The sequence below is a fragment of the Heptranchias perlo genome, unplaced genomic scaffold (assembly GCF_035084215.1).
Source record: "Heptranchias perlo isolate sHepPer1 unplaced genomic scaffold, sHepPer1.hap1 HAP1_SCAFFOLD_254, whole genome shotgun sequence".
Classification (NCBI taxonomy): domain Eukaryota; kingdom Metazoa; phylum Chordata; class Chondrichthyes; order Hexanchiformes; family Hexanchidae; genus Heptranchias; species Heptranchias perlo.
The window spans coordinates 362,813-434,901 of NW_027139266.1; the positions used below are offsets into that span (position 1 = coordinate 362,813).

Here is a 72,089-nt window from a genome sequence, read left to right on the forward strand (position 1 = left end):
TGGAGCATGTTTCAGTGGGGCAGCAGTGATCATAATTTCATTCGGTTTAGAATAGTTTTGGAAAAGGACTGGGGACAGTCAAATATGAAAATTCTTAACTGGAGGAGGGCGAATTTCATGAGTTAAAAAGGGATCTTGTCCAGGTTAATTGGCATCAAGAATTGGCAGGCAGAACAATAATTGAACAATGGGAGGCCTTCAAGGAGAAGTTGGTTTGGGAACAGAGTAGACAGATTCCCACGAGGAGGAAAGACATGGCATCCAAAGCTTGAGCTCCCTGGATGACTGAAGATGTAGAGATCACCATTTCTTCTTCATTTACAGACTCTCCCTGACCGATCACCAATTCTCCTTCATTTACAGACGCTCCCTGACCGATCACTATTTCTCATTCATTTACAGACGCTCCCTGACCAATCACCATTTCTCCTTCATTTACAGACGCTCCCTGACCGATCACCAATTCTCCTTCATTTACAGACGCTCCCTGACCGATCACCATTTCTCCTTCATTTACAGACGCTCCCTGATTCAATGAGTCACGAGGTTTGACGCTGACACTGCGCATGCTCGGAGGCCGCGGGCCGTGTGTTGAGTTTCGGGTCTGATCGAAACCGGAGCCCCCGGAGTGTAGAGAGAGAGAGGAGAATGTTCACTGTTTGATATTCGGGCCCGGGGCCGCACTCGGGGTTTGTGAAGCCCCCGCCCCCTCCCCCGGGGTTTATTAACCCGCTCCCCCCGCCCATCTCTCACCTGTTGCCGACACGATCTCGGCCTCACTCCCCGCCCGCCGCGCATGCTCAGCTCACACTGCCCGGGTGATTGACGGGAGCTACGGACCAATAGGAAGAGCGGAGAGGGGCTGGAGGACCGAGCGGGCGGTTGGTCCTCCAACCAATGGGAGTGGGTGAGGGGCGGGACTTGAGGCACCGAGTGGGCGGGGCTGAGCCCGGATCTCCCTCATTGGCTGAAACTCTGCATCAATTTTAAACCTGATTGATGTCAAACTCGAGGGAAAAACTGGACTTTAATAAAGGACAAAGAGGAGGGAATATTGGAGGGAATAACACAGTGTAGGGATAAAATGGATTAATTCAGGACAGACAGCAGGGAATATTGGAGGGAATAACACAGTGTAGGGATAAAATGGATTAATTCAGGACAGACAGCAGGGATTATTGGAGGAAATAACACAGTGTAGGGATAAAATGGATTAATTCAGGACAGACAGCAGGGATTATTGGAGGGAATAACACAGTGTAGGGATAAAATGGATTAATTCAGGACAGACAGCAGGGAATATTTGAGGGAATAACACAGTGTAGGGATAATATGGATTAATTCAGGACAGACAGCAGGGATTATTGGAGGGAATAACACAGTGTCGGGATAAAATGGATTAATTCAGGACAGACAGCAGGGAATATTGGAGGAAATAACACAGTGTAGGGATAAAATGGATTAATTCAGGACAGACAGCAGGGAATATTGGAGGAAATAACACAGTGTAGGGATAAAATGGATTAATTCAGGACAGACAGCAGGGATTATTGGAGGGAATAACACAGTGTAGGGATAAAATGGATTAATTCAGGACAGACAGCAGGGAATATTGGAGGAAATAACAGTGTGGGGATAAAATGGATTAATTCAGGACAGACAGCAGGGAATATTGGAGGGAACAACACAGTGTAGGGATAAAATGGATTAATTCAGGACAGACAGCAGGGAATATTGGAGGAAATAACACAGTGTAGGGATAAAATGGATTAATTCAGGACAGACAGCAGGGATTATTGGAGGGAATAACACAGTGTAGGGATAAAATGGATTAATTCAGGACAGACAGCAGGGAATATTGGAGGGAATAACACAGTGTAGGGATAAAATGGATTAATTCAGGACAGACAGCAGGGATTATTGGAGGAAATAACACAGTGTAGGGATAAAATGGATTAATTCAGGACAGACAGCAGGGATTATTGGAGGAAATAACACAGTGTAGGGATAAAATGGATTAATTCAGGACAGACAGCAGGGATTATTGGAGGGAATAACACAGTGTAGGGATAAAATGGATTAATTCAGGACAGACAGCAGGGATTATTGGAGGAAATAACACAGTGTAGGGATAAAATGGATTAATTCAGGACAGACAGCAGGGATTATTGGAGGGAATAACACAGTGTAGGGATAAAATGGATTAATTCAGGACAGACAGCAGGGATTATTGGAGGAAATAACACAGTGTAGGGATAAAATGGATTAATTCAGGACAGACAGCAGGGAATATTGGAGGAAATAACACAGTGTAGGGATAAAATGGATTAATTCAGGACAGACAGCAGGGATTATTGGAGGAAATAACACAGTGTAGGGATAAAATGGATTAATTCAGGACAGACAGCAGGGAATATTGGAGGAAATAACACAGTGTTGGGATAAAATGGATTAATTCAGGACAGACAGCAGGGATTATTGGAGGAAATAACACAGTGTAGGGATAAAATGGATTAATTCAGGACAGACAGCAGGGATTATTGGAGGAAATAACACAGTGTAGGGATAAAATGGATTAATTCAGGACAGACAGCAGGGATTATTGGAGGAAATAACACAGTGTAGGGATAAAATGGATTAATTCAGGACAGACAGCAGGGATTATTGGAGGGAATAACACAGTGTAGGGATAAAATGGATTAATTCAGGACAGACAGCAGGGATTATTGGAGGGAATAACACAGTGTAGGGATAAAATGGATTAATTCAGGACAGACAGGGGGGTTATTGGAGGAAATAACACAGTGTAGGGATAAAATGGATTAATTCAGGACAGACAGCAGGGAATATTGGAGGAAATAACACAGTGTAGGGATAAAATGGATTAATTCAGGACAGACAGCAGGGATTATTGGAGGAAATAACACAGTGTAGGGATAAAATGGATTAATTCAGGACAGACAGCAGGGAATATTGGAGGAAATAAAACAGTGTAGGGATAAAATGGATTAATTCAGGACAGACAGCAGGGAATATTGGAGGAAATAACACAGTGTAGGGATAAAATGGATTAATTCAGGACAGACAGCAGGGATTATTGGAGGGAATAACACAGTGTAGGGATAAAATGGATTAATTCAGGACAGACAGCAGGGATTATTGGAGGGAATAACACAGTGTAGGGATAAAATGGATTAATTCAGGACAGACAGCAGGGATTATTGGAGGGAATAACACAGTGTAGGGATAAAATGGATTAATTCAGGACAGACAGCAGGGATTATTGGAGGAAATAACACAGTGTAGGGATAAAATGGATTAATTCAGGACAGACAGCAGGGATTATTGGAGGAAATAACACAGTGTAGGGATAAAATGGATTAATTCAGGACAGACAGCAGGGATTATTGGAGGGAATAACACAGTGTAGGGATAAAATGGATTAATTCAGGACAGACAGCAGGGATTATTGGAGGAAATAACACAGTGTAGGGATAAAATGGATTAATTCAGGACAGACAGCAGGGATTATTGGAGGGAATAACACAGTGTAGGGATAAAATGGATTAATTCAGGACAGACAGCAGGGATTATTGGAGGAAATAACACAGTGTAGGGATAAAATGGATTAATTCAGGACAGACAGCAGGGAATATTGGAGGAAATAACACAGTGTAGGGATAAAATGGATTAATTCAGGACAGACAGCAGGGATTATTGGAGGAAATAACACAGTATAGGGATAAAATGGATTAATTCAGGACAGACAGCAGGGATTATTGGAGGAAATAACACAGTGTAGGGATAAAATGGATTAATTCAGGACAGACAGCAGGGAATATTGGAGGAAATAACACAGTGTTGGGATTAAATGGATTAATTCAGGACAGACAGCAGGGATTATTGGAGGAAATAACACAGTGTCGGGATAAAATGGATTAATTCAGGACAGACAGCAGGGATTATTGGAGGAAATAACACAGTGTAGGGATAAAATGGATTAATTCAGGACAGACAGCAGGGATTATTGGAGGGAATAACACAGTGTAGGGATAAAATGGATTAATTCAGGACAGACAGCAGGGATTATTGGAGGAAATAACACAGTGTAGGGATAAAATGGATTAATTCAGGACAGACAGCAGGGAATATTGGAGGAAATAACACAGTGTAGGGATAAAATGGATTAATTCAGGACAGACAGCAGGGATTATTGGAGGAAATAACACAGTGTAGGGATAAAATGGATTAATTCAGGACAGACAGCAGGGATTATTGGAGGAAATAACACAGTGTAGGGATAAAATGGATTAATTCAGGACAGACAGCAGGGAATATTGGAGGAAATAACACAGTGTTGGGATTAAATGGATTAATTCAGGACAGACAGCAGGGATTATTGGAGGAAATAACACAGTGTCGGGATAAAATGGATTAATTCAGGACAGACAGCAGGGATTATTGGAGGAAATAACACAGTGTGGGGATAAAATGGATTAATTCAGGACAGACAGCAGGGAATATTGGAGGGAATAACACAGTGTAGGGATAAAATGGATTAATTCAGGACAGACAGCAGGGATTATTGGAGGAAATAACACAGTGTAGGGATAAAATGGATCAATTCAGGACAGACAGCAGGGATTATTGGAGGAAATAACACAGTGTGGGGATAAAATGGATTAATTCAGGACAGACAGCAGGGATTATTGGAGGAAATAACACAGTGTAGGGATAAAATGGATTAATTCAGGACAGACAGCAGGGATTATTGGAGGAAATAACACAGTGTAGGGATAAAATGGATTAATTCAGGACAGACAGCAGGGATTATTGGAGGAAATAACACAGTGTAGGGATAAAATGGATTAATTCAGGACAGACAGCAGGGATTATTGGAGGAAATAACACAGTGTAGGGATAAAATGGATTAATTCAGGACAGACAGCAGGGAATATTGGAGGAAATAACACAGTGTAGGGATAAAATGGATTAATTCAGGACAGACAGCAGGGATTATTGGAGGAAATAACACAGTGTAGGGATAAAATGGATTAATTCAGGACAGACAGCAGGGAATATTGGAGGAAATAACACAGTGTTGGGATAAAATGGATTAATTCAGGACAGACAGCAGGGATTATTGGAGGAAATAACACAGTGTCGGGATAAAATGGATTAATTCAGGACAGACAGCAGGGATTATTGGAGGAAATAACACAGTGTAGGGATAAAATGGATTAATTCAGGACAGACCGCAGGGATTATTGGAGGAAATAACACAGTTTGAGTTTAAAATGCAGTGGATTGTGAAGATGGATTGTTAAAAAGTGTTTGATTAGTTGCCGGACAGCAGGCTTGTTGATCAGATTAAAGCTCACGGTATTACAGGGAGTGGGTCAGTGTGGATGGGAAGTTGGATAAAGTGCAGAGTATTGGTTAATGGATGTTTTTCAGACTGTGGGGATGTAAACAGTGGTGTCCCCAGGGGCAGTGTTGGGGCCATTGCTCTTCTCAATACAGAGCAATGACCTGGGCTTGGGTACAAGGGCATAAAATCAACATTTCCTGACAGCCTCAATATAGGGAGCATTAAGAAATGTGAAGAGGAATTTTAGCAACTTCAGTGTGACATCGAAACATTAGGAACAGAAGTAGGCCATTCAGCCCCTCGATCCTGTTCCACCATTCAGTGAGATTGGTATCAGTGAGTATGGGATTGGTTTATATCAGACAGGAGGAGATTGGTGTCAGTGACTGTGGGATTGGTATATATCAGAGTGGAGGAGATTGGTGTCAGTGACTGTGGGATTGGTTTATATCAGAGTGGAGGAGATTGGTGTCAGTGACTGTGGGGTTGGTTTCTATCAGAGTGGAGGAGATTGGTGTCAGTGACTGTGGGATTGGTTTATATCAGAGTGGATGAGATTGGTGTCAGTGACTTGTTTCAGGAACTGGAATTAACCATTTAGCCCCTGAAGCCCACTCCGCTGTTCAATTGGATCAGGACTAATCTGTACCACATCTCCATTTACTCTTCTTTGCTTCATATCCCTTTCAACCCTCACACAACACAAATCTATCGATCTCAATATTGAAAATTTTAATTACCCCCTGCATCCACAGCCTTTCGGGGAGTTGAGCTTGAGATTTCCACCACCCTTTGTGTGAAAAATTGCCACCTTATTTTGCTCGTAAATGACCCAGCTCTAATTTTAACATTATCAAGAAGGTTGCAGATGGAGTAAAATGTGGGGAAATGTGAAATTATTCACTTTGGTCGGAAGAATAGAAAAGCAGAATATTTTTTGAATAGGTGAGAGACTAAGAAATGTTGGTTGTTCAGAGAGATTTGGGTGTCCTTGTACACAGATCACAGAAAGTTAATGTGCAGGTGCAGCAAACAATGAGGGAAGCAAATGGTATGTTGTCCTTTATTGCAAGGGGGTTGGAGTATAAGAGTAAGGGAGCCTTGCTGCAATTATATCGGGCTTTGGTGAGACCACACCTGGAGTACTGTGAACAGTTTTGGTCTCCTTACCTGAGGAAGGATATACTTGCCTTAGAGGGGGTGCAACGAAGGTTCACTAGATTGATTCCTGGGATGAGAGGGTTCTTGTATGAAGAGAGAATGAGCAGAATGGCCCGATATTCTCTGGAGTTTAGAAGAATGAGAGGTGATCTCATTGAAACGTCTAAAATTCTTGGAGGGCTTGACAGGCTAGATGCTGAGAGGCTGTTTCCCCTTGCTGGAGAGTCTAGAACTAAGGGGCATAGTCTCAGGATAAGGGATCAGCCATTTCGGACTGAGATGAAGAAAAAATTATTCATTCAGAGGATTGTGAATATTTGGAATTCTCTACCCCAGAGGGCTGTGGATGCTCAGTCATTGAATATATTCAAGAATGAGATCGAGAGATTTTGGGACACCGAGGGAATCAAGGAATCAGGCAGGAAAGTGGAGTTGAGGTAGAAGATCAGCCAGATTCTGACTGAATGGCAGAGCAGGCTCGAGGGGCCGTATGGCCCACTCCTGCTCCTATTTCTTATGCCCTCTTGTTCTGGATTCCCCTCCAGAAGAAATCATTTCTCTGTATCTACCTTATTGAATCATTTTATTATTTTAAACACCTCGATGAGGTCACATCTCAATGTTCTAAACTCATGGGAATAAAAACCAAGTTTATGCCACCTATCCTCATAATTTAACCCTTTTAACCCCGGCATCATTCTGGTGAATCTGCACTGTACCTTTTCTAAGGCCGATTTATCTCTCCCTCGGTTCGGTGCCCAGTTCTCCAGGTGGGGTCTGACCAAGGTTCATTACAACTGAAGCATCACTTCTGTATTCCAACCCCACTCGAGATAAAGGTCAACATTCAATTAGACTTGTTGATTATTGTCAAGATTTATAAGGTATTTGCAAAGGATTCTAGGGGATCTTAGAGTTGGGATTTTTCTTTATTCTGTCCACTCAAGGAGTTTGATAACAGACTTACTCCTTTGAATTTAGTGCTGGATTATTGGGCCGTGATGTGTTTACTTGTTTGTATTTTGTTAAATACATTTGCTGAGTGTATTTAAATTGAAGATGAGATTCCCAGGCCTGATGCTCTATTTACACATCGAAGGTGAGAGAGATGCTGTGGGACACACGATAAGTCTAGTAGCTGAAAGTGATTCACAGACTGGGTTTTGTGTTTAGTGATCCCGGGTACATTACTGATACCTTCCCTGAATCCCAAGGCTGGGAGAGGCACTCGGGAAGGACCGGGGAGCTGGGACTTGGCCATGAGAGTAATTGAAGGTATGAGAACTGAAATAATCTACAGTGAGAAAGGAGAACAGGCAGAATAATCGGTAATGAGGACATCAATTAGTCTCTTATCTTGAATTCATCAAGTAATTGACCCATTCTGTTTGAAACAAAGTTGATTTATTTGACATCGATCCAGAATATTGAATTTCAGCCCAGTTATTGCGGTTATTAACATCAGCAGAAACAAATCCCAACTTCCAGAATGATGTTCTGCTGCTGAAATCCTCATCCGTGCCTTTGTTTATCTCCAGACTCGACTATTCCAATGCTCTCCAGGCCCGGCCTTCCACTTTACACCCTCCGTAAACTTGAACCCACAATCTCCAGATCAATAATCAGTCCCATTATTCATTGTGTCACTGGCCCAGGCTGTGGAGAACACGGAGCAGCTCCCACTCCCACAGCACTGCGGTATGAGCAGGTACCGAGTCAGCCTCAGTCATGAGCACTGGAATCCATGAGTCCGGGTGTGTCAAAGGTGCACGGTGAACAATCACCAAAGTGAAACATTTTTGCCGCTTCCCTTCGATACCTCAGCTGGTCGAGCGACAAGACTGTCGTGGAAAATAAGACAAAGTCATCCTTCCGTCATTTGTTCAATTCCGGCTCGAAGGAGAACACGTGATTTTGCAATAAGCAGCAATTAGTTCAAGGTCGCTCTCTGAACTTTACAGGCACCTCACAGATTAACATGTTGCCATGAAGGCACAGGACGTCTCTTTTCCTTTCTCAAACCTGAAAACTTTCTGTGTCTGCCCAAACAAGGCTGCTCTGCCTCTGCTCACCAGCAGGGAGCGCTTTTGAGCAGCAAGACTTCAAAACACTCAGCTCTCGCTTTCAGGCAAAAGAAGTCTTCGATCAGCACCGGACTCCACGAGTCTGAACGTGTCAACAGGCGCACGGTGAACAATCACCAAAGACAGCACTGTTTATCACTTCCCTTCGATAGCTCAGCTGGTAGACCGGAGGACTGTAGTGAATAAAACAAAATAAAGTCATCCTGAGGTCGCTGGTTCAATTCCGGCTCGAAGGAGTGAGTGTGATTTTGGAATAAGCAGCAATCACCTCAAGGTCACTCTCTGAACTTCACAGGCAGCTCACAGATTAACATGTTGCCACTCAGGCACAGGACGCCTCTTTTCCTTTCCAAAACCTGAAAGCTTTCTGTGTCTGTCCGAGCACGGCTGTTTCACTCGAGCATTTCCCTCTGCTCACCAGCAGGGAGTGCCTTTGAGCAGCAACACTTCAAATCGCCTTCAATTTCAGGCAAAATGGTCTTCGATCAGTCAGTCAGTCAGGGCTCTCGCTGCTCCTCGAGCTCGGGCGGCTGTTGCTTTCCGGTGACCTCGTCTTCCTTCCGCAGGCTCGGGCTCTTCTCAGCATCGCTCATGATTACTGTGGCTTCCCGTTCTGCTGTTCCTCACTTGCTGATGCTCGACACCGCCGATTGGAGCAAAGTATTTAATATATTCAGGGAGTGGCAACCCAAGGCAAGATTTCTCTGCTGGTCTTGGAGCAGCTTGAAGGCGAGTGTGAGGCAGGAACTGTGAGGGGCGATTTACAAACAGCAAACGAGGAATTAGCTCAACTGGTGGAGCGCTCACTTGGCCTGTGAGAGGTAGCGGGATCGTTGATTATATTCTCCACTCACCGTTTGTCTTGGTGCCATTATACAGAAACAAGAGTGTTGTCAGTGAGTCCATTGCCCATGGACTTCCTAAACTTCACTGTGTGTTTGGGTACAGAGAGATCAAGGGGCAGCAAATCTTTTGATGTGCTGCAGTAAACAAAAGTTCTTGATTTTGCGATGCAGCAAAGATGGAAAGATGAGGTGAGAGATGGAAAAAAAGCTTCGTAATCCTTGATGCCTTCTCTGAAGATTGAATTCAGGACCTTCAGATTATGACACTGATGCACTGCTTGCTGCACTGAGAAGGCACTTACCAGGTATGGAGCCAGGCAGCACCACCAAGTAGGACAGCTTGCAAGGTATTGAAGGCCATAAAATTTTGCATGAAAAAATCCAAGCCAGGTCGGAATCGAACCTAATGCGTTATCCATTGCACCACTGGCCCAGATTATAACGAATTAGTAGCAGTGGGAGGCAGTGGGCATGGCGGAGGTACAAAATAAATACATTGCATCTGTCTTTCCCAAGGAAGAAGATGCTGCCAGAGTGTCAGTAAAGGAAGATGTTGTCGAGATACTGGATTGGCTAAAAAATTATAAAGAGGAGGTACTGGAAAGGCTGGCTGTACTTAAAGTAGATCCGTCATCTGGTCCGGATGGGATGCATCCTCGGTTGCTGAGGGAAGTACCGACCAGGTGACTTATCTATTTTAAGTACATTTAGCCTTTCTAGTACCTCTTCTTTCTCATTTTTTAGCCCATCCAGTATCTTAACTATATCTTCCTTTACCGAGAATCTGGCAGCATCTTCTTCCTTGGTAAAGAACAATGCGAAGTACTCATTTAGTACCTCAGGCCAGGCCCACTGCCTCCGTGAGTACATCTCCTTTATGGTCCCTAATCGTCCCCACCCCTCCTCTGACTACCCGTTTACTGTTAACATGTCTGTAGAAGACTTTTTGATTCGCTTTTATGTTTCCCGCTTCATCTTACTCTCTATCTCTCTTATTATCCAGGGAGCTCTGGCTTTAGTGAGAAATGCTTTAACAGCCGGCACCCTGTAAAACAGAGCTCCAAGTATCGGTTTAAATAAAGTCCTGAACTGACAGAGCGGCGGGCAGATGAGGATTGAATTAAATCCCAATTCACTGAATCTAAACAAGGTTTAAATAAATGAACCTGTCAGGAGTGGGATTCCTGAGCTTGTGTTGCCCTACCTTTCTACCTCGTTGGAATGTACCTTCTCTGTACCCGAATCATCTTTTTAAATGCCGCCCACTGCCCAATTATAGTTTTGCCTGACAATCTTTAATTCCAATTTACCGGGGCCAGGTCTGTTCTCATCACACTGAAATTGACCCTCCTCCAATTGAGTACTTTTACTTTAGAGTGGACAGAGTCCATTTCCATAGCTATTCTAATCCTAATGATACTGATCGCTGCTCCCGAAATGCTCCCCCACTGACACTTGCTCCACTTGGCCCGCCTCATTCCCTTGAACCAAGTCCAGCAATGCCTCCTTCCTCAGTGGGCCAGAAACGCACTGGTCGAGAAAGTTATCCTGAACACATTTCAAAAATTCTTCCCCTACTTTGCGCCTTATATTATTGTTATTCCAGTCTATATTAGGATAGTTGAAATCCCCTGTTATCACAACTCTATGGCTTTTGCAACTCTGTTATTTCCCTGCAAATTTGCTCCTCTATCTCCGTCCCACCAGCTGGTGGCCCATAGAATACACCAAGTAGTGTAATCGGACCTCGATTGTTCCTCAACTCGAACTCAGTACCCAGGAGAAATCCCCTCGTTCCTGGGAACTTTGTATTAAACAGATGTTAGCAGCAAAAAGTGTTCGTTGTGGGACTGAGAAATGCTTTAACAGCCGGCACCCTGTGAAACAGAGCTCCAAGTGTCGGTTTAAATAAAGTCCTGAACTGACAGAGCGGCGGGCAGATGAGGATTGAATTAAATCCCAATTCACTGAATCTAAACAAGGTTTAAATAAATGAACCTGTCAGGAGTGGGATTCCTGAGCTTGTGTGTGAGCTGAAACTGGATCGGTCCCGTTCTGTAAAGACTGAATGGCAGGCGGCTCCCAGACAGGGCTCAGGCCGGGACTGGCAGCTCTCCGCTGGGAACGGCTGGATTGGAGAGCGGGGCTCCTGCGGTGTTGCTGCTGCTGCTTCCGCCTCTTCGAGTCCCTGTGGCGGTCGGTACCGATCTCCCTCCTATGGATCCGGCTCCAGGTGGGCGCTGTGGACCTCGTGGCGCAACGGTAGCGCGTCTGACTCCAGATCAGAAGGATGCGTGTTCGAATCACGTCGGGGTCATTGCATTTTCACAACGTTTCAGTGTCACTCTGTTTTATCGCGGGGGAGTCTTTCAGTGATGGTCTGTTCACTGTGTGTAAAATAATATTTATCACAGAATGAACACACCACAGAAGGAGGCCATTCAACCCATCAATCCCTTACCTGCCTTTTGTAAGACCAATCCCATTGGTCCCATTCCCCGTCCCTTTCCCCGTGGCCCTGCATTTCCCCTTCAAGTATTTATCAAATTCCTTTTTAAAAGCCACGATTGAATCTGCTTCCACCGCCCTTTCAGGCAGCGCATTCCAGATCAAAACCATTCGCAGCGTAAAAAAGATTTTCCTCATGTCGCCTTTGGTTCTTTTGCAATCACCTCAAATCTGTGTCCTCTGGTTCTCGACACTTCCGCCAATGAGAACAGCTTCTCTTTATTAACTTTATCTAAACCCTTCATGACTTTGAACACTTCTATCAAATCTCCTCTGAACCTTCTCTGCTCGAAGGAGAACCACCCCAGCACGGGGTAAATGCGGTCAATTAGCTCCAATTTATTTATTTGGGCATTAAACAAAACGTGAAAGACTGGCGAGGCGTTGTGTGAACGGAGCTCACTGCTCTAAGACAATAAATCCAATCACTGCGTGGGCGCTGGGTTCAAATCTCACCACTGATAGAATTTCTGGCAATGTTCATTTTGACCTGTTCGCAGAAAACCCGATTGTCGTGCGATGGAGCAGAGGATGTGAAAGGAGCTGAAAGTGGAAGTGCAGATATTAGTTTCATCACGGTGACTGGACACGTTTCCACAGGTTCGGGCCTCTCACCTTAAGATTCTTTCCAGCAGAGTGGGACAGGTGATCAGAGTGACCGGGCTCCAGCGGCGCAATCGGTCAGTGCGCGGTCCTTATCTGACAGGACAGGGTCGGGAAATACCGAGGTTGTAAATTCGAGTCTCACCGAGATCAAACAATCCTTTTGCTTGTGAACATTTCGACCGGAGTTGAAGGTACAATTAGTTTGTTCCAAAATGCATCTTATTTGTATTGCCATGTGGTTCCTCCGGACTGCGCTGTTGCAATCGCAGATGAGATGTTCAGTATTACTTGTTTACAGGAGGGACGCCGCGGTTTTGGAGACACAAACTATGATTTTGATCCATCCACAAATCGTGGGATTGAACTGGAGCTTTAAACCAGCGCCTTAGACCGCTCAGCCAGGATACTTTCCAACCTGCACTTCAGGAGCTAGTTTTACAGGAATAGAATTACTACAAGCAAGAATTCTACCCCTCCAGCACCAATGCTCACACGGCAGCAGGATGCATGTGTCCAGTTAGAAACCTGTCTGAAGGAACATTCAGTCTGACAGAGCCGGAAGTCCAGCAGATTGACTTTCGGTCTGAGCAGATGATGAGTCTCCTCCTTGAGAGAGTTTCGCCAATCCAGCTCAGAGTGGATTAAGAATCATAAATTCGGGTTTGACTGGAGCCATTTGTGCAAGATGAAGTGTCGGGGGCAGTTTCACATCCTTGACGGACATCAATGATCCGGTTGCGGATTTGCTGCAAAGTTTCACTTCCCAGCTCCCGAAACTAAACCCCAACTCTGGTGGGACTCGAACCCACAACCTTTAAATATCTCCACCAATCATTAAGCAGAAGTCCAACACGCTATCCATTGCGCCACAGAGTCAGCGATAGAATTTGACGGAGAGCGGGGATCCTGTGCTGTGGTTGAGGCGGTCAGGCTGCTCCTGTTTCCGCCTCTCACATTCCGAGAGCCGGGGCGGCAGTCTGCACCGATCGCCCTCCAATGGATCCGGCTCCAGCCACTTGTTGTGGGCCTGGTGCAAGAACAGTCGCGTCTGACTCCACATCAGAAGGCTGCGTGTTTTGAACCAGGTTGAAATCACAACATTTTCACTGTGGCTCAGGGTCCTGCCGACTGATTTTAGATCGGGACAGTGTTTTAGCGATGGGATGTTCAGTGTTTGTGCAACAATATCAAAATTAAATTTGACACATTAATGAGCTTTTTTTCTGTTCCTTTCTATTTACACCCTCTCCAGTTTTATGTGGAGACAGTTCACAATGTTTAAGGGATGTGGTGTGCAGTGTTTGTGGAATCAGTGTAATTAAATTTGATACTTTCATCTGTTCCTTCTCCAACCCAGACCCTTATCATTAGATTTGTAGTTTCACCCTGTTTAAAATAGGTTACTCAGTGATAGAAATAAATCAGTAACAACCCCGAAACCTCAGCGGGTATATTTGTTCCAATACTTTGTGATGGTCTCGATTTCCATTCAAATTTTCAATCAGCAATTCCCAACGGGTGTTTTGGGTTTGACAAACTAATTTAAGTTCTTGACTGGTTCCTGGAAATGATCCAGTGGGGATTTCCTTACCCGTACAGATATAGAAATAAATACATTCCATCATTTCACAAATGTCAGTTGTGTCAATAAATATATCGCGATATCCAACATGGAAAAGCAACTCTTCATGTTCATAAAAAAACTTCCACATTTTATTGTATTAATCCACTTACGTTTCAATGTAGATCATATATTCAGAGCATCCCTCTAAACTTAAAGAATGGTAAAACAATTGCAGATTTTACAAACGAATAACACGCTATCGTATAAGTAAGATTAATCCCTACTTTGTGAAAGTTGTATTCTAATTGCCTTTATGATGTTACGAAAAATATTTCTAGATGTACGTCCCTAAAAACCAAAGGATTTTTCAAAAACTATTTGGGGCGATATGATCAGTTCCCCTTCTCCTTTCTTTAATTGTTACCTTTTGTTAATTGTTCATCTTGATCCGTTTGCTTCATTTTTTCCTCAGTCATTTATGGTGAATTTTCTATCTGTTAACGTTCTTAAATATTTGATTTGTTTGTTCCCTACATCTTGAATTGTGAATTGTTGATCTCCATGTAAAAGTCTGAAACAGAAATGTGTTTATATTCAGGCGTGACTCTGAAGTGTGAGACCGAGAGGTGATGCCGGATGTGTGACCGAGAGAACAACTGCTGGAGGCGGAACTGTCCGTAACCCAACATACCCCCTGTGGCATTGCTCATAGTCGGTCGGATGACAATGTTTTATATTGACTGAACGGCTATGTATACAACACACAACGGATTTACTGCTGCTTTAACTCCACAAAGTATAATCACCATAAATGCCCAAAGTCTCAGATCAGTTAGAATTGAATTACTGTTGGTGAGGGGAGTTTGTACATTGGAAGGAGTTTATCCATTTTCAGCTCCAGGTAAACCTGCAAACCTCCCTCACCTGTAGGTTACGTCACCATGAGGTGTCGACCTTTCTTTGCGCTTCTGGACTTCTGAAGTGTGATTGAACCTGACCAAAAGTTTCCTATAATTAGTGAGGAAGGAAGGTATCAGTGTAAATGGGAGATATAAACGTGGATGTTTCACTGGGTACCATGGGAACCAGATACACTGCTCATTCCAGTTATTGGTCCAGCAGGAAACAGAAATCATTCTCTTCAACTGTACTCGCCCGATGGAAAAGGAAACAGTTCTTTGTTTTAGCTTCTTCTGTTGGTTTACGTTCACTCACCGAGAAAGTGAGAGAGAGAGAGACTGAGAGATTGGATTGGCTTTTTCACTTTATAATCCATTATACTTTGTACTTATTGTTAGAGACGGTTCCATCCCAACAATCCTGTGCCTGACCTTCTCATTGATACTAAGATGTGTTCAAAATGAGTTTCAACCAATTTTACAAAAGCTGAACAGCGAAAACTGCTCCGAAACGAGCTTCGCTCAGCAACTCTTCATGGTGATTCGGTTGCTGGTTGTAAGTAAAGAAGTTTGTACAATCAGCCCTCTGGAGCAATATCCTCAAAAGGTGTTTCGGACACATTGTATGAGAGGTCCGCCTGTACAATGCAGGAACACTTACATACTGCAGATCTGGAATCCTTTCCTTGTTGGCTCCGCAACTAATACAAATACCGCTCTGTGTTATTTTGTTGCTTAATTCACAAATTGGGTAAATATCACAAAAGGCCCCGACCAAACGGGCACTTTGAGCAGCTCAGCCACGGAGCCAAATCAAACTGCAACTTCACCACCTCCTCTCACTGATACCTGTCAGATACCCGCCACTGTCTGGTGGAGTTTGAGGCCGTTTGGTACATTTCTATATCTCTTGTCTATTTCGCTGTGTTCACCGACACTGTCTGCATCTCTCGCTGTGTTTATCTCTCTGTGTCAATCTTTGGGTTGATTCTGAATGAAAAATGAAATAAAACACATTAGTCATCGGCTGGGCCAGTGGCGCAATGGATAACGCGTCTGACCACGGATCAGAAGATTGTAGGTTCGACTCCTACCTGGCTCGAATTTATGCAATTTTCCCTCTGACACTGGGGAACTGAGAATCAAATTTCATAATAAAATATTGTTTGTGGTGAATCAGCGACGAAAACATTCCATTTTCAATTATTTCGGTTCAGTTATGTTTTGAATGAAACTGTGACCACAATGTGTTTCGAACACGCCGCCTTTTAAGTTGATGTCCGGCTCGCTAACATTACAGCACGAGGTGTCGGCACCGCACTGATAACCTTCAGGTGTATCCGGGCCTTTCAGACACTTCGTGTGACACAAGAGCTTTCCAATCCCCGCCAGCTCCTGGACACCGAGACTTCCGTTCGAAGCAGCATTCACCACCAGGACCGCTCTTCCGCTCCCTTTGTCGGTCTGCATAAAATCCGATGCTAAAATTACAAAGTAGGACGGACAGTATCTGGAAAACAGTTCAACTTTCAGTGTTCAGACTTTGGTGAGAGCTGTGAACAGGACTTTGAGTAAATATAAATTGGGTGTGGATTAGGAGTTCGCTGTTCTGTTATAAACTGTGGGTGTGTATATATGAGTGAGATATTTCTCTGAACTGTGGGTGTGTATATATGAGTGTGATGTTTATATATGAACTGTGGGTGTGTATATATGAGTGCGATGTTTATATCTGAATTGTGGGTGTGTATATATGAGTGTGATGTTTATATATGAACTGTGGGTGTGTATATATGAGTGCGATGTTTATTCATGAAGTGCGGATTGACCGGGAGGGGTAATTCCTCCTGGGGTTATATTTTCTTCCAACATAATGACACAAAGTTCAACTTGCAGTGGGACGGTAATCGCTCAGTTGGGAGGGCGTTAGAATAAAGATCTAAAGATCTCGGGTTTCACAAGTTTGAGTTATTTTGTTTCTGCCTCGTTGAATCCCAGAATCATTGAATGGTGACAGCACGGAGGGAGACCGTTCGGCACGTCGAGTCCGTGCTGGCACTCTGCAAGAGCAATCCAGCTTGTCACACCCTGCCTACAGCACTCACTTAGGCAATGAGTTCCAGATCTTAACCACTCGCTGTGCAAAAGCGTTTTTCCTCATGTTGACTTTGATTCTTTTGCAATCTCCATAAATCTTTGTCCTCTGGTTCTTGACCCTTCCGCCCATGGGAGCAGTTTCTCTCGATCCACTCTGTCTAGAATCTTCATGTTTTTAAAAACATCGATGAAATATCCTCTCAACATTCTCTGCTCTAAGGAGAACAACCCCAGCTTCTCCAGTCTATCCACGTTACTGAAGTCCTTCATTCCTGGAACCTTTCTAATAAATCTGTTCTGCATCTTCTCAAAGGCCTTCACATCCTTCCTAAAGTGCGGTGCCAAGAACTGGACACAATACTGCAGTTGTGGCCGAACCAATGTTTTATAAAGGTTCATCATAACTTCCTTCCTTATGTGCTCTATGCCTCTATTTGTAAAGCCCGCGATCCTGTATGCTTCTTTAACCGCTTTCTCAATCTGCCCGGCCATCTTTAAAGATTTGTTCACATGAACCCCCAGATTTCTCGGTTCCTGCAGCTCCTTTCGAATTGTGCCCTTCAGTTTATTTCTCCTCTCCTCGTTCTTCCACCAAAATGTATCGCTTCGCACTTCTTTGCGTTAAATTTCATCTGCCATGTTTCTGCCCATTCCACCAACCTGTCTTTGTCCTGTCACTCTCCTCCTCACTGTTGTTGGACTGGAAAAATACGCTTGTGAACACAGATCCAAAACCTCCAGCCTCCCCTCACCTAACCTGATATATATATAATAAAGAATGATTAGCCACTCCTATCCTCACAAAAATTCGATAGTTAAATCGCACATGTCGCATTTAGGCAGCAGCAAAGCATGATGGGATACTTGACCATTATGGGAGCAGTTCGTAACCCACACTGTAAAAGCTGACAAAGGCAGGTTTGTTGGATTTATGGCCACCCCCTCGCTTATCTCCAGAACACACTAAGGAATGTTTACTCAAGGACATTGTTTATCCTAACTAACTCACTTGGGATGATTAAGGGAGAAGCGGTGGATATCTCCAAGGTCACCCCAGCACAAAAGGGAGTGAGGGATGAGCTGCTCAGGACTTGTGAAGACCCCCGCCCAGTCTCAATGTTTGGGACTTATGTGTTTACTGATAAGGGTCCTCCTCAGGAATGTGAGATGTTTAAAGTCATGGGACGATCCAAGGTAGCCCCTGACAAGTGAGTGGCAGACTATACCACCCAATGAAACCCACTGTAGTTATGTAAACATGTACCCTCACCTTTCACAGCAGGTGGGTGTTGCTTATTGAAAGGTATAAACATGCTTGTAGTGCTGATGTTCCTTTGAGAGTTAGTCACGAGCTTGAGGAAGCTGACCACTCTCCCTTTGTGCACAAAGCTTTCTAATAAACTTTAACTTTGTCAGCAATTCAGTCTCCGTCTGGTTTTGCTCCAAAAATTCGAGTCTAACAGTTGGTGTCAGAAGTGGGATACTGCGCTGCAGGTAGGCTAACGGATCCTGTATTGGAGGGTACGTGGTATAGTGAAACAGGATAGCCCTGTACTCCAGATGGGGGGTGCCCCTGCATAAAGCCCTCGAGGGTCAGGCCGGTAGCCTATGGTAGGGGCTCGACTCATTATTGGAGACAGGATTGGCAGTGGCACTTGCCGCAGTATTAAAATTATCCACGTAGTAAAATTCCTCACGGAGACCACGGATTGACGGAATTGACTAGACCTGTAGGTTTATAAGATATAGTGTAAGTGTTTGTTTGCTTAGAGTATAAGTTTATGCCGCTATTCCGATACAGTATAAGGTTGGATTTTGAGAGTCACGTGGTGATGGACACGGACAAGGGTGGTGGTTTATCTCAAACACCGAGCCTGAGCCTGAATTAAGAGGACCGAGTCCCACGTGGCGGTCAGGATTAAGTAGGCGAAGGGAACGACAACCACCACAGGATCGTGATCCGGGGACCAGTGAGTGTGTATAAATTAGAGTATAAGGTGATACGTTTGTGCCGATTAAAGTATAAGATTAGAGTAAAATAAATTAAAGTATAAAATAGAGCATAAGGATATACGTAATGATTGACATGAGTAACGAGGGGAAACCCCTTCCTCCGGACGTCCCGGCTCTGCCCACAAGTGTCTCTGTTGTAAAACGAGTCCAAGAGGCTAATTTAAAATATCAAAGTGCAATGATCAGGAACGGATGGAAGGAAACGAGTCCAGTAGTCGATCAAATAAAGTGGTGGGCGGGTCACAAGGCTGCTAAACAAACTAATTATGGTACCGTTCTGCTCGCTAGTTGGGCAGATCACACAGGATATTTAATCGTGGACAAATGGGGGAGGCCGTCTTCTCTCCAGGACTTTTTGAGACCTGTACAAGAGGCTAAAGTTCGAGTTTGCAGCCTTTTGGATCTGGAAGTGTCAGCAACGGAGGAGTTAGACGATTTACAGGAATGTGGGGGGAATGGTTAAGGCAATGGAGGCTCTGCAGCACAAAACGCCGCAGCCTGAGTGCCTCCCGAATACAACCGTATCTGCCCTTCGGCACCGGGACAACCTGGAAATGGGGAGCCGAAACCCCTGGCCCCTGTCCGAGTAAATCCAAACCCAGCCGGAGGGGCAGCAAATGGGGAAATGGGAGGCAGGGGCACATTGGGGGGAATCTCAGCCTTTAACACCACAGGAGAGATCCAGCCTGATCCTTCTCATTCCCGACCTGAAGTGATATAATCCCATTGTCGACGTATGGGCAAAGATACAAAGCGCCGCCCGACATTTTAATCTGTCCATAAAGGACATAAAAGATATCATTGAGGTTAAGTGCCTCTCTGCTGTCTTTGGGGCGTTGCCCCCTTGGGATTTGCAGGTCCCAGCCACTATGGTCGAGTGTGACACCCAATTTGAAGCTCTAAAGACCTGGGTTCAAGATGGATTGGGTAACGGCACTGCCACCTGGACAGAACTCACGACCCTATGACAAAACCCTGGGGAAGACCCCAGTGCGTATATTGACCGGGTAATTGAACGGTATGAACATTGGGGACAGACCAACGGCATCCCCGCCAAACACAACGATCCAAGATTTATAGATAGCTTAATTCGGGGACTGGATAAACTTTACCAAACAGCGCTTAGGATGGGGGCCAGTCCACAGGCCACTGAGGCAGGGCTTCGGGAATGGACGAGTCGGCTTTTCGGGTTCTATCTGACAGACACCCACACTCACCGCCAGGGCCACACCCTCCCCGTCCTGCCGTGGATCCTGCACCACACGAGCCCAAAAATTAAAACAGAACCGGTAGCAGTAGCCCGAGAGGATCGTGCCTGCTATAATTGCCAGAAACAGGCCATTTATATCGAGACTGCCCCGTGTAAAGGAAACCATGCACCAATCGTGGGCGCCCGGGGCATAGCCAAGCCACGTGTTACGGAAAGGGGGGGTGGAAGGACAGGGGCCCCGGGGAACAACTCAGGGGTCACAAAGACCAACAAAGGGGGGGTTATCCGACCGTGAATTGGAGGGACAGCGAGCTCTCCTCCTCCCATCTTCCCCTCATCAAGGATTGGACACCACGGCCTCCTCCGTCGGAGGACCGGGGGCCACTCGCCCGTGTCTAAACGTACTGTTAGGAGGCCGGCAGTATTGTGCTCTTTTATACACGGGAGCCTCGGTGTCGATAACCGACTCAGATTTTCCGACCGTGAACAAAAAAATACATATCAGCGGGGTTAGTGGGGAGAGCGTGATCCTTCGCCAGAGCATTCCAATCCCCCTACAGCTATCCCCCGGGCCAGGCTCTGGGAAGGTCCCAATAACCAGGGTCTGATTTTGGGAATGGACATCTTGCACCAGATAGAGGCGAACCTGCTTCTAAGTGACCACTCACTGCAAATAGGGGGGCCGGGAGGGGGGAGGTTTCCCTTTTCAGCAGATTATACCCAACAGTGTGGGGTACAGGTCCTCCGACCGATTGGGCGTGCTTGGGCGGAGGAAGGGCTATGGGGGAAAGTTTGCGCAGCTTACCCTCTCGCATGGGCTACCCACAAGCTAGATTGCGGTAGGGCACAGATAGACCCTGTCAGGGTTCACGGACCCTACCACGAGGCTCACCGACAGTATCCCCTTCGGCCGGAGGCCCAACGTGCCGTTGAGTCAATAGTGGGAGATTTGTTCGAAACCGGGATAGTGATTGAGACCCGTTCCCGGACCAACTCCCCGTATGGCCTGTACAAAAGCCAGATGGGTCCTGGAGGCTGCCCATAGATTATACGGCCCTGAACAAAGTCACAGACAAACTCCACGCTCCAGTAGCAAACCCCGCTACCATTTTAAACGGCCTCCACCCAGGCCTGTCCATATTTACGGCACTGGACATCCAAAACGGGTTCTGGACCTGTCCTCTGGACGCTGGGTCCCGGGAATGTTTTGCCTTCACTGTGCGGTCCACTCAATATACCTGGACCCGGCTGCCCCACGGATTCCACCATTGCCCCATTATTTTTCACAAGAGTCTGCAAAAGGCTCTCCAACCGGCACTGGTGGATGCCCGCATGCAAACCCCCGCCTGTCTCCAGTATGTAGACGACTTTCTCATCAGAAGCCCTTCACCCTCAGATCATTTAGACGCCCTAACATGTGTCTTGGAGACGCTAATCGTCGGAGGTTTTAAACTGAATCCGACTAAGGCCCAGGTGGGGCTCCCATGGGTTATCTATCTGGGTCAGATCATCTCCCCAGAAGGGACAACGGCGAACATATACACTGACAGCCAGGATGCTTACTCTGTAGTCCATGACTACTCGCGTCTCTGGCAGCGACGAGGCTGTTTGACTACCTTAGGCCACTTAATTAAGCACGGCCCTGCGATCGCCGAGCTTATTCGAGCAGCGGATGGTCCCACCTTGGGGGCTGTCATTAAGATTCGGGCCCATCAGACGGAGGAGACCCCGGAAATCAGAGGGAACCGGGCTGCGGACTTGGCCGCTAAGCAGGCTGCCTCCACCCTCCCTGTGACGGCCCTTAATTCTGCAGAGGGGAAGCACAAGGGAAGGGTTCCCAAGCTAGCGAGGTAACAAGGGAGTCCCTCCTAACCGCGTACCTCTCTGAGTCCCCCGAGAATATCCACCTCTGGGTGCAAGAGGGAGCACATCAAGACGCCCAGGGGTTTTGGCGTCATGAGACCCGGTATGTGGTCCCTTCAGCCTTTCGACGAGCCCTGATACAATCCGACCATGAACCCACACACCTGGGAGGGTGAAAATTATACTACCTCATAGCTGACACCTGGTGATGGCCCGGCCTGGCCAGGGAAATCCACGAGTCCGGACGCTTCTGTTTGCCCTGTCTCCAAACGGGAATTGCCCCCTCCCTCCCAGTGGCGGGTACAGCCATGTTTTTGTCATCATTGACCTTTTCACTCGCTGGGTGGAGGATTTCCCGACCAGGAGGAATACGGCCGAAGCAGCAGCAAAAATCCTAGCCATGGAGGTCATTCCTCGCTGGGGAGTGCCCGACCAGATAGATTCGGATCAGGGAACTCATTTCACCGGCAAGACAATGAAACAGGCTTTGGCTCTTTTGGGGGTCCGACAGCGGTTCCACATCCCCTGCCATCCTCAATCGTCTGGAATGGGAGAGGGAATGAACCGCACGCTAAAACAATCCATCAGTAAAATCATCCTGCAGACCGGTAAAGGGTGGAACACCGTCCTCCCCGCTAATCTTTGGCGATTACGGGCCACGCCAGCCAAAAGCACCGGCTTTACACCATTCGAACTAATGACTGGACGGGCCATGGTGTTACCCGAAGACGCACCCCCACTGGGCACAGGGGACACCTCCCAGTTCCAAAACACCCTCCTGACATACCTGCGTCTGCTCAGTGAGACCAACCAGGCTAACCATTTCCGGGTCCAGCATTTACAGGAGGCACACTATCTCTCCAGATGTCAGCGTCTCCCTCCTCAAACTGATTGCTGCAGCATGAACGGATCGGACTGGATTGGAACAGGACGTGTGGAGGGGTTAACAGATGCGTAATAAATTGTTAAGAATAATGCGAATCAGCTCTCTTGTTTTTTTTTCCAGGACCAAGGTCAGAAGATCGAGTCAATTGTTTAGGATGTTCTGTATCTCTCTCTCTGCCTTACAGGTACACGGGCCGGCCCCAGTACTGCCACCGCTACCGGACATATTGACTCTCCAACTATTGGTTACCCAGGCTGGAATATTTCCCTCCTCTTCATCCTCCCCTCTGTTTCTTTCCTCTTTTCCCAGGTCTATCGGACCCCTCTTCGCCTACCCCGGCCCAGCACTGGTCCCTGAACCTGGGGCACTGGCGACTTTGACACTATGAATTGGTCTGTATCAGGGATGATAGGATTGTTGGGACTGCTGGTTTATGGACGGGCAGCTACTGACTCGGAGTTAGAATGGTGCCGGGACGAGTTTGGTACACACACGTGCTATCTGGATGATAGCCGAGGTGGGTATGTGTTAGTTACGCTACTTAATGTGTGCCATCCCCAGTCCGGAGTTTAGCTTCACCCCGGAAATTCCTGTACGAATTGGACATGAGGAGCTGGTGGACATACACCAGGACAACACGACCTTTCTTCAAGTGTCTGAAGACATTAGGAACGACGTATGGAACTACATCAACACGTTTGGATATCCAATACCTCCATTGCCCGAACACCTGAGACAGTTACGAGAGAAGGTTGAACATTCCCAGCAGGTGTATTATACCATGGAACAGGGGAGCAAGGAGTTGAGGAAAGACATCATGTGGTGGGATGTCTTATGGGACTGGGGACTAAATGGACAGATTCACCCATGGATCCGACTAATTTCCCATGTTTTGGTCATGGTGCAGTTAATACTGGTCTTTATTCTGCTATGTGTGGCATGTAAGAAATGTAAACGGGCTGTGGCAAAACATCTGGCTGGACAGGAGGTTAAAACAGCTGGTGTATGCGCCCTTCCCCCACCCGTGCTTCAGACGATTTCAGCCGCTTGTGGAAAAAATCAAGTGTGTGGATGAGGAGAGCAGCAGGAGATTGAATCGGGAATGGTTTTAATGTAAATAACTAATTACCCTCTTTTGATGCAGACCCGGTGCCTCGACGGGCGGCCGCCTCGACAGGACTCATGTCGGATCATATGTGACCAATAGAGGATCCCCCTGGAATAGCCAGTGGGCTGGGGAGGGGAGAGGGCGAGTAAATTAGGTTGATTATTAGACAAAACCTCAGTCACTTGCGCTCTAGCTTTTCCCTGAATAATCCAATGTCCAGGTTTGGAGGGGGGACTGTTGGACTGGAAAATAGGCTTGTGAACAGAAATCCAAAACCTCCAGCCCCTCCTCACCTAACCTGATATATATATATATATTAAAGAATGATTAGCCACTCCTATCCTCACACACACAAGTAGTTAAATCGCACATGCAGCATTTAGGTAGCAGCAAAGCATGATGGGATACTTGACCATTATGGGAGCAGCTCGTAACCCACACTGTAAAAGCTGACAAAGGCAGGTTTGTTGGATTTGTGTCCACCACCTCGCTTATCTCCAGAACACACCAGGGAATGTTTATCCAAGGCCGAAAGCCGACATTGTTTATCGTAACTAGCTCACTTCAGATGATTAAGGGAGGAGCGGTGGATATCTCCAAGGTTACCCCAGCTCAAAAGGGAGTCAGATAGGAAGCAGCTGCTCAGGACTTTGTGAAGACCCTTTGTGTAGTTGCAATGTCTGGGACTTGTGTTTATTGATAAGTGTCCTCCTCAGGAATGTGAGATGTTTAATGTCATGGGACGACCCAAGGTAGCACCTGACAAATGAGTGGCAGACTATACCACCCAATGAAACCCACTGTAGTTACATAGACCTGTACCACCTTCTACAGCAGGTGGGTGTTGCTTATTGAAAGGTATAAACATGCTTGTAGTGCTGACGTTCCTTTGAGAGTGGTCACGAGCTTGAGGAAGCTGCCACTCTCCCTTTGTGCACAAGGTTTTCAAATAAACTTTAACTTGGTCAGCAGTTCCGTCTCCGTCTGGTTTTGATCCAAAAATTCGAGTCTAACAAGGCTGAGGATTGATTTAATTGAGGTGTACAAATTTATGTGTGGCCGAGATAGGCTGGATAGGAAGGACCGATTTCCCTTAGCAGAGAGGTCAATAAACAAGGGGCACGGCATTGATTTAAAGTGATTGGTAGAAGGATTATTGAGGAGCTGAGGAAAACATTTTTCACCCAGAGGGTGGTAGGTGTCTGGAACTCACTGCCTGAAAGGATGGTAGAGGCAGAAACCCTCAACTCATTTAAAAGGTACCCGGATATGCACCTGAAGTGCCGAGACCGACAAGGCTATGGACCAAGTGCTGGAAAGTGGGATTCGGATGGGTGGCTCAATTTCGGCTGGCGCGGACACAATGGACTGAATGGCCTCCTTCTGTGTTGCAAATTTTCTCTGATTCTATGATTCTAATTAACACGAAGCAGGGTAGTTCAGGGATCATGAGAACACTACTGAAGAAAAGTAACTGCTGGGAACCAAGCAATGTGTCCTTGTAAACCACAGATTAGGGAAGTTCCAGCTCCAGTGACAGAGATGGATCACAACAGGGTATAAAAGTGAGGAGATACTGATGTAAGGGGCAGTTGGGACTGGAGACACCGGAGATCAAGCTCAGGGAGTCCGTGGTTCCATCCAGAGGGCTGATCTCGTCTACACGGGGGATTTGCATGTTTAGTCTGGTATGGGAGAGGAAAGAGAATTTGCTCATATATTTCTTCATGAGGTATTAAAGTTGCTGACTCTCAGACTTGTTAATTAATAAGACAATGCATTATTTAGAATCTTCCATCCCTAAGTCTCTCTGCTTCTCTACTTTTAAACTTTCACCATTTAGTTTACATTTCATCTCATTTTTCTTCCTCTCAAAATGCATCACGTCACATTTCTCTGCATTAAATTTCACCTGGCCCATTTACTAACCCGTGGACGTCACAGTGAAGTCTCTGACACTCCTCTTCACAGTTGCCCCGGTGCCAATTTTGGCGTCATCTAGCAATTTTCACCTTGTGTCCCACATACCCAAGCTCAGATCATTCTCTGTATTGTGGTTAGCAATGGTCCCAACACTGACCCTGTGGGACACCACTGTTCACATCCCTCCAGTCTGGAGAACATCCATTAACCACTACTTTCTGTTTTCTGCCCTTTACACAACTCCCTAAACACACTGCCTCATTCCTTTTAATACGGTAAGTACTAATTTTATCAACAAGCCTCCTGTCCGGCATCTTACCAAACACCCTTTCACAATCAATGTCCACAACATCCACTACATTCACTTTATCAGTAGACTTGAGTTATCTCAAATGATCCATGTTGGCTGTTCTTAGTTAATGTGTTTTTCTTACAAATGTTGAAATGTTTGCTCCACCTCATCTGGTTTGATCTGTTTCAAAACGCAACAGAAAGGTCGAGTTGTCTCCAGGAGTTTAAGATAAATTAGGTTTTAAAAATTATGTTTCAGACAATGAGGGACATCTGGGCTTCGACCCGCCCATTCGGTGCCACAACTCCCACCCCTCACACACTCCGATTGGTTGGAGGACCAACTCACCCCTCAGCCGCCCACCCCTCAAGTCAATTTCCGCTCCTCCTCTTGGTCCGGAACTCTCCTTAATCACCAGGGCGGGATTAGTGTTGAGACTGACATCCTGAGGTGCAGTTCGAAAATAAACATGAATTGAACCCGTCCGTTGCAACATTTAATAAAACGAAATTGATAAAAGTTACCGTAAAAATATTTTCTGGAGGTCACCAAAGTGGGGGAGCGCCTGCGCTGTGTGTTTGTGCCGATTTAAATGACACGAAGAGCTGGTGTTTCATTTTATTTTATTATCTTTGTTCCAAACGCGCTCTTCCTGCTTCCAATGTCTTTGTTTTTCGGCCTGATATTAAGATCATCAATGGCGTCTGCATCACCCAGCATGCAGCGCGGTACAGATTGTGCCCTATCTGAATCAGTGGAGCTCAGTGCGCAGGCGCGGTAGTGACTCATGATCGGGCAGTGTGTCCTGAGCATGCGCGGCCAGTCGAGGCTGCGGGAGGAGCGCGTTCGGTGCAGGTCAGAGGATCGGAGCAAGAGGCTCAATAAACCCCGGGGCCCGGGTCCGGGCTCAGGCCCAGGCTCAGGCTTTACAAACCCCGAGTGCGGCCCCAGACCCGAATATAAAACAGTGAACATTATCCCCCCCTCACTACCCGCCGGGAAATGAAGGGGAAATGGGGATCCGTCAGGGAGCGTCTGTAAATGAAGGAGAAATGGTGATCGGTCAGGGAGCGTCTGTAAATGAAGGAGAAATGGTGATCGGTCAGGGAGCGTCTGGAAATGAAGGGGAAATGGGGATCGGTCAGGGAGCGTCTGTAAATGAAGGAGAAATGGTGATCGGTCAGGGAGCGTCTGTAAATGAAGGAGAAATGGTGATCGGTCAGGGAGCGTCTGTAAATGAAGGAGAAATGGTGATCGGTCAGGGAGCGTCTGGAAATGAAGGAGAAATGGTGATCTGTCAGGGAGCGTCTGTAAATGAAGGAGAAATGGTGATCGGTCAGGGAGCGCCTGTAAATGAAGGAGAAATGGTGATCGGTGAGGGAGCGTCTGTAAATGAAGGAGAAATGGTGATCGGTCAGGGAGCGCCTGTAAATGAAGGAGAAATGGTGATCGGTCAGGCAGCGTCTATTAATGAAGCTGAAATGGTGATCGGTCAAGGAGTGTCTCTCAATGAAGAAGAAATCGTGATCGGTCAGGGAGCGTCTGTAAATGAAGAAGGAATGGTGATCAGTCAGGGAGTGTCTGTAAATCAAGGAGAAATGGTGATTGGTCAGGGAGCATTTGTAAATTAAGGAGAAATGATGATCAGTCAAGGGAGCATCTGTAAATGATGGAGAAATGGTGATCGGTCAGAGATCATCTGCAAATGAGGGAGAAATGGTGATTGGTCAGGGAGCATCTGGAAATGAAGGAGAAATGGTAATCGGTCAGGGAGCATCTGTAAATGAAGGAGAAATGGTGATCGGTCAGGGAGCATCTGTAAATGAAGGAGAAATGGTGATCGGTCGGGGAAGGTTTGCAAATGAAGGAGAATTGATGATCGGTCAGCGAGCATCGACAAATGAATGAGGAATGGTAATTGGTCAGGGAGCGTCTGTGAATGAAGGAGAAATGGTGATCTCTATATCTTCAGTCATCCAGGGAGCTCGAGCTTTGGATGCTGTTCCTTTCCTCCTCGTGGGAATCTGTCTACTCTGTACCCAAACCCACTCCTCCTTGAAGGCCTCCCACTGTTCAATTACTGTTCTGCCTGCCAATTTTTGATTCCAATCCTCCAGGACAAGATCCCTTTTTAACTCACTGGAATTAGCCCTCCTCCAGTTAAGAATTTTCGTATTTGACTGTCCCCTGTCCTTTTCCATAAATATTCAAAACCTAATGAGATTATGATCACTGCTGCCCCACTGAAACATGCTCCACCTGCCCCACTTCATTCTCCACAACGAGCCCATTGCTGTACTCACATTCACTCTCTCACACTCTCTTATATTCAATCTCTCACATTCACTGTCTGACATTCACTCTCTGGCATTCACTGTGTCACATTAACTCTCACGCTCTCTCACATTCATTCTCTCACTCTCTCTCACCCTTTCACTCATGGTTTCGGGTCACTGAAAGATGACACGATGGTTTGGATTTCAGCACAGGGAGGAGGGAGATTGTGTGGGATGGAGATTTACATCTTTGGAGGAACAAGAGAGGAAAGAATGTTCCATAGAAACTAGAAATGTCTATTCTGAATTTCTATCCTGTACTTACAGTAATGACTTTTCTGAACTCCTTTTGCAGGGTATTGGAAGGGGAGAATTTGGAGAGGGAAATTCAAATCAAAAATCACGTCCGATCTGACAGAGTCACTCGATTCATCAGGACCTGAATATCATCGGCCTTTGAATGTGGAAGGAGAAATGTTTGTCTGTTCTGTCTGTGGGAGAAGATTTCAAACATCAGTGTGAGTGGGAAAGCACCGAGACACACACACCCGAGTGAGAGTGTTCCAGTGCACTGACTGTGGAAAGAGCTTTAACCAGTTACACAGCCTGAAAAAACATCGCACCATTCACAGCGGGGAGACACCGTACACGTGTTCTGTGCTTGGACGAGGCTTCAACTGATCGTCCAACCTGGAGAGACACAAGGACACCCGGACCACGGAGAAACCGTGGAAATGTGGGGACTGTGGGAAGGGATTCAATTACCCTTCAGAGCTGGAAACTGATCGACACTCTCACACTGGGGAGAGGCGGTTCACCTGCTCCGTGTGTGGGAAGGGATTTACTCGGTCATCCAACCTCCAGACACACCAGCGAGTTCACACTGGGGAGAGGCCGTTCTCCTGCTCTGTGTGTGGGAAGAGATTCACTCAGTCTTCCAACCTGCTGACACACCAGCTTGTTCACTCCGATGAGAGACCTTTTAAATGCTCTCACTGTGAGAAGAGCTTTAAAAGCAGAAAGGAACTGTTGAGACATCAACGCAGTGACACTGGGGAGAGGCCGTTCATCTGCTCTGTGTGTAAGAAGAGATTCACTCAGTCATCCATCCTGCTGAGACACCAGCAACTTCACTCCGGCGAGAGACCTTTTAAATGTTCTGACTGTGAGAAGAGGTTTAAAAGCAAAATTAATCTGCTGACACACCAACGCACTCACACTGGGGAGAGGCCGTTCTCCTGCTTTGTGTGTAAGAAGAGATTTACTCAGTCATCCCACCTGCTGAGACACCAGCAAGTTCACACTGGGGAGAGGCCGTTCTCCTGCTCCGTGTGTGGGAAGAGATTCACTCAGACTTTCAACCTGCTGATACACCAGCGAGTTCACTCCGATGAGAGAAGTTTTAAATGTTCTGACTGTGAGATGAGGTTTAAAAGCAAAATTAATCTGCTGACACACCAACGCATTCACACTGGGGAGAGGCCGTTCCCCTGCTCCCTGTGTAAGAGGAGATTTACTCGGTCATCCCACCTGCTGAGACATCAGCGAGTTCACTCTGATAAGAGACCGATTAAAGTTCCGACTGTGGGAAGAGATTTAAAAGCAAAAGGAATCTGCTGACACACCAACGCACTCACACTGGGGAGAGACCGTTCACCTGCTCCGTGTGAGGGAAGGGATTCACTATTTCATCCGAACTGCTGATGCACCAATTTGTTCACACTGGGGAGAGACCTTTTTAATGTTCTGACTGTGAGAAGACCTGTAAAAGCAGATACCAACTATGGAGACATCGACGCATTCACACTGGGGAGAGGCCGTTCACCTGCTCCATGTGCAGGAAGAGATTTACTCGGTCATCACACCTTCTATCACACCAGCGAGTTCACACTGGGGAGAGACCTTTAAAATGTTCTGACTGTGGGAAGAGATATAAAAACAACAGGAATCTACTGAGACACCAACGTACTCACCCTGGGGCGAGACTATTTAAATGTTCTCACAAATGCTCTGCTGAAACACCAACACACTGACACTGGGGAGAGACTGTTCACCTGCTCCGTGTGTGGGAAGGGATTCACTCAGTCATCACATGTGCTGAGACACCAGCGAGTTCACATCTGATTACAGGGGTTGGATTCTGCTGTTAATCCCATCCAGGACTGAACCATGTTCATTCTGACAGTTGGGGTTTGTTTCTCCTGATGTTAATAACCCCTATAACTGGGCTGGAGTTTAATATTCAGGATATTTGTGAAATAAATCAGCTTTGTTTTAAACACCTTGTTGTAGATTTTGGTCTTTCCCACCTGAGTGTTTAGCATCACCTGACTGGAGCTCAGAAAGGACTATCTGGGGGGAGGATCGTCCGGTGGGAACAGAACTTCAGCCTGGACACAGTCCTTCAGGGCCACACTGAGAGGGGCAAACGGCACTTTGGTCTTTCTCGTCTCTCTTCACTGACAGCAAAATCTCCGTGTGGGTTAATCTTGAGGCGTGTAAGAAATGTGCCCCAGCCGCTCTCTTCCATGGTTCAGAGCTTCTCGGAACGGAACAGAAGGCTCCTGTACAACGGTGTTTAGAGACAGGAAGAACAATGTGTCAGGATTAACCCATTAACAGATATAATTTAGTATAATTATAATCAATAGTGGAAGTAGAATCAAATGTACTGTGAATCTATGTATCTATAAATGTAAACTGTACTGTGTATTAATATAGAATGAACCATGTAACGTGTGTTCAATAAGAAAGTGCTGGTGGGCCGAGAAGGATGCATGATGGTTATTATAGTCAAGTTTGCAGTTAAAACTAAAAGGATGCTGACAACAGTAAAGTGGGAATGAACAGACCTAAGGGAGGAATGTGCTGTAATAGCATAATGTCTAAAAGACATGTAGATAAAGGGACTGAAGGTTCATTAAATCAAGGAGTCACGCAGGCTCAGGCCTCTCTATCTCGAGCCTCCACAAGCCAGTGAGCAGAAGTCTGTTTATACACACGGTTCTGTGAAGACTGGCAATGTAAACTCTAAATAAGGTTCTGTTAAGTCTGTAACAACAAGGCACGGATGGGACCAGGAGTTATGCTTGGAATGTAACTTCTGAAGGTTGAGAGACATGAATAATGGTCAGGCTGAGAGATGTGGATGTGAGAGTGAACTGCTCATAAACTGAAAAAGGGAATAAGAAGAGACCTCAAAAGCTGAGGAAGGCGCACAAGATTCTGGCAAGGAAGAAGAGAACTTTTCAGTCAACAGATCACAGCGAGAGAGAGAGAGAGAGAGACCGCACTGTAGTCACTTGGAGGGATAGAGAGAGAGAGAGAGACCGCACCGTAGTCACTTGGAGGGAGAGAGAGAGAGAGAGACCACACCGTTGTCACTTGGAGGGACAGAGAGAGAGAGACCGCACCGTAGTCACTTGGAGGGACAGAGAGAGAGAGAGAGAGAGAGACCGCACCGTCGTCACTTGGAGGGACAGAGAGAGAGAGAGAGAGAGAGAGACCGCACCGTAGTCACTTGGAGGGACAGAGAGAGAGAGAGAGACCGCACCGTAGTCACTTGGAGGGATAGAGAGAGAGAGAGAGAGAGACCGCACTGTAGTCACTTGGAGGGATAGAGAGAGAGAGAGAGAGAGAGACCGCACCGTAGTCACTTGGAGGGAGAGAGAGAGAGAGAGAGACCGCACCGTAGTCACTTGGAGGGACAGACAGAGAGAGAGAGAGAGAGACCGCACCGTAGACACTTGGAGGGATAGAGAGAGAGAGAGAGAGAGACTGCACCGTAGTCACTTGGAGGGACAGAGAGAGAGAGAGAGAGACCGCACCGTAGTCACTTGGAGGGACAGAGAGAGAGAGAGAGAGAGACCGCACCGTAGTCACTTGGAGGGACAGAGAGAGAGAGAGAGAGACCGCACCGTAGTCACTTGGAGGGACAGAGAGAGAGAGAGAGAGAGACCGCACCGTAGTCACTTGGAGGGACACTCCTGAGGTTTCAAGGAACACTCACTATTTCTCTTTGTTCAGTATCACCTTTTTGCACTAATTGTGATGTAATTAATAAATCTGTTTTGCCTTTAACCGTAATACCAGTACCAGTGGTGATCTTGTTGTTGTCAGGAACCAGTCCTTAGATTGGATGAGATTATAATCCTGAAAATAGTGGTTTAAATCCTACAATTGGCGACCACGAAGGGACTATTTCTGACAACAGCTAAAACCTGGTGGGGGATAGTTACAGAATATAAATTGATTATTTCTCCATTAAAATGCAGTGAGTGGAGGATAGTTACATAATATAAATTGATTATTTCTCCAGTAAAATGCAGAGTGGAGGATAGTTACATAATATAAATTGATTATTTCTCCAGTAAAATGAAGTGAGTGGGGGATAGTTACATAATATAAATTGATTATTTCTCCAGTAAAATGCAGAGTGGAGGATAGTTACATAATATAAATTGATTATTTCTCCAGTAAAATGCAGAGTGGAGGATAGTTACATAATATAAATTGATTATTTCTCCAGTAAAATGCAGAGTGGAGGATAGTTACATAATATAAATTGATTATTTCTCCAGTAAAATGAAGTGAGTGGGGGATAGTTACATAATATAAATTGATTATTTCTCCAGTAAAATGTAATGAGTGGGGGATAGTTACATAATATAAATTGATTATTTCTCCAGTAAAATGTAATGAGTGGGGGATAGTTACATAATATAAATTGATTATTTCTCCAGTAAAATGTAGTGAGTGGAGGATAGTTACATAATATAAATTGATTATTTCTCCAGTAAAATGTAGTGAGTGGAGGATAGTTACATAATATAAATTGATTATTTCTCCAGTAAAATGCAGTGAGTGGGGGATAGTTACATAATATAAATTGATTATTTCTCCAGTAAAATGTAGTGAGTGGAGGATAGTTACATAATATAAATTGATTATTTCTCCAGTAAAATGTAGTGAGTGGAGGATAGTTACATAATATAAATTGATTATTTCTCCATTAAAATGCAGTGAGTGGGGGATAGTTACATAATATAAATTGATTATTTCTCCAGTAAAATGTAGTGAGTGGAGGATAGTTACATAATATAAATTGATTATTTCTCCAGTAAAATGCAGTGAGCGGAGTGCACACCCACCACGGGTGGCCTCACAAAATGAGGACAATCAGTTCTTCTTTCCTTGGTGAGAGGTTTCTTTGATCTGGGGATTTTGTTCAGTGGTCGAGCGCATGTTTTGCATGTGTTGAGGTCCTGGGTTCAACTCCCAGTATCTCCCTAAATAATTTTCCACCAGAATTCCCCACGGAAAGTTGAATGACGCTTTTTGAGCTCAGCGAGTTCCAACTTCTGAGGCTCCACAAGCATTAAATTGTCCCGGAGCGGGACTTCATCTCACGGTCCCCTCAACAGCTCAACTCAAAGCAGCCGCCGACTGAGGGGAATGTGTGACGGTGCAATATCGAGCGAGCAGTCCCAGCTCTTGTTCCTGTTTGACGCTCTGTCATTCTTCCATCTCACTTTATGATTCAGAGGTTGGATTTCAGTCTTGTCACTGACCATTAGCGATTGGGTTTTTTTTATTTCCGCAGACTTTTTTTTTGGAAAGTTCAAAGTAAAGAGGAGCAGAAACCCCGTGAACTGAAGCAGAGGTTGAACATTGTGAACACGCGGGACCGCTGGGCATCTCGATATCCTGGAGAGACGGAGCAGAAAGCTCACGGCTTCACTTCTAAAGTGTCTGCTTGTTTATTTCTCAGGTATTTTTTGACCCGTGGGAATGTCGCTCAGTGGAAGAGCGCATGCTTTGCATGTATGAGGTCCCGGGTTCAATCCCCGGTGTCTCCAAACAAGTTAAATTTAAAATTTTGGATTCAACTGTGAGAATATCATCTGAGACTCGCCTCACATTCACACACAAGGAGAGACAAGAGTTTCTTCACCTCGCGAAAAACCGAACGCTCCGCACAGAATATCATTCAATGGGAGAGCGCCCACGGTGTTTCAATGGCTCCCATCTCATGGTTGAACAGCTTGCCCAGTGATGGATTATTTCCAGTTTCACAGATTGGGGGGAAGCAGCGGACCGGCGTTCCGACCACAAAGAGGGAAGAATAGTCTGGATGTTGGGAGCTGCTTCTTTTCCCAGAGAGGACTGAGCATCTGGAATGTATTCCCGGCTGGTGTGGTGGGTGCTGACTCTTTCTGGTGCGGTGGGCGCTGACTCTCTCTGGTGCGGCGGGCGCTGACCCTCTCTGGTGCGGTGGGTGCTGACTCTCTCTGGTGCGGTGGGTGCTGACTCTCTCTGGTGCGGTGGGTGCTGACCCTCTCCGGTGCGGTGGGTGCTGACTCTCTCCGGTGCGGTGGGTGCTGACCCTCTCCGGTGCGGTGGGTGCTGACTCTCTCTGGTGCGGTGGGTGCTGACCCTCTCTGGTGCGGTGGGCGCTGACTCTCCGCCTTTTTTCTGTTTTTTTTCTGGTTTGTGACTGCTCCCAGGAGATTCCATGTTCACGGTGGGTGGGGCTGGTGGTGTGTGTAGGAAGTGTCCAGTCACGATGCTCCAGGCATGTGGGGCAGGATTGATGAACGAGCTGGTCTTTTCCTGCCCGTCATGTCCGTCTGTAACCCCAGATCGTCAAGGTGTTTTTAGTGAAGTGATCTTTAAGCACAAAACCCTCACCTGGGGCAAGTCCTGCGTCCGTCTATAGTGAAATGAGACTCAATGCTGTCTGTGCCTCACCTCGTCCTCCTCCTTTTACATTATTATATTGTCCGCACACAGTGATATGTTTGGTTAAGATGAAAATACAAATTATCCGCTCTGGGCTCCTCCAGTCTCTCTGTGTTTCTCTCTCCTCCTAAACTGACTGTCAGATAATAGTAACTGGTGTCCTCTCCATCCCGTTCTCAACACCCAGAGACGACGAGTTACTGAATAAATTCAACACTCACAGACAGTCCAGTGTCAGACAGTTACAGACGGTTTCTCTCCACCTTTCCTGACAGGACTGGCGAATGATGAATGACCCGTCAGACCGGCTGATATACAATAAAAGGGACAGTGACCGTCTCACCAATAGCACCGGAGGTTTGTTCACAGACACAGAATCAGTCTTTCCCTTTCTATCAGTGTGTCTATATTACGCTCAGTAACAGTATCCCGCCTCCTTGTACAGCACTAGGGAGAGAGAAAGACAGACAGACAGAGAGAGACACACAGACAAACAGACACAGTATCAGTCTCACACTTCCCATCAGTGTGTCCGTTTCACACTCAGTAACAATATTCCACCTTCATGTACAGCGCGAGAGAGAGATAAAAACAGACAGGCACAGTATCAGAATTACACTTCCTATCAGTGTCTCTGTATCACTCTCAGTAACAGTCTCCCACCTTCATATGCTGTACAAAAGAGAGAGAGAGAAACTGACCTGTAATGTCCCGTTTTCACAGAGTAACAAATTGGAAAATATTCCATCCCAATTTCTATTCCAAGGTGGAGTGACAGAAGATGCAGTCTCATCTCTCACTGATATTATTTCAGAGACAGACACATTATTAATCCCACTCTCAGGGACAGTGTCACACATTTAACCCTCTCTTGCATGTTGTCCCCTCTGCAATCTTGCAGCTCAGGGCCGTTCTGTATTACTCTCAGGGACCGAGAGTTTCACTCCGATTGAAATAAACTGGGACTGTTGCTGCCTGATATTAATCCTACACGGTCCCAGCAAATACACCGACTCCCACTTTCCTCCCCCGTTTCTCCAGGATTGGTTTGAGGAATCCTCCCTCCAGTTTCGGAGTCAAACGTTACTTTATCAGTAAGGGAGCCAAGAATGAACAGAACCCATTGGTTCATTCCACAGCCGCTCACTTTATCTCTGAAAGACTCTTTCCCATCAAAAGAGCCCGAGAGAAACAGCAGGGATGGAAACCTCGAGTTTAATAGTTGGAGATTGTAAAGTCAGTCTGGATTCCAGCGTTGGGCACTGGTGCAATCCCATCTGTTTCCCATTCTGGTGCCTGTTCCTGCACTGCCTGTGGAGCCCATTCCCTCTGACCTTTCCCCCAGACCCACTTCCTTTGCTCAGACATGCGGGAATGGAGAGATCACGGCCCCCGGGGGAAGGGAGCAAAGAGCAGCCTCGTTACAGCAGCTCATCGCTCCGGGACCGTGTCCGCAGATGGGCTCAGAGATCGGCATTGAGTCCGGGGGAAGGGCAGGGGGAGTCCGGGGGCTGTTTGTAAGAGGCGGAGTGGATCAGGAACTGGTCCCGGAACATGGAGTGAGAGGGGGGAAGGGAGAGGTCATTCTCGGGCTGTGTGTGGACAGGGTGTGTCCAGGGGAAGGGAGAGAGAATGGGAAGAACCTGCTATTAAAACCATTGCTGCTTTCACTCCCCAAACCAGGAGTGAATGGTCCTGGTTTAGTTCCAGTCTCACCCTGTTTATTGTTATTGGACAGTGAAGAGTGGAAACAGAGCCGGACAGTAAGGATGTGCGGAGTTATACAAAGAGCATCTATTGCAGGCACCAGGTGAGAAGTGTGAAGGACACAATTTAAACAGCGGCTGTTATATTTGGGTTGAACGGTTAGTCCCATGGGAGAGGGGATTAGAAACCTAACCTGGACAAAGGTCCCTGCCCCATCGGGTGGTCCCATTCATGGATCAGTGCAGGGGTTGGGTTGTGTCTGGATGTCACTAAATTGTTGTAAAACAGCCCAACACACCTGGTGTGCAGAAGCTGAGTGCTGCAGTGGAGTCAGACACTGACACTGTTTGTATCACTGGTTTTCATTTGTGGATATTCAAAATGATCATTAGAGATATTAAACTGATCACTTTTCCATTTTCAACCTCACCATTTCTTGGGTTACAAGAGATAATTTTCTTTCCACAGGCGAATCCTTGAATGATCCAGAATGAATGTGATGTTTCCTCCACCCGAGGCACAAGGAGGAGTGCAGCCAGCTCCTCACACACAGGAGGTACATTATCACCCACCGAGCACAGAGACACAGACAGGTCATCAGTTCCACAGTCTCAGACAGCAGAAGTAGTCAGTCCCACACTGATCCCAAGTTCCAGAGACACACTTTCAATCCAACATTCAAACAGAGCGGGTGAGGCAGACACTGTTCCATTTGCCCCGAACTCTGTCCCGCTGACAGGCAGATACAAAAATCCCAGTCCAAAATCACACTCTCAGATTGAAAGGCACTATGTCAATCTCACAATCGGGCAACATAGCTACGAATTAAATACCAGAGAGAAATCACACATGGTATCCGATTGAAAGGGACAGAATGAATCCCAATAATGTACCCGAGATTCCAATTGAATACTATCCCAGAACTCTCTCACACATGACTTTAATACATGAAATATCCATTCAAAAAGTGTACCATTTGCTACAAATCCAAACCTCATGTACAGTATCGATTGAGAAATACTGAAAGATAGTAAACCTGAGAAGCAAATTAGATACCAGTTCAGAATGCACTCGCAGAATGAAATTTAAAGATAGAGTATCAATTCTATTAGTGCAGACTGAGATACACATTATATACCAGTCCAAAAATCTCATACAATATTAGACTGAAAGATACAGTATCAATTCCATTTCTACAGACTGATCTACACATTACAAACCAATTCAAAAATGTCACCTTATCAGTTTGAAAGATTCATTATCATCCACAATAGTACTCAGATTTAATAGTAGTCCAAAAAGCACACAAATTATCTGATTAAAACCTCCAACATTAAATCCTAAAGTTCGTCCATATTTACAAATTAAATAAGGAGTAAAACTCTTCAAACATTAAGATATTAAAGCTAAAGTATTGAACGCAATAATGTAATCTGAGAGAATAATTACGTACAGATACAGAATGAAACTCACATTCAGATACAGTACCAGAGACACACAGACACAGAATGAATCCAACACTCACAGATACAGAAGGAATCCCAAACTCACATACAGTACTAGAGACTGACAGACACAGAGTTAATCCCACACTCTCATCAAGTACCAGGGACTGATAGGTACAGTATGAATCCCACACTAACATGCAGTATGAGTAACTGCATATTTAGGATGAATTCAACTCCCACATACAGTCATGGGGACTGTATATAAAGAATGAGTCCCACACTCACACGGAGTACCAGAGACTGACAGATACCGAAAGAATCCCACACTAACACACAGTATGAGAGACTGCATATAAAGAATGAATCACAAACTCTCACACACAATGCTGACAAGATACAGAATCAATCCCAAGTTCACACACTGTACCAGAGACTGACAGATACAGAATGAATCCCACTAAACTATCAGAGAATCAGCACAGACCAGGGATCAGGGCCTTTACCCAGTAAACTGTCAGAGAATCAGCACAGACCAGGGATCAGGGCCTTTCACCTGTCAGAGAGAACATTGTATCACAGATCACATTCTGATTTACAGCCGTGCACAACAGATGTTTGTAGCTGCGATGGCCGAGTGGTTAAGGCGTTGGACTCGGAATCCCCTGGGGATTTCCTGCGTACGTTCGAATCCTGTTCCCAGTGATACTTCTTAAAGTTATTTTTACTGCTCAAATAACGATGAACTGGAGTTGACGAACCGCATTCCCTCTCTCAGAGAGACTCTCCAGCGCGGCTCATGCTTTTAATTCGGAGCCCAATGGTCTCTTGCAAAATTGCGAGACACGTGAAGGAATCTCTCCCAAGCTCCATCTTAAATTCTGCCCGTTCGCAGAACTTGACATTGATCCTATTTCTTCCTATACTTTGATCCCACCTTGTCTCTGTCTCTGACTCTCTGTGTTTTTCCCTCATGGACTTCTCAGGCTTCGTTGAACGGCCACGGATGATCGAACCTGGAACACCGGCAGTGAAGGGTAAAGATGGAAAGACTGAGACGGGGGGAGAAGCAAAGGTGCAACCCAGCTGATGAATTCGTAGCTAATGTCCACACATTTATATCTCTTCACCCTCACAGTGAAAAATCAGCAATTTGAGTCCAGTCCACTTATGGTAGAGTGGATAATATGTGGATGTTCAGACAGACATCAATCGAACTGTTGCCGTGGTGATGAAAGCTCCGAATCCTAAACACTAGACCACAAGGAAACGCTGAAAATTCTGTGAACAAGCAGACCAACGCGGCCTTTCCCACTTGCCCCTTTGTAATTCAGGTCATTTTCGTGTCAGACAAGCTGCTCGCACAAAATGGCATTTTCTGTTCGAACTCCAATCGGGACAGAAGGTGATGTTCAGGCAATGACAGCACCAAGTGCAAGTCGGCATGGACATGGAATGGAAAGTGAGGGAAAATACTCCCACAAGCTGCTGATGGACATGTTTCCATTTCCAAAATTCACGCATCGAATCAATGCAGCTCCTGGGAAAACTCCAAGGCAACGCAGGTCTATCGGGCATCGTTTGAAGCAACTGGCAGTTTAAAGTGTCATCTCCTGCTGCTCCTGTGGGGAGTGAGGGAGACACACTGTCGGTATCTGCCTACAGTTTGATTTTGTACAGAACTGTGCAGAGAAGGAGCAAATATAGCGGGGCTGTGAGATATTCTATATTATTCATATTTGACCAGAGGAATATCCGCAGTCAGAAGCTGAAAAGAAGGGAGAGATAAGAGGCCTGAGAATAAACACAGAGCTGAATGAATCACGGAAGAGTGAAAGAAAAATAAATGTCATCAGTTCCATGAAAAATAAATGTCATCGGTGCTCAATCCTGGGAGCTCCCCGATGGACTGGTGGTTAAAATTCAGTGCTCCCATCACCGGGTGGTTCCATTCCCAGTCACAGAATTAAATTTAACAAGAGTTATGAACTTAATAAATAATTACATGAAGATAATTAAACCCTGTTCGTAGTTGAATGACTGTTTTAATCACCATTAATCAACCAATAACTTTCTATTTCAGACTGAAGGAGATGCTGACGTGGTTACCGAGAGACAGTCAAAACTTTAATAAGATTTTTGTGCTTTGCATGTGATGAAATTTCATAATTTTATAGACTGCATCTTAAATTTAACATTAACAGGCAATTGTCGCCGTTTATCACAGGAACGCCCGAACCGGTTCTCCGATGAAGATGAAAGTAACGCAACGGGGAACATCTGATCCAACACGAAAGGCATCGGGCTATGATAAAAATCCCCACCGTTTTGCTTTTCCAAAATAAAGGGTGTGACATTTATTCTCCACTCAGTTAATGTGATCGTCGAGTGGCGAGAGGGTGGATTTGGAATTCCTGAGCGACCGCACTGTGAATTTTCCAGATCTGCTTGGAGCACCAATCCCTTCAATTCATCACTTACAGGGACAATTCGATTCCCGGTTTCTTTTCCCAGAGCTTGGCGAGATCTTAAAAATTGAGAGCGACCAATATCAGAGCGAACCTCGTCACCGACATGCTCACAGATACAGAGCGGCCACACTCTGCTTCAGTGTGATGAAAGCCCAGAGCGGCTTCATGGTCGAATGCAATTGTAAGCAAAGCTCATTCAATGAAAGTGCAGGTCATTGAGGTGCCTTTAAAGTCCTGATTGTTTGAACTGAACTTCTTCCGAGACCGCGTGAGATTCAGGTGGAGTGATTTGGGGACTTCTTTTCCCTCTCAGCAAAAGTCTGAACCGCAGCTCAAGATAAAAAGTCCAGGGTTAAATTAGGGTTTCTCCAGGGTATGAACCTCGAATCGAGAATTAAACCCCGAACTCAACGAGCCCAGAAACAAGAACATGTCACGGGCACATTCTGTGAGAGGGCTGTCTGCATAATGAAAAGACCATCTGATCAGTTCCATGTTGGATCCTGAACAAAACACAGCACTGTGTGCTTCTCAAATTCACTAAACACCATGAATTACACAAAGGCACCGCTGGGAGTTGAACCCAGGATCTCCTGTTTACTAGACAGGTGCTTTAACCAACTAAGCCACGGAGCCAATTCATGGTACTGTTTCCCACCTCCTCTCATTAATATCTATCAGCTACACGTCACATTCTGTTGTGGGTTCAGACTGTTTGATCTTTGTCTATTTCACTTGCCCGTTTCCCTGTGAATCCCGATACTGACTGCGTTTCAGGCTGTGTTTATCTTTGTGTGTCCATCAGTGCTTTGATACACGGATGAATATTTGTGCTTCTGTTTGTTACTTTAAATAAATTCGGGATGGACAATTCTCGCTCTGACACTAAAGAACTAATTGAGCAAATTTCACAGTGAAGAGTTGTTTATTGTGGTGCTGAAACTAAAAAAAATCGTAAAAGGTGCAAAGAGGGAAAACGAGAAAAACTTGTGAATGAAATTAAGGACAACTTTCAAGGTTTTTACACGTATATTATGAGAAAGAAGGGTGACTAAGAGTAATGTGGGCCCCTTAAAGACAGATGGAGGTGATATTGTAATTGAAAATCAGGAAATGGCAGCCTTTTTTGACACTCACAGAAAAGCATGAGGATAATGTACCAGAGACACGAGGAAAACTGAAAATAAATCAAGGGGATTCAGTGTAAGTAAAATAATGGTATTGGAGAAAACAATTAGACTAAAGATAGACAAATCTCCAGGACCTGATGGTGACCATCCCAGGGGACGAAGGGGAATAGGTGAGGAAATTGTACATGCTTTAGTCATGATCGTTCAAAACTCTCTTGATTCAGGAATTGTTCCATGGATTGAAAAAATTCAAATGTCATTCCATTAATTAGGAAGGGTAGGAGAGATAAAACAGGAAATTATAGACCTATTAGTCTGACGTCTGTTGTGGGGAAGTTACCAGAATCTGTTATTAGGGAAAGAATGACTGAGCACTTGGATAAACATGAATTGATCAGAGAGAGTCAGCATGGATTTGTAAAGTGTAAGTCAAGTCTAACGAAACTAGTTGAACTTTTTGAAAATGTGACTAATGTGGTAAATGATGGAGTGTCCATGGGGGTTATGTGTATATTGACTTCCAGAGGGATTCGATAAGGTTTAGCATCAGAGACTGTTAACAGAAATGAGAACATGTGGAATTTATAGCAACCCATTGAAATGGGGAGGGAGTTGGTTTGGAGGTAGGAGACAGAGAGTAAGGTTAATGGGTATGTACTCAAATTGATAGGATGTGGTTAGTGGTGTCCCCCAGGGATCTGTACCGGCAAATCATCTTTTTATTATATGTATAAATGAGGTAGATAAAGGAATAGAGAGCGGTATATCCAGGTTTATCGACGACACCAAGTTAAGAGGCACAGTGAGTAGTGTAGATGGGAGCATAAAGTTGTAAAAGGAAATTGATAGATTCAGTGAGTTGGTAAAACTGTGTCAGATGGAGCTTACATAGAATTACATCGAATGTACATCACAGAAACAGGCAATTCGGCCCAACTAGACTATACCGGTGTTTATGCTGCAGACGAACCTCCTCCAACCCCTCTTCATCTAACCCTATGAGCAAACCCGAATATTCCTTTCTCCTCCATGTGTTTATCCAGCTTCCCTGTAAATGCATCCATGATATTCGCATTAACTACTCCGTGTGGGAGCGAGCTGCACATTCTAACGACTCTCTGGATAAATATGTTTCTCTTGAATGCCAGATTGGATTTATTGATGACTATTATATTTATGGCCCTAAGTTCTGACGTCCCCACTCCCAAAAGTACAAACACCTTATCGACATCTGACCTATCAAACCCTTGCATAATCTTAAAGTCCTGTATCAGGTCACCCTCAGCCTTCTCTTTTCCATACAAAAGAGCCCCAGACTGTTCAAAGTTTCAATCTGGGGAAGTGTGAGACCATCCACTTTGGCCCGAAGCAAGATAAATCAGAGTATTTTCAAAATGGTGAGAAGCCAGGAACTGTGGGTGAGCAGAGATCCTTCGGGAAATCAGGAAGAGTTGGCAGACAGGTGCAAAAAATAATTAAAATGGCTAATGGAATGTCGGCCTTTATCTCAAGGGAACTGGAATTCAAAAGGGTGGAAGTTATGTTAGAATTCTATAAACTCTGCTAAGGCCACATTTAGAGCACGGCATTCAGTCCTGGGCACCAGACCTCAGGAAGGATATATTGGCCTTGCAGGAGGTGCAGCGAAGAAAGACCAGAATGATACCGGGGCTAAAATGGTAACATTGTGAGGGCAAGTTGTGTGGACAAGGTTTGTATTTCCTCGTGTATAGAGGATTAAGTGGTGATGTAATTCAGGTGTTGAAGGTGATTCAATGATCCAATGGTGGGTGTGTGAGTTGGTGCTGAATCGGTCCCCTTCAGTGAAGAGAGGGTCAGCGGGCGCCTGACAGACACGGCTCGGAACGGGACTCGCTTCTCTCCGGCGGCAGCGGCTGGTTTAGAGAGATCTCTCTGTCTGCTGCTGTTACTCCGCCTCCCGCACTCTGGGAGAACCGCGGAGCTCGGTCCTCATTTTTCTCTTATGGATCCGGCTCCATCCGTTTACTGTTGACGGGAGTGCGTCTGATACCAAGTCAGTCAGAAGCGGGTGCAAATCACAACATAGGCACAGGCCCAAGGACTGGGGACTGGTTTGATATTGGGTCCTTTTTAAGGGACCGGCTGTAGAATGTTTGTATAATAATGATGATCAGAATTAACTTTGATACAATGAAGTTTTTTTCAGTTATTTCCCATTTCCACCCTCACCAGTTTTATACAGTAACAGGTAACAATGTTTGAGGGATGTGATGTCCAGTGTTGGTGGAATCAGTGTAATTTAACTTAATACATTGAAGAATCTCTTGTCTATCCCAGGCTCTTACCTTAGGTTTGGACCCTCACCGAGTTTAAAATTGGTCACTCACTGATATAAATAAACCAGTAACAATCCCGAAACCTCAGCGGGGATATTTGTTCCGATACTTAATGACGGTCCCAATTTCCACTGAAATTCTCAATCAGCAAATCCCAGAGGCTGTTTCGGGTTTGACAAACTGTGAAACAGATTGTTTTAAAAGCCGGAAAGAGGAAAAAACTGGTGGTTGATATGAAGTGTTGTACATTATCTCTTTCTGTTTCAGATTTACAATTTCTCTTTGTGTGTTACTGACAGGAGAGGCTATAACGGAGCCCAGTGACTGGGTAACGAGCTGCACTGAGTCATTGGCCTGTGTTACAGACCGGCTCGTTGGACCTGTTCATTTCGTGAACTCGCTGGTGTCTCAGCACGTGTAATGACTGAGTGAATCCCTTCCCACACACGGAGCAGGTGAACAGTCTCTCAACCAATGGGCATGCGTTGATGTGTCAGCAGTTCATTTCTGCTTCTAAAGCTCTTCTCACAGTCACTGCATTAAAAGGTCACTCAATAGTGTCAACAAGTTAATGTTTCAGAAGGTGGGATGATCGAGTGAATCTCTTCCCACACACGGAGCAGGTGAACAGTCTCTCCCCAGTGTGAGTGCGTCGATGTCTCAGCAATTCGTTTCTGATTTTAAATCTCTTCCCACAGTCAGAACATTTAAAGGTCTCTCAGTGTGAACTCGCTGGTGTTGCAGCAGGTTGGATGCCCAAGTGAATCCCTTCCCATACACTGAGCAGGTGAACGGCCTCTCCCCAGTGTGAGTGCGTTGGTGTGTCAGCAGATTAAATTTGCTTTTATACCTCTTCTCACAGTCAGAACATTTAAAAGGTCTCTCATCGGAGTGAACTCGCTGGTGTCTCAGCAGGGTGGATGACTGAGTGAATCTCATCCCACACACGGAGCAGGTGAACGGCCTCTCCCCAGTGTGAACTCGCTGGTGTGTCAGCAGGTTGGACGACTGAGTGAATCTCTTCCCACACACGGTGCAGGTGAACGGCCTCTCCGCAGTGTGAGTGCGTTGGTGTATCAGCAGATTACTTTTGCTTTTAAACCTCTTCTCACAGTCAGAACATTTAAAAGGTCTCTCATCAGAGTGAACTCGCTGGTGTGTCAGGAAGAGGGATGACCGAGTGAAACCCTTCCCACACACGGAGCAGGTGAATGGCCTCTCCCCAATGTGAACTCGCTGGTGTGTCAGGAGGAGGGATGACTGAGTGAATCCCTTCCCACACATGGAGCAGGTGAACGGCCTCTCCCCAGTGTGAACTCGCTGGTGTGTCAGGAGGAGGGATGACTGAGTGAATCCCTTCCCACACACGGAGCAGGTGAACGGCCTCTACCCAGTGTGAACTCGCTGGTGTGTCAGGAGGAGGGATGACTGAGTGTATCCCTTCCCACACTCGGAGCAGGTGAACGACCTCTCCCCAGTGTGGGTACATTGGTGTGCCAGCAGATTCCTTTTGCATTTAAACTTTTTCTCACAGTCAGAACATTTAAAAGGTCTCTCCCCAGTGTGAACTCGCTGGTGTGTCTGGAGGCTGGATGAAATAGTGAATCCCTTCCCACACACGGAGCAGGTGAACGGCCTCTCCCCGGTGTGACTGTGTCGATGAATTTCCAGCTGGGACGGGTAATTGAATCCCTTCCCACAGTCCCCACATTTCCACGGTTTCTCCGTGGTCCGGGTGTCCTTGTGTCTCTCCAGGTTGGACGATCAGTTGAAGCCTCGTCCACACACAGAACACGTGTCCGGTTTCTCCCCGCTGTGAACGGTGCGATCTTTTTTCAGGCTGTGTAACTGGTTAAAGCTCTTCCCACAGTCAGTGCACTGGAACACTCTCACTCGGGTGTGTGTGTCTCGGTGCTTTCCCACTCACACTGATGTTTGAAATCTTCTCCCACAGACAGAACAGACAAACATTTCTCCTTCCACATTCAAAGGCCGATGATAATCAGGTCCTGATGAATCGAGTGACTCTGTCAGATCTTGGCCTGCTGTTTGGTTTGAGTTTCCCTCTGCAAATCCTCCCCTTCTAATACCCTATAAAGGAGTTTATAAAAGTAATCACTGTAAGTACAGGATAGAAATTCAGAATTCTAGTTTCTACAAAACATTCTTTCCTCTCTTGTGCCTCAACCTGTAAATCCCCGTCCCACACACTCTCCCTCTTCCCTGCACTGAAATCCAAACTCATCGCATCATCTTTCAGTGGCCCGAAACCATGAGTGTGAGAGTGTGAGAGAGTGAGAGTGTGAGAGAGTGAGAGTGTGAGAGAGTGAGAGTGTGAGAGAGTGAGAGTGTGAGAGAGTGAATGTGAATGAGTGTGAGAGAGTGAGTGTGAGAGAGTGAGTGTGAGAGAGTGAGTGTGAGAGAGTGAATGTAAGTGAGTGTGAGAGAGTGAGTGAGAGAGTGAATGTGAGTGAATGTGAGTGAGTGTGAGAGTGAATGTGAGAAAGTGAATGTGAGATTGAATGTGAGAGAGTGAATGTGAGAAAGTGAATGTCAGAGTGAATGTGAGAGAGTGAGTGTGAGAGATTGAATGTGAGAAAGTGAATGTGAGAGAGTGAATGTGAGAGAGTGAATGTGAGAGAGTGAATGTGAGAGAGTGAGTGTGAGAGAGTGAATGTGAGTACAGCAGTGAGCTCGGTGTGGAGAATGAAGTGGGGCAGGTGGAGCATGTTTCAGTGGGGCAGCAGTGATCATAATCTCATTAGGTTTAGAACAGTTATGGAAAAGGACAAGGGACAGTCAAATGTGAAAATTCTTAACTGGAGGAGGGCTAATTCCAGTGAGTTGAAAAGGGATCTTGTCCAGATGGATTGGAATCAAAAATTGGCAGGCAGAACAGTAATTGAACAATGGGAGGCCTTCAAGGAGGAGTTGGTTTGGGTACAGAGTAGACAGATTCCCACGAGGTGGAAAGGAATGGCATCCAAAGCTGGAGCTCCCTGGATGACTGAAGAGATAGAGATCACCATTTCTACTTCATTTACAGATGCTCCCTGGCCGATCACCATTTCTCCTTCATTTACAGACGTTCCCTGACCGATCACCATTTCTCCTTCATTTATAGACGATTCCTCACTGATCACCATTTCTCCTTAATTGACAGACATTCCCTGACCGATTACCATTTCTCCTTCATTTACAGACGTTCCCTGACCAATCACCATTTCTGCTTCATTTGTAGACGCTCCCTGACCAATCACATATCTCCTTCATTTACAGATGCTCCCTGACTGATCAAAATTTCTCCTGCATTTACAGAAGCTCCCTGACTGATCACCATTTCTCCTTCATTTACAGACGCTCCCTGACCGATCACCATTTCCCCTTCATTTACAGACGCTCCCTGACCGATCACCATTTCCCCTTCATTTACAGACGCTCCCTGACCGATCACCATTTCCCCTTCATTTACAGACGCTCCCTGACCGATCACCACTTCTCCTTCATTTACAGACGCTCCCTGACCGATCACCATTTCCCCTTCATTTACAGACGCTCCCTGACCGATCCCCATTTCCCCTTCATTTACAGACGCTCCCTGACCGATCCCCATTTCCCTTCATTTACAGACGCTCCCTGACCGATCACCATTTCTCCTTCATTTACAGACGCTCTCTGACCGATCACCATTTCTCCTTCATTTGCAGACGCTCCCTGACCGATCACCATTTCTCCTTCATTTACAGACGTTCCCTGACCGATCGCCATTTCTCCTTCATTTACAGACGCTCCCTGACCGATCGCCATTTCTCCTTCATTTGCAGACGCTCCCTGACCGATCGCCATTTCTCCGTCATTTCCAGACGCTCCCTGACCGATCGCCATTTCTCCTTCATTTACAGACGTTCCCTGACCGATCGCCATTTCTCCCTCATTTACAGACGCTCCCTGACCGATCCCCATTTCCCCTTCATTTCCCGGCGGGTAGTGAGGGGGGGATAATGTTCACTGTTTTATATTCGGGTCTGGGGCCCGCACTCGGGGTTTGTAAAGCCTGAGCCTGGGCCTGAGCCCGGACCCGGGCCCCGGGGTTTATTGAGCCTCTTGCTCCGATCCTCTGACCTGCACCGAACGCGCTCCTCCCGCAGCCTCGACTGGCCGCGCATGCTCAGGACACACTGACCGGTAAGGAGTCACTACTGCGTCTGCGCACTGGGCTCCACTGATTCAGATAGGGCACAATCTGAACCGCGCTGCATGCTGGGTGATACATCCGCCATTGATGATCGTAATATCTAGACGAAAAGCAAAGACATTAGAGGCAGGGAGAGCGCGTTTGGACCAAGGATAATAAAATAAACGGAAACCCCAGCGCTTCGAGCCATTAAAACCGGCACAAACACACAGCACAGAAGCCCCCCCTCCACCTCGAATTTGGTGAACGCCAGAAAAATTTTTTCAGTGAGTTTTATTAATTTCGTTTTATTAAATGTTGCAACTGAAGGGTTCAATGAATGTTTATTTTCCAAATGCACCTCGGGACCGCCAGTCTCACCATTAATCCCGCCCTGGCGATTAAGGAGAGTTCCGGACCAATAGGAGGAGTGGAAATTTATCGGCATTTCATATAACTCGTGGGGTGTTGCAGGGATCAGTGCTGTGGCCTCAATTATTTACAATGTATATCAATGACGTGGATGAAGGAACAGAGTGTCTTGTGGCCAGATTTGCTGATGATACAAAGATAGTTGGAAAAGCAAGTTGCAATGAGGACACAACGTGTCTGCGAGGGGATGTTGCCTGGTTAAGCGAATGGGCAAAAAATTGGCAGATTGAATATAAGGTGGGAAAATGTGAAGTCATCCACTTTGGGAGGAAAAAAAATTTTGCTTTTTTATTGGAATGGAGAAATACTACAAAATGTTGCAGTATGGAGGGATCTGGGTTTCCTCGTGCAAGAAAGACAAAATTCAACATACAGGTGCAGCAGGTAATCCGGAAGGCAAACGGAATATTGGCTTTTATGTCTAGGGGGATGGAGCATAAAAGCAGTGAAGTCATGCTACAAATGTACAGGGTGCTGGTGAGACCACAACTGGAGTACTGCATACAGTTCTAAAGAAGGACATACTTGCATTTGAGGCAGTTCAGAGAAGGTTCACGAGGTTGATTCCGGGTATGGAAGGGTTGTCTTATGATGAAAGATTGAACAGGCTGGTTCTATACTCAATGGAGTTTAGATGAATGAGAGGAGATGTTATTGAAACAGACAAGATTCTGAGGAGACTCGATAGCGTAGATGCTGAGAGGATGTTACCCCTCATGGGGGAAATCTAAAACTAGGGGGCATAGTCTCAGAATAAGGGATCACCTGTTTAAGACGGAAATGAGGAGGAATTTCTTCTCCCAGAGCATCGTGAGTCTTTGGAATTCTTTACCCCAAAAAGCTGTGGAGGCTGAGTCATTGATACATTCAAGTCTGAGTTAGACAAATTTTTGATCAGCAAGGGAGTCAAAGGATATGGGGAAAGGGCGGGAAAGTGGAGTTGAGGTAAAAATCAAATCAGCCATGATCTCATTAAATGGCGGACCAGGCTCGAGGGGCCGAATGGCCTCCTCCTGCTCCTATCTCTTATGGTCTTATGGTAAATTGACTGGACGGCTGTGCGGACAGTTGGTCCTCCAACCAATCGGAGTGTGTGAGGGGCGGGAGTTGCGCCACTGAATGGGCGGTTCGAAGTCCAGATATCCCTCATTGACTGAAGCATCATTTTTAAAAATTAATTTATCTTAAGCTCCAGGAGAAAACTCGACAATTCTGTTGTGGCTTGAAACAGGTGAAACCAGATGAGGTGGAGCAAACATTTCAACATTTGTTAGAAAAACACATTAATTAAGAACAGCCAACATGGATTAATTGAGATATCACAAGTCTACTGATGAAGGGAATGTCGTGGATGTTGTGTTGATGGATTGTGAAAAGGTGTTTGATAAGATGACGGACAGGTGGCTTGTTGATAAAATTAATACCCACGGTATTTAAATGAATGCGGCAGTGTGGATTGGAAGTTGTGTCAAGGGCAGAAAACAGAGAGTAGTGGTTAATGGATGTTCTTCAGACTGGAGGGATGTAAACAGTGGTGTCCCCCAGGGTCAGTGTTGGGACCATTGCTCTTCTCAATATAGAGAATGATCTGAGCTTGGGTATATGGGACACAAGGTGAAAATCTATAGGTGACGCCAACATTGGCAGCGTGGGGAACTGGGAAGAGGAGTCAGTGACTTCATTGTGACGTCCACAGGTTCGTAAACAGGCAGGTGAAATTTAATGCAGAGAAATGTGACGTGATGCATTTTTAGAGGAAGAAAAATGAGATGAAATGTACACTAAATAGTCAAAGTTTAAAATTAGAGGAGCAGAGAGTCTTCGGGATGGCAGGTTCTAACTAATGCATTGTCATATTAATTAATAAGTCTGAGAGTCAGTAACTTTAATACCTCATTAAGAAATATCTGAGCAAATTCTCTTTCCTGTACTGTACCAGAGTTAACATGCCAGTCCCCCGTGTACACGAGATGATCCCGCTGGATGGAACCTCAGGCACCCTGAGCTTGATCTCAGGTGTCTCCAGTCCTGACTGCCCCTTACATCAGCATCCCGTCACTTTTATACCCTGTAGTGATCCATCTCTGTCACTGGAGCTAGAACTTCCCCAGTCTGTGGTTTACAAGGACACATTGCTTGGTTCCCAGCAGTTATTTATCTTCAGTAGCGATCTCATGATCACTGAACTACCCTGCTTACCGTTAATTAGACTCATAGAATCAAAGACATTTATGGCACAGAAAGAGGCCATTCGGCCCATCGCGTCTGTGCCGGCCGAAAAAGAGCTATCCAGCTTAATCCCACTTTCCAGCTCTTGGCCCACAGCCTTGTAGCTTCCAGCACTTCAAGTATTCCTAAAATGCGATGAGAGTGTCCGCCTCAACCACCCTTTCAGGCAGTCAGTTCCAGATCCCCACAACCCTTTGGTGAAATAATTTCTCCTCAGTTCCCCATTAAACCTTCTACCAATCACTTTAAATCTATACCCCTGGTTATTAACCTCTCTGCTAAGAGAAGTGGGTCCTTCCAATCCATGCTATCTGGGACCCTCATAATTTTGTTCACCTCAATTAAATCTGCCTTCAGTCTCCTCTGTTCCAAAGAAAACAACCCCAGCCGATCCAATCTTTCCTCACAGCTAAAATTCCACAGTCCAGGTAACATCCTTGTAAATCTTTCTTGCCTTGTGTCTAAAATGTCTGCTATTTGGAAGTCGTGACATTGATCAAAGTCCGCGTTACATTTTCTTGCCATTTGTGTCAAGATTTGGAAAAGATCTGCTGCCTGACACTTTAAATGTTGCTGACCTTTAACTGTCGCTCACAGTGTCTGAACAGTCACTGTTATCATCAGCCTTTTGTGTATTTCCTGGTGCTCCATCTCCTGAACAACACTAGCTGATCACAGCATCGTTTCCTTTAAATTGAATTCCACTGTGAAAAAATGCACAATTTCAAAGTTAAGCAACGTGTGCAGGATTGGAAGGAGAGTGCGAGAGGAGATAATTGGCTTGGATCAGTGATCTCTTGAGCATGAAGACAATCATTATCTGAAAGAAGCACGGAGATGAGATTTCTGTCTATATTTATCAATATAGAAAATAAGCAGGGAGTTGTGATCCTTTTGTCTATTCATCCTGCTATCGACAAAATCCTTCGCCTCTCAATGCCCAGCATCTTTCTTTCCAACTCCTTGCTCTGCAGGGAAGTCTTGGTTTCATTAATTCTCCATGTTAGCAGCAAACATCTAATTCACCTGGCAGATCTGGCCATGGCTTCTAGTCATAAGTCATCCCTTCGTGTTGACACCATGTTTGCAACTCAAGATAAGCTGTTTTATGTTCATGGAATTCATTCGAGTCAGTTTTCTAGATCAATATGTCGAGGAATCAACACGGGAACAGGCTATTTTAGATCTAGTATTGTGTAATGAGACAAGGTTAATTAGTAATCTTATAGTAGATGATCCTCTGGGGAAGAATGATCATAATATGATAGAATTTGATATTGAGTTTGAGAGTGTTGTCGTTAAGTCCGAAACTAGGGTCTCAAATTTAAACAAAACCAATAACGTAGTTATGAGGGGTGAGTTGGCTCAGGTAGTTTGGGAAATGATATTAAAATATGATAATAGATAAGCAATGGTGAACATTTAAAGAAATAATTTAGAATTCCTCAACAAAATTACATTCCCTTGAGGATTAAAAGCTCCACCGGAAAAGTGGTCCAACCTTGGCTAACTGGAGAAATTAATGATAGTATTAGGTTAAAAGAGGCTTATAATGTTGCCAAAAAGAATAGTAAGCCTGAGGATTAGGAGAGTTTGAGAAATCAGCAAAGGATGACCAAGAAATTGTTAAAATGGGAGAAAATAGAACCAGCAAGAAACATAAAAATGGATTGTAAGAGCTTCTACAAGTGTATATAAAGGAAGAGATTAGCGAAAGTAAACATGGGTCCATTGGAGGCAGAGACAGGAGAATTTATAATGGAGAATAAGGAAATGGCAGAGAAATTTAACAAGTATTTTGTATCTGTCTTCACAGTAGAAGACACAAAAATCATACCAGAATTATTGGGGAACCAAGGTTCTAATGAGAGTGAGGAACCTAAAGCAATTAAGATTAGTAAAGAAAAAGTACTGGAGGAATTAATGGGACTAAAAGCTGACAAATTCATTGGCCTTGATGGCCTACATCCGAGGGTTTTAAAAGAGGTGGCTGCAGAGACAGTGGATGCATTGGTTTTATCTTCCAGAGTTCCCATGATTCTAGAAAGGTCCCCATGGATTGGAAGGTACCAAATGTAACCCTGCTATTCAAGAAAGAGGGAGAGAGAAAAGAGGGAACTACAGGCCATTTAGCCTGACAATAGTAGGAGGGAAATTGCGAGAATCTATTACTAGGGAGGTGGTAACAGTGCACTTAGAAAATCATATTATGATTCGGCACATGCAACTTGCTATTATGAAAGGGAAATCGTGTTTGACAAATCTATTAGAGGTTTTGAGGGTGTAGATAGCAGGGTAGATAAGGGAGAACCAGTGCATGTAGTACATTTGGATTTTCAAAAGGCATTCAATAAGGTGCCATGCAAAAGTTTGTTGAACAAGATTAGGGCTCATGGGATTGTGGGTAATATATTAACATGGATTGGGGATTGGTTGACGGACAGAAAACAGAAAGTCGGAATAAACAGGTCACTTTCGGGTTGGCAGGTTGTAACTAGTGGGGTGCCGTGAAGATCAGTGCTTGGGCCTCAGATATTTACAATCTATATTAATGACTTAGATGAAGGGACCGAGTGTAATGTATCCAAGTTTGCTGATGAGACAAAATTGGTGGGAAAGTAAGCTGTGAGGAGGACACAAAGAGGATGCAAAGTGAAACAGACAGGTTAAGTGAGTGGGCGAGAAGTTGGCAAATGAAGTATAAAGTGGGGAAATGTGAGGTTATTCACTTTGGTGGGAAGAATAGAAAAGCAGAATATCTTTTAAAAGATGAGAGACTATGAAGTGTTGGTATTCAGAGGGATTTGTGTGTCCTTGTACACGGATCACAGAAAGTTAACATGCAGGTGCAGCAAGCAATTAGGAAAGCAAATGGTGTGTTGGCCTTTATTACGAGGTGGCTGGAGTACAAGGATAAGGAAGTCTTGCTGTAATTATATAGGGCTTTGGTGAGACCGCATCTGGAGTACTGTGTACAGTTTTGATCTCCTTACCTGGGAACGATATACTTGCCTTCGAGTGGGTGCAACAAAGGTTCACTAGATTGATTCCTGTGATAAGAGGGTTGTCCTGTGAGGAGAGATTGAGCAGAATGGGCCGATATTTTCTGCAGTTTAAAATAATGAGGTGATATATTGAAACATATAAAATTCTTAGAGGGCTTGACAGAGTAAATGCTGGGATACTGTTTCCCCTAGCTGGAGAGTCTAGAACTAAGGGTCATAATCTCAAGATAAGGGACTGACCATTTCGGACAGAGATGAGGAATAATTTCTTCACTGAGATGGTTGTGAACCATTGGAATTCTCCACCCCAGCGGGCTGTGGATGCTGAGCCATTGAATAGATTCAAAACAGAGAAAGATAGATTTTTGGACACTAAAGAACTCAAGGGATATGGGGGTAGGTGGGGAAAGTGGATTTGAGGTCGAAGATCAGCGATGACGTTATCAAATGGCGGAGCAGGCTCGAGGGACTGAATGGCCAACTCTTGCTCCTTTCGCTGATGTTGGTCCGCTGGAAAAGCAGAACTTGCCAGCTGTTTTAAAACTTTTAGCCTAAACAAGGACTTGAACCCTGGACCCTCAGATCACTACCTGTTTTAAAAGTCTGATGCTCTACCGACTGAGCTCTCCAGGTTCGCTGGTGGATTGGTTTCCATCATACAGATTCATGGTGGGACTCTGAATTATCCCTGTCGCTATCGAATTTGGGGGAGTATCCCTTTGATACAATTTTTAGCAACGTGTTGAGGAGAATCCTTGTTTCTGTTGAACATGATGTAAGAAACATGGACAGCGAACTTATGATTGTGCAATTCTTCTTGTTTGTACAAAATGTCTTGTCATTCGTTCGCAGCAATAAAAAATACACTTTACCCAATGGCTCAAAAGCTGAACTTGTTCCACACGGGAGCTGGAAAAGGCCTCTCGACATTTCAGCCGATCAACAATTGAAAGCTGAATAATTTCACCCGTTACACCGTGACACCAGGCAGCAGATTTGCCTCCCGAATTTTCCCTACACGACACTTCAAACCGATGAATCCCTGCTTCACGGAAAGAAGAATTGTGTGTTTGGTTCTTTAGATTTAAAGATGTCGTGCCGGCCGCTTTACCATTTCAGCTCTCGCCAATCGCCCCCTCTCCCTCCTATAAACAAATAAACTCTCACCTGCTATTGCAAGACGGGAGGCCCGAGGAGCCTCAGTGCCCACATGGGGACATGAAGAAGTCGATGTGCTTATGGAACCGGTTGTACCTTGAACTCCAGTCAAAATGTTTCGAAGGTTCAACTACTTTAGATGGCGCTGAAACTCACAACCCCAGCATTTCTCGAGTGTATAATTATTGTAGAAATAACGCGCGCTGACCGATTGCTCCACTGGAGCCGCGCACGGTCTGTGTCCCCAGTGCTCCCATCAAACAGCTTCATCCTCGGTCTCTCAATTATCACTTCCTGATCTTTCCCACACAGAAACCTCCAACCAAGAGGCGATTCGTTAAACATCCGCAGTGACCTTTAAAAGCCGTGGAATCTGAAACAAAACCCCAGACGATAAGAACTTTTAATTATATTATTATTATTAACTTAAGGACAATTATTTTCATGCTGCTTTGAGGATTTGGGCAAAGTGGGAGCTGAAACGAAGAAACTCTCTCTGGGCTGTCGGTGATTGGAGAGATGGGCGTTATTTCATTTGAAAACCGAGGCTCGGAACTTCCTGATGGAGAAGTGTGAGAGAAGATTGTGGTTAGTGGCAGTTTCCGGGGAGATCGAGAGGAGAGGGAGAAAAGTCAAAGTCACAGCTGTGACAGCTCAAGTGCTCTGCTTATCTGTAATATTTAGACAGTAATGTAAAATACAGGACAAACCAGTTTGGTATCGGTTGTTAAAAATACTAAAAGTCCTGGGTTCAAAGGCGGATTTGTGAAGAGGGAACTGATTTAACCGCCAGACCGAAATCATTCCCCATGAATCTGAAGCGTCTTGGGGAAAATGGCAGTGCGAACTGTTCTGTTCGTGTCATGACTTGAAAGACCCTCCAATTCCCGACAGTATCTTTGAACGAGTTGTGCAGCCAAACCGCGATAGAAGCCGCTTTGCATTCGTCAAACGTGTCGGTGACGATATTGGGGGTGATCAGGGTCGATTTCAATTATTTGAAATCTCACCATGTGACCCGAAGATTGACGGCAGAATCGAGTTTTTCCTATAAGTCCTGAATTGAAGGGAAAGGCGCAACAAGCAGGTCGGAGAAATGAAGAGCAGAAAATGTGGGTGAAACTTGCACGAGTGAAAATCCCTGTATGTTGGAAGACTCAGTCCCCAGTGGTGGAGAGGATTGGGATTTCAAGCTGTCTCACAGCTCACACACACCATTGGCTCATTTAATCACCTTCAACAACTCGAATACATCAACACTTAATCTTCTATACACGAGGAAATACAAACCTTTTATCTGCAACTTGTCTGCATAATTTAAACATTTTAGCCCCGGTATCATTCTGGTGAATCTGCACTGCACCCCCTCCAAGGCCAATATATCCTCCCTGAGGTGTGGTGCCCAGAACTGAATGCAGGACTCGAAATGTGGTCTCAGCAGAGTTTATATAACTGGAACAATGCAAAGTACTCATTTAGTACCTCTGCCATGCCCACTGCCTCCGTGGGTAGATCTCCTTTATGGTCCCTAATCGTCCCCGCCCCTCCTCTTACCACCCGTTTATTGTTAACATGTCTGTAGAAGACTTTTTGATTCCCTTTTATGTTTCCCGCTTCATCTTACTCTCTATCTCTCTTATTATCCAGGGAGTTCTGGCTTTAGTTGCCCGACCTTTCTACCTCGTTGGAATGTACCTTCTCTATACCTGAATCATCTTTTTATAAGGCGCCCACTATCCAATTATAGTTTTGCCTGACAATCTTTAATTCCAATTTACCGGGGTCAGATCTGTTCTCATCCCACTGAAATTGACCCTCCTCCAATTGAGTACTTTTACTTTAGAGTGGACAGAGTCCATTTCCATAGCTATTCTAATCCTTATGATACTGATCGCTGCTCCCTAAATGCTCCCCCACTGACACTTGCTCCACTTGGCCCGCCTCATTCCCTTGCACCAAGTCCAGCAATGCCTCCTTCCTCAGTGGGCCAGAAACGTACTGGTCGAGAAAGTTATCCTGAACACATTTCAAAAATTCCCCCCCTTCTTTGCGCCTTATATTATTGTTATCCCAGTCTATATTAGGATAGTTGAAATTCCCGGTTATTACTATTTTATGGCTTTTGCACCTCTCTGTAATTTCCCTGCTAATTTGCTCCTCCATATCCGTCCCACTAGCTGGTGGCCTATAGAATACACCCAGGAGTGTAATCGCATCTCTATTGTTCCTTAACTCGAACTCAGTACCCAGGAGAAATTCCCTCGTTCCTGGGAACTTTGTATTAAACAGATGTTAGCAGCAAAAAGTGTTCGTGGTGGGACTGAGAAATGCTTTAACAGCCGGCACCCTGAAAACCGAGCTCCAAGTATCGGTTTAAATAAAGTCCTGAACTGACAGAGCGGAGGGCAGATGAGGATTGAATTAAATCCCAATTCACTGAATCTAAACAAGGTTTAAATAAGTGAACCTGTCAGGAGTGGGATTCCTGAGCTTGTGTGTGAGCTGAAACTGGATCGGTCCCGTTCTGTAAAGACTGAATGGCAGGCGGCTCCCAGACAGGGCTCAGGCCGGGACTGGCAGCTCTCCGCTGGGAACGGCTGGATTGGAGAGCGGGGCTCCTGCGCTGTTGCTGCTGCTGCTTCCGCCTCTTCGAGTCCCTGTGGCGGTCGGTACCGATCGCCCTCCTATGGATCCGGCTACAGGTGGGCGCTGTGGACCTCGTGGCGCAACGGTAGCGCGTCTGACTCCAGATCAGAAGGATGCGTGTTCGAATCACGTCGGGGTCATTCCATTTTCACAACGTTTCAGTGTCACTCTGTTTTATCGCGGGGCAGTCTTTCAGGGATGGTCTGTTCACTGTGTGTAAAATAATATTTATCACAGAATGAACACACCACAGAAGGAGGCCATTCAACCCATCAATTCCTTACCTGCCTTTTGTAAGACCAATCCCATTGGTCCCATTCCCCGTCCCTTTCCCCGTGGCCCTGCATTTTCCCCTTCAAGTATTTATCAAATTCCTTTTTAAAAGCCACGATTGAATCTGCTTCCACCGCCCTTTCAGGCAGCGCATTCCAGATCATAACCATTCGCTGCGTAAAAAAGATTTTCCTCATGTCGCCTTTGGTTCTTTTGCCAATCACCTCAAATCTGTGTCCTCTGGTTTTCGACACTTTTTTTTTATTCGTTCACGGGATGTGGGCGTCGCTGGCAAGGCCAGCATTTATTGCCCATCCCTAATTGCCCTTGAGAAGGTGGTGGTGAGCCTCCTTCTTGAACCGCTGCAGTCCGTGTGGTGACGGTTCTCCCACAGTGCTGTTAGGCAGGGAGTTCCAGGATTTTGACCCAGCGACAATGAAGGAACGGCGATATATTTCCAAGTCGGGATGGTGTGTGACTTGGAGGGGAACGTGCAGGTGGTGTTGTTCCCATGCGCCTGCTGCCCTTGTCCTTCTAGGTGGTAGAGGTCGCGGGTTTGGGAGGTGCTGTCGAAGAAGCCTTGGCGAGTTGCTGCAGTGCATCCTGTGGATGGTGCACACTGCAGCCACAGTGCGCCGGTGGTGAAGGGAGTGAATGTTTAGGGTGGTGGATGGGGTGCCAATCAAGCTGGCTGCTTTATCTTGGATGGTGTCGAGCTTCTTGAGTGTTGTTGGAGCTGCACTCATCCAGGCAAGTGGAGAGTATTCCATCACACTCCTGACTTGTGCCTTGTAGATGGTGGAAAGGCTTTGGGGAGTCAGGAGGTGAGTCACTCGCCGCAGAATACCCAGCCTCTGACCTGCTCTCGTAGCCACAGTATTTATATGGCTGGTCCAGTTAAGTTTCTGGTCAATGGTGACCCCCAGGATGTTGATGGTGGGGGATTTGGCGATGGTAATGCCTTTGAATGTCAAGGGGAGGTGGTTAGATTCTCTCTTGTTGGAGATGGTCATTGCCTGGCACTTATCTGGCGCGAATGTTACTTGCCACTTATCAGCCCAAGCCTGGATGTTGTCCAGGTCTTGCTGCATGCGGGCTCGGACTGCTTCATTATCTGAGGGGTTGTGAATGGAACTGAACACTGTGCAGTCATCAGCGAACATCCCCATTTCTGACCTTATGATGGAGGGAAGGTCATTGATGAAGCAACTGAAGATGGTTGGGCCTAGGACACTGCCCTGAGGAACTCCTGCAGCAATGCCCCGGGGCTGAGATGCTTGGCCTCCAACAACCACTACCATCTTCCTTTGTGCTAGGTATGACTCCAGCCACTGGAGAGTTTTCCCCCTGATTCCCATTGACTTCAATTTTACTCGGGCTCCTTGGTGCCACACTCGGTCAAATGCTGCCTTGATGTCAAGGGCAGTCACTCTCACCTCACCTTTGGAATTCAGCTCTTTTGTCCATGTTTGGACCAAGGCTGTAATGAGGTCTGGAGCCGAGTGGTCCTGGCGGAACCCAAACTGAGCATCGGTGAGCAGGTTATTGGTGAGTAAGTGCCGCTTGATAGCACTGTCGACGACACCTTCCATCACTTTGCTGATGATTGAGAGTAGACTGATGGGGCGGTAATTGGCCGGATTGGATTTGTCCTGCTTTTTGTGGACAGGACATACCTGGGCAATTTTCCACATTGTCGGGTGGATGCCAGTGTTGTAGCTGTACTGGAACAGCTTGGCGAGAGGCGCAGCTAGTTCTGGAGCACAAGTCTTCAGCACTACAGCTGGGATGTTGTCGGGGCCCATAGCCTTTGCTGCATCCAGTGCACTCAGCCGTTTCTTGATATCACGTGGAGTGAATCGAATTGGCCGAAGACTGGCTTCCGTGATGGTGGGGATATCGGGAGGAGGCTGAGATGGATTATCCACTCGGCACTTCTGGCTGAAGATGGTTGCAAACGCTTCAGCCTTGTCTTTTGCACTCACGTGCTGGACTCCGCCATCATTGAGAATGGGGATGTTTGCAGAGCCTCCTCCTCCCGTTAGTTGTTTAATTGTCCACCACCATTCACTTCCGCCAATGAGAACAGCTTCTCTTTATTAACTTTATCTGAACCCTTCATGACTTTGAACACTTCTATCAAATCTCCTCTGAACCTTCTCTGCTCTGAGGAGAACAACCCCAGCACGGCGTAAATGCGGTCAATTAGCTCCAATATATTAATTTGGGCATTAAACAAAATGTGAAAGACTGGCGAGGCGTTGTGCGAACGGAGCTCACTGCTTTCAGACAATAAATCCAATCACTGCGTGGGCGCTGGGTTAAAATCTCACCACTGATAGAATTTCTGGCAATGTTCATTTTGACCTGTTCGCAGAAAACCCGATTGTCGTGCGATGGAGCAGAGGATGTGAAAGAAGCTGAAAGTGGAAGTGCAGATATTAGTTTCATCACAGTGACTGGACACGTTTCCACAGGTTCGGGCCTCTCACCTTAAGATTCTTTCCAGCAGAGTGGGACAGGTGATCAGAGTGACCGGGCTCCAGCGGCGCAATCGGTCAGTGCGCGGTCCTTATATGACAGGACAGGGTCGGGAAATACCGAGGTTGTTAATTCGAGTCTCACCGAGATCAAACAATCCTTTTCCTTGTGAACATTTCGACCGGAGTTGAAGGTACAATTGGTTTGTTCCAAAATGCATCTACTTATTTGCATTGCCATGTGGTTCCTCCGGTCTGCGCTGTTGCATTCGCAGATGAGATGTTTAATGTTATTCGTTTACAGGAGGGAGGCTGCGGAATTGGAACCAAAAACTATGATTTTGATCCATCCAAAAAAATGGGATTTTACTGCAGTTTTAAACCAGCGCCTTCGACCGCTCAGCCAGGATACTTTCCATCCTGCACTTCAGGAGCTAGTTTTACAGGAATAGAATTACGACAAGCAAGAATTCTCCCCCTCAAGCACCAATGCTCACACGGCAGCAGGATGCATGTGTCCAGTTAGAAACCTGTCTGAAGGAACATTCAGTCTGACAGAGCCGGAAGTCCAGCAGATTGACTTTCGGTCTGAGCAGATGTTGAGTCTCCTTCTGAGAGAGTTTCGCCAATCCAGCTCAGAGTGGATTAAGAATCATAAATCCGGGTGTGACTGGAGCCACTTGTGCAAGATGAAGTGTCGGGGGCAGTTTCACATCCTTGACGGACATTAATGACCCTGCTGCAAAATTTCACTTCCCAGCTCCCGATCCGTGAACGAAAATCCAACTCTGGTGGGACTCGAACCCACAACCTTTGAATGTCTCCGCCAACCACGAAATAGAAGTCCAACACGCTGTCCATTGCGCCACAGAGTCAGTTATGCAATGTGAGGGAGAGCGGGGATCCTGTGCTGTGGTTGAGGCGGTCAGGCTGCTCCTGTTTCGGCCTCTCACATTCCGAGAGCCGGGGCGGCAGTCTGCACCGATCGCCCTCCAATGGATCCGGCTCCAGCCGCTTGTTGTGGGCCTGGTGCAAGAACAGTCGCGTCTGACTCCACATCAGAAGGCTGCGTGTTTTGAACCAGGTTGAAATCACAGCATTTTCACTGTGGCTCAGGGTCCTGCCGCCGTGTTTACCGATACTCTGCAACTCTCCCTGTGTTTATCTCTCTGTGTCAATCCGTGGGCAGATTCTGAATGAACAATGAAATAAATGAAGGGTTCAGACAATTCTCCCATCTGACACTTAGGAACCAATGAGCGAAACTTTATAATAAGATATTGCTTATTGTGATGCAGCAAAGAAAACATTGCATTTTGAATGTTTTAGGTTCAGTTATGTTCAGAAAGAAACTGTGACCACAACAAGCCGCCTTTTAAGTTGATGTCCGGCTCGCTAACATTGCAGCACGAGGTGTCGGCACCGCGCTGATAACCTTCATGTGTATCCGGGCCTTTCAGACACTTCGTGTGACACAAGAGCTTTCCAATCCCCGCCAGCTCCTGGACACCGACACATCCGTCGAAGCAGCATTCACCGGCAGGGCCGATATCGCGCCCCCTTTGCCGGACTTCAGCAAATTTAACGCTGAAAATACAAAACAGGATGGACAGTATCTGGAAAACAGTTAAACTTTCAGTGTTCAGACTTTTGTGAGAACAATAAACAGGACTTTGGGTAGATATTAAGTGGATGTGCAGTAAGAGTGCGCTCTTGTTTTGTAAACTGTGGGAGTGTAGATATGAGTGTGATGTTTTTCTATGAACTATGAATGTGTATATATGAGTGTGATGTTTATATATGAACTGTGGGTGTGTATATATGAGTGTGATGTTTATATATGAACTGTGGGTGTGTATATATGAGTGCGATGTTTATATATGAACTGTGGGTGTGTATATATGAGTGTGATGTTTATATATGAACTGTGGGTGTGTATATATGAGTGTGATGTTTATATATGAACTGTGGGTGTGTATATATGAATGTGATGTTTATATATGAACTGTGGGTGTGTATATATGAGTGTGATGTTTATATATGAACTGTGGGTGTGTATATATGAGTGTGATGTTTATATATGAACTATGAATGTGTATATATGAGTGTGATGTTTATATATGAACTGTGGGTGTGTATATATGAGTGTGATGTTTATATATGAACTGTGGGTGTGTATATATGAGTGTGATGTTTATATATGAACTGTGGGTGTGTAAATATGAATGCGATGTTTTTATTTGAATTGCGGAATGAACAGGAGGGGCAATTCCGCCTGGAGTTATATATTTTTTGAAGACAATGACATACAGTGAACGTTTCACATGGGGCCGAAATAGCTCAGTTGGGAGAGCGTTAGACTGAAGATCTAAAGGTCCTTGGTTCGATCCCGAGTTTCGGCAGTTTTTGGTTGTTTAGTTTCTTCTTCCTCGCTTCGATTCTCACATTTATTTGCAGTGAAATTTGATCCCCGCCACTGAAGGATTGGGGATTGAATCGAGAGACATCAAGAAATGGAAATATTTCTATCGTCTGTATTTGGTTTTTATTTCTCTCTTACCTTCTGCCTTTTTCTCTTGGTTTTGTCTCTCTCGGTGCCGGGTGACTATTTGATTTGATGCATTTGTCCTGAACTGATGCCTTTTCCCCATCTCGGGGCGGTCAGGCCCGCTCTGTCTGTCTGTTGCTGCTGATGATCATTAATGGGAACAGGCCGCGAGTTAAACGTTTATCTGCAAACCGGAAAAAGACAAATAAAAAGAAAGACGTGTTTCTCCGGCCCAGGGGTAAAGTTACAATGGATGTTATTCAATAAACTGTCCCCGTGAATTTGTCTGTGGACCTGTTTGTAAAGCTTGGATTTAAAAGTTACAAAAACCCGATATAAATAAAGTAAATTACATGAATCGAATCCGTGATCATGATATTACGGTAAACTCGATGCAAATGAACTAACCGGCTGTCCGAACGGCACATTCGGCTGTTTAATTAATTTTTGTACCTGTGCGCTGGTTGGTAGCGGTTTCTGTACATGGACCCCTAAATCTCTCTGCTCCTCCACAGTTCCTAGTTTCTCACCATTTAGAAAATACACTGATTGATCTTAGATTTAAAGTGGATGACCTCGCTCTCCCCCACATTGAACTCTATTTGCCGCAGTTTTACACACTCACTTAATTTATCAATTCCCACTTTTCAACTTCCTGCTTCGATCTACATTATTTATTCCGCCACCAGAAGGCTGAGTGTTCAAATCACGGGGTAACCGTTGCTTTTCGAGCTGATCGGATTCTGGATCGTTCCGGAATGAATGTTTTAGCTGCTTTTTCACAATAAACAGAACCTTGTTCTAAAGTCTGCTTCCCTCGTTCCCAAATGTCAGGAAGGCGTCTCATTCTGCCCTCGACTTTTGATCTTGAACTGCGGATAAAACTTTTGCAAAGAGAGATACGAATCCCCAAATCGCTCCACCTGAATCTCAAACGCTTTGGGAAGAAGTTCAGTGCAAACAATCAGGAATTTAAAGGCACCTCAATGACTTGCACTTTCTTTGAATGAGTCTTGTTCGCCTTTGCATTCGACGGTGAAATCGCTCTCAGTTTTCGTCTAAATGAACCAGAGTGTGACCGCCTTGTGTCTGTCAGCGTGGAACTGGCGAGATTGGGTTCAGCACGGATCGTTTTCAACTTTTGAAATCTCACCAAGCACCAGAGAAAATAAACGTGGAATCAAACTGTTCCTGTCAGTGATGAATTGGAGTGAATATCGCTCCAAGTAGATCAGGACAACTCGCAGTGCAGCCGCACAGGAGTTCCAAATCCACCCTCTCGCCACTCGGCAATCGCATTAACTGAACTTTACTCTGTCCCAGTATCACCGCGCTGAAATCGACTCTCCCACGAGGGGACCGAGTCTTCCACCATACAGGTGTTTAATGGCAAGATGAGTTTAATGTTCAGAAATAATACAGCACAGATTTTCACTCGTGCAAACTTCACACCCTTTATTTTGGAAAATTAAGCTGATGGTGGAGATATGTGATATTGATCGCTGCAACCTGAATTTTTAGTTGGTTGAAATAATGGTTCAATAACAGCCTCTCTGTGTTTCTGTGGCGCAATCGGTTAGCGAGTTCGGCTGTTAACTGTAAGGTTGGTGGTTCGAGCCCCCCCAGGGACTTACGGGCAGCTTTTACCTCAAGGTTCACTGTCTTGCTTTTTCTGGTTTCGAATGTGTGTTTTGGCTGCTTTGAAAGTGCATGGTTTATATGGCCAGCTGAGCACGGCCGATATTCCACCATTTAATCTGTGATTGGATTCACGGAAATCAGAATCCTTCTTGACAGACAAGGTCCGAAGGTTGCAGGAGAGCCGCTTCACTCTGACATGGACATTTCTGCAGTGAGTGACACCAGACTGTTTCCACAATGAATGTCACTCCCTTTATTTTGGAAATATAACATTGTATTCACATTCCGAAGGGTTTCAGTTCATTTCCTTTCAAAACTGTGGCAGATGCAATTCAATGTGGGAAAGTGTGAGGCCAGCCACTTTGGGCCGAGAAAAGGTCGATCAGAGTTTTTTTTTATAAATGGTGAGAAGCTGGGAACTGTAAATGAGCAGAAATATTTGGGGGCCCAAATCACGAAAATCTAGTTCACGGGTACAAAAAACTTGAAAAGGCGAATGGAACACAAAGGGGTGAAAGTTATGTTGCAGCTGTACAGAGTTCTGAATAAAACCCATTTAGTGGACTCTTTTCCGCTCTGGGCATTGCACCTCACGGAGGAGAGATTGGCCTTGAAATGGGAATAACCCAGATTCACCATAAACAAACTGATAGTTGAGAGATGTTGTCTTGGTCGCTGCAACCTAAATTTTTAGCTAGTTAAATCAATCGCTTAATTATGTATCTGTAGCGCAATCAGTTAGCGCGTTCGGCTAGAAAACGGGAAAGTTGATGGTTTTGAGCCCACCCAGGGACGATAGGGAAATGTTTTACTTTAAGATTCATGGTCTCGCATGTCCTGGTTTCTCATGTGTGTTTTGGCTGCAAAAAAAAGTGCACGGTTCAGATGGCCAGCTGAGGACGGCCGATCTTCTACCATTTAATCTGTGATTGGATGCACGGAAATCAGAATTCGTCTTGACAGACAAGGTCTGAAGGTTGCAGGAGAGCCGCTTCACTCTGACATGGATATTTCTGCAGTGAGTGACATCAGACTGTTTCCACAATGAATGTCACTCCCTTTATTTTGGAAACGCTAATTGTATTCACATTCCGAAGGGTTTCAGTTATTTTTGTAAGAGATCATTAAAGGATCCTGCAGCACTGCCTCGGATAATAACAACAGTTCTAAGCCGCATTTCAGTCGGGGCAACAAATCATTACATCCATTTATCTGCACCCTTAAATCCAAGCATCTGCACCCTTATACCGGAGTATCTGCATCCTTATACCGGAGTACCTGCACCTTTACACCGGAGTATCTGCACCCTTATACCGGAGTATCTGCATCCTTATACCGGAGTATCTGCATCCTTATACCGGAGTATCTGCACCCTTATACCGGAGTATCTGCATTCTTATACCGGAGTATCTGCATCCTGATACCGGAGTATCTGCACCCTTATACCGGAGGATCTGCATCCTTATACCGGAGTATCTGCACCTTTACACAGGAGCATCTGCACCCTTATACCGGAGTATCTGCATCCTTATACCGGAGTATCTGCACCTTTACACAGGAGCATCTGCACCCTTATACCGGAGTATCTGCATCCTTATACCGGAGTATCTGCACCCTTACACCGGAGTATCTGCACCCTTATACCGGAGTATCTGCACCCTTATACTGGAGCATCTGCATCCTTATACCGGAGTATCTGCACCCTTACACAGGAGCATCTGCACCCTTACACCGGAGGATCTGCACCCTTATACCGGTTAATTCAGTAACCGTCCCCAATCACCTTTAACAGCATCTGGAACCCTAAACAAAACCCAACACAGAAGAAATGACCTTTATAACTTTTCACTCATGTTCGGACACATTTTTATTTACTGTACTTTAAGGGAGATTTGGGGAAAGTGGGCACTGATGCTCAGAAACTCTCCCTCGCGTGTCGCTACTTGGTGCTATTTTTTCAGCGGGCTCGTTGGTCTACGGGGACTGATTCTCGCTTCGGGTTTGCTGATTGAAATATGCGAGAGATCCCGGACGAGCCCTCATTTTCCCCACGCATTTTGATGTTGACCTGCTGTTAAAACTAGCGATTTCGGTGCTCGAAAGTAAAATTTTGTAGCAAAACCGCAACAAGATCAATAATGTTCGTCAAGGAAGGGAAATAATCCCCCACACTTCATCTTCTACACGTGGCTCCACTCCCCCCGAATTTATAATGCTTAATCCACTCTGAGCTGGATTGGTGAAACACTCTCAAGAAGGAGGCTCATCATCTGCTCAACACAAAAGTCAATCTCCTGGACTTCTAGCTCTGTCAGACTGCATGTTCCCTCAGACAGGTTTCCAACTGGACACAAGCATCCGGCTGCCGTGCGAGCATTGGTGCTTGAGGGTAGAATTCTTGCTTGCAGTAATTCTATTGCTGTAATAGTAGCTCCAGAAGATCGCAAGATGGAAAGTATCGTGGCTGAGCGTTCTAACGCGCTGGTTTAAAGCTCATGCTAAATCCCATAATTTGCAGATGGATCAAAATCATAGTTTGTGGCTCCAATTCCGCAGTCTACCTCCTGTAAAATAATAACACAAAACATCTCATCTGCTATTGCAAAAGCGGAGTCCGGAGGAACCACATGGCAATACAAATAAGTAGATGCATTTTGGAACAAACCAATTGTACCTTCAACTGCGGTCAAAATGTTCACAAGGCAAAAGATTGTTTGATCTCGGTGAGACTCGACTAACAACCTCGGTATTTCCCGACCCTGTCCTGTCAGATAAGGACCGCGCACTGACCGATTGCGCCGCTGGAGCCCGGTCACTCTGATCACCTGTCCCACTCTGCTGGAAAGAATCTTAAGGTGAGAGGCCCGAACCTGTGGAAACGTGTCCAGTCACTGTGATGAAAATAATATCTGCACTTTCACTTTCATCTTCTTTCACATCCTCTGCTCCATCGCACGACAATCGGGTTTTCTGTGAACAGGTCAAAATAAACATTGCCAGAAATTCTAACAGCAGTGGGATTCAAACCCACGCCTCCATAGAAATTTGATGGAACACCTTAGACCGCGAGGCCGCGCTATCATAATGTCAGAGTAACGTTCAAAGAGCTGTTCAATGCTCAAATAAATGAACTGAAGCTAATTGACCGCATTTACCCCGTGCTGGGGTTGTTCTCCTTAGAGCAGAGAACGTGAAGAGGTGATTTGATAGAAGTGTTCAAAGTCATGAAGGGTTGAGATAAAGTTAATAAAGAGAAGCTGTTCCCATTGGCGGAAGGGTCGAGAACCAGAGGACACAGATTTAAGGTGATCGGTAAAAGAACCAAAGGCGACGTGAGGAAATGCTTTTTTTACCCGGCGAGTATTTATAACCCGCAATGCGCTGCCTGAAAGGGTGGTGGAAGCAGATTCAATCGTGGCTTTCAAAAAGGAATTTGATAAATAGTTGAAGGGAAAAATTGCAGGGCTACGGAGAAGGAGCGGGAGAATGGGACTAATTGGATTGCTCTTACAATGAGCCGGCACGGGCAGGATGGGCCGAATAGCCTCCTTCTGTGCTGTTGTCATTTTATGATTTATATTCTATAAATTCTTTGCATGCATTTCTCTATCTCTCCCTGTCTCGGTCTCTTGTGTTGTCCCCTGATGGACTTCTCAGTCTTCCTTGAACGGCGATGCCTGATCGAACCTGCAACACCAGCAGAGAAGGTTAAAGAAAGATTGAGACGGTAGGAAAAGTAAAGGTGCAACCGAGCTGCAGCAGCCAATGTCTCCACATTAATGTCTCTTCGCTCACACAGTGAAACAAAGCACCAATTTGATTAAAGTATCCTTATGGTAGAGTGTATATTAACACCATGCCGAGACAGACGGCAATCAAATCATAGAATCATACAATCATAGAAATTTACGCCACAGAAGGAGGCCGTTCTGCCCATCATGTCTGTGCCGTCCGAAAAAAACAGGCATCTCGCCTCATCCCATATTCCAGCGTTTCCTCCGTCGTCTTTTCGGTTCTGGCTCTTCAAATGCATATTCAAGTTCTTTTTAAATGCGTTGAGGGTTTCTGCCTCTACCACCCTCTCAGGCAGTGAAATTCTAGACCCCCACCTCCCTCTGGGTGAAACAAATTCTCCTGCGCTCCCCTCCAATCCTTCTACCAATTAAATTAAACCTATGCCCCCTGATTATTGAGCTCTCTGCTAAGGGAAGTAGGTCCGTCCTATCCAATCTATCTCGACCGGTCATTATTTTATACGCCTCAATTAAATCTCTCCTCAGCCTGCTCGGTTCCAAAGAAAACCACCCCAGCCTATCCAATCTATCCTCATAACTAAAATTCTCCAGCCCTGGAAACATCGTCGTAAATCTCCTCTGTACCTTCTCCAGTGCAATCACATTTTTCCTGTAGTTTGGTGACCAGAAATGTACACAGTACTCTAGCTGTGACCTAACTAGTGTTTTATACAGGTCTAGCATAACCTCCCTGCTCTCATTTGCTATGCCTCGGCTAATTAAGGAATGTATCTTGTGTGCCTTCTTAACCACCTTACCTACTTTTCCTCTTACCTTCAGGGATCTATGGACATGCACTCCAAGGTCCCTCTGTTCATCCACATCTCTCACTATCCTCCCAAGTAATGTAGTTTCAGAGCAATTAATTCTGAAACGTCTTACTTGATAATTCAAGTCGTACACTCGAAACAAATTTGGTAAAGGGAGACTAATATTGGTGATTGGAAATAGTTAGTGTACAACATGAAATTGCTGTACACCGGAATAGAAAAAGAGATTGGCTGGACAGAAGAGGACTGAAAGGATGGCCGATCGGCTCTGGGAAGTAGCGAACCATTACACTGGCTGCACGATTCGAGCAACAGCGGCTTGTTGGTCTCGGGGTCTGACTCTTGCTTAGTTGATAGCATTGATTAATAGTCAAAAGGTCTTGGGCTCCAATCGCGGACGAGCCCTGCTGTCTCCCCATATTTAGTGAAAAGTCATCAATTGGTTTATGACAGCTTTTCCATGTCGTTGTTGGTAGAATTGAATTATATCGAGAGGATGTTTGATGCTCCAGAGGACAGAGTGCGGAAGTTTCCAAGGTGCAACACACGTGAAGGAAATAAAATGTCTCAAGATGATGAGGAGATTGATGCTGAATGTGAATTTCCCCACGTTCAGGCGGTCTCATTGATATTAAATGACGGGATAGAGAGCGATTTATCGAAGTTTGGGGATGACACCAAGATGGGCAGCATTGTAAGCAGTGCAGATGGAAGCACAAAATTACAGAGAGACATTAATATAATAAATGAACGGACAAAACTGTGGCAATTGGATTTCAATTTAGGCAAGTGTGAGGTCATCCACTTTGGACCTAAAAAGGATCGATCAGAATACAATCTAAATGATGAAAAGTTCGAAACCCCTGTGGAGCTCCAAATGGACTTAGGGATCCATGTATATAGATCATTAAAATGTCATGGACAGGTACAGAAAATAATCAAAGAGGCTAATGGAACGCTGGTCTTTATATCTAGAGGACTAGAATACAAGTGGATGGACATTATGCTATCACTATACAAGACTCTGATTAGACCAGCGCTGGAGTACTGTGTTCAGTTCTGGGCACCGCACCTTAGAAAGAATATATTGGCCGTGGAAGGAGTGCACTGTAGATTTACTGGAATGATACCTTGACGCTAACCGCTAAATTACGAGGAGAGATTACACAAATTAGGGTTGTATTCCCTGGAATGTAGTGGATTAAGAGCTGATTTGATCGAAATGTTCAAGATATTAATGGGAACTGATAGGGTAGATAGAGAGAAACTATTTCCGTTCGTTGGGGTGTCTCGGACTCCGGGAAATAGACTGAACATCAGATTCAGGACTTTCAGGAGCAAAGTTAGGAAACTCTTCGACAAGCAAAGGATTGTTGAAGTTTGGAACTCTCTTCCACAAACGACAGTTGTTGCGAGCTCAGTTGTTAATTTCAAACCCGTGATTTATAGATTTTTATTAACCAAAGTTATTAAGGGAGATGGGGCTAAGGCGGGTAAATGGAGTTAGGTCACAGATCAGCCGTGATCTCATTGAATTGCGGAACAGGCTCGAAGGGCTAAATGGCCGACTCCTGTTCCTAAGTTTCTCATTGGTGCAGAATGCAAAATGACCATGTATTGGCCGGGAATTCAACCCGGGTCTCCTGCGTGGCAGGTGAGAACTCCACCCCTGAACAACCAATGCTCGGATGGGGAGTAGCAGCATGTGTCCATTTGGAATCCAGTCTGAACGAACATGCCGTTTACAGCTGCGATGGCTGAGTGGTTAAACCGTTGGTCTCAAAATTCCAATCGATTTTCAACGTCGGTTTGAAGTCTGCTCGCAGAGCGACTGTTTAAAGGTCTCTTCAATGATCAAATCGATTAATTGGAGTTAATTGACAGCATTTCCCTCTCTCCCAGAATGAGAGATATTTCACCGTGGCAGCTGCTTTTAATTGGGAGTCCAATCTTCCCATGCTGGATTTGAAGACCCAAGAAGGAATCTCTCCCAATCCGTAACTTAATTTCTGCTCTTTTGCAAAACCTGACATTTATAATCTTTATTTTCTTTGCATTCATCTCTCTTTCTCTCCCTGTCTCTGTCTCTTGCCTCTCCGTGTTTTCCCTCATGGACGTTTCAGGCTTCCTTGAACAGCGAAGTCTGATCTAACCTGCAACAGACATCTCGCCTCTTCCCACTTTCTCGCTTTTGGGCCGGACTCTTGGAGGTTACGGCTCTTCAATTGCATATTCAAGTGCTTTTTAAATGCGATGAGGGTTTCTGCCTCTCCCATCCTTTCAGGCAGTGAGTTCCAGACCCCCACCACCCTCTGAGTAAAAAAAAATTCTCCTCCGCTCCTCTCTCATCCTTCTACCAATTGCCTTAAATCTATGCCCCCTGATTATTGATCTATCTGCTAACCGAAATTGGTCCTTCCG

The 72,089-nt window shown here is 45.5% G+C and overlaps 10 non-coding genes across 10 annotated transcripts; 6 read left to right on the forward strand and 4 right to left on the reverse strand.

The window, feature by feature from the left end:
• The first annotated feature begins 8,758 nt into the window (after positions 1–8,758).
• On the forward strand, positions 8,759–8,852 carry trnay-gua (transfer RNA tyrosine (anticodon GUA)). The gene is made up of 2 exons: positions 8,759–8,795; positions 8,817–8,852. It is a non-coding gene; the product is annotated as a tRNA-Tyr (tRNA).
• Positions 8,853–11,706: 2,854 nt separating this feature from the next.
• Positions 11,707–11,778, forward strand: trnaw-cca (transfer RNA tryptophan (anticodon CCA)). Its single transcript has one exon. It is a non-coding gene; the product is annotated as a tRNA-Trp (tRNA).
• Positions 11,779–13,359: 1,581 nt separating this feature from the next.
• trnar-ucu (transfer RNA arginine (anticodon UCU)) lies at positions 13,360–13,451 on the reverse strand. The gene is given in 2 exon segments: positions 13,360–13,395; positions 13,415–13,451. It is a non-coding gene; the product is annotated as a tRNA-Arg (tRNA).
• A 2,616-nt stretch (positions 13,452–16,067) lies between these two features.
• Positions 16,068–16,140, forward strand: trnar-acg (transfer RNA arginine (anticodon ACG)). Its single transcript has one exon. It is a non-coding gene; the product is annotated as a tRNA-Arg (tRNA).
• Positions 16,141–34,492: 18,352 nt separating this feature from the next.
• On the forward strand, positions 34,493–34,564 carry trnaa-ugc (transfer RNA alanine (anticodon UGC)). Its single transcript has one exon. It is a non-coding gene; the product is annotated as a tRNA-Ala (tRNA).
• Positions 34,565–41,632: 7,068 nt separating this feature from the next.
• On the reverse strand, positions 41,633–41,706 carry trnat-agu (transfer RNA threonine (anticodon AGU)). The gene has a single exon. It is a non-coding gene; the product is annotated as a tRNA-Thr (tRNA).
• A 13,200-nt stretch (positions 41,707–54,906) lies between these two features.
• On the reverse strand, positions 54,907–54,991 carry trnak-uuu (transfer RNA lysine (anticodon UUU)). The gene is given in 2 exon segments: positions 54,907–54,942; positions 54,955–54,991. It is a non-coding gene; the product is annotated as a tRNA-Lys (tRNA).
• A 3,239-nt stretch (positions 54,992–58,230) lies between these two features.
• trnaw-cca (transfer RNA tryptophan (anticodon CCA)) lies at positions 58,231–58,302 on the forward strand. The gene has a single exon. It is a non-coding gene; the product is annotated as a tRNA-Trp (tRNA).
• A 3,396-nt stretch (positions 58,303–61,698) lies between these two features.
• On the reverse strand, positions 61,699–61,790 carry trnar-ucu (transfer RNA arginine (anticodon UCU)). Its single transcript is given in 2 exon segments — positions 61,699–61,734; positions 61,754–61,790. It is a non-coding gene; the product is annotated as a tRNA-Arg (tRNA).
• A 1,454-nt stretch (positions 61,791–63,244) lies between these two features.
• On the forward strand, positions 63,245–63,317 carry trnaf-gaa (transfer RNA phenylalanine (anticodon GAA)). Its single transcript has one exon. It is a non-coding gene; the product is annotated as a tRNA-Phe (tRNA).
• Positions 63,318–72,089: the final 8,772 nt, after the last annotated feature.